The 72,089-nt window shown below is 36.6% G+C and overlaps 2 protein-coding genes across 2 annotated transcripts; both read right to left on the minus strand.

The window, feature by feature from the left end:
* Positions 1–21,453: 21,453 nt before the first annotated feature.
* On the minus strand, positions 21,454–48,486 carry LOC111896935 (2-isopropylmalate synthase A-like). The gene is made up of 9 exons (XM_052771475.1): positions 48,439–48,486; positions 23,082–23,162; positions 22,919–23,008; positions 22,745–22,831; positions 22,523–22,623; positions 22,369–22,402; positions 22,205–22,279; positions 21,995–22,076; positions 21,454–21,900 (listed from the first exon to the last, which is right to left on the minus strand). The coding sequence occupies exons 3-8, from the start codon at positions 23,000–23,002 to the stop codon at positions 22,035–22,037; spliced, it is 423 nt and encodes a 140-aa protein (XP_052627435.1). The 5' UTR covers positions 23,003–23,008; positions 23,082–23,162; positions 48,439–48,486; the 3' UTR covers positions 21,454–21,900; positions 21,995–22,034.
* LOC111896991 (2-isopropylmalate synthase A) lies at positions 48,260–52,978 on the minus strand. Its single transcript, XM_023892969.3, has 10 exons — positions 52,240–52,978; positions 49,884–50,097; positions 49,719–49,799; positions 49,538–49,627; positions 49,364–49,450; positions 49,141–49,241; positions 48,988–49,021; positions 48,823–48,897; positions 48,613–48,694; positions 48,260–48,518 (listed from the first exon to the last, which is right to left on the minus strand). The coding sequence occupies exons 1-9, from the start codon at positions 52,962–52,964 to the stop codon at positions 48,653–48,655; spliced, it is 1,449 nt and encodes a 482-aa protein (XP_023748737.1). The 5' UTR covers positions 52,965–52,978; the 3' UTR covers positions 48,260–48,518; positions 48,613–48,652.
* Positions 52,979–72,089: the final 19,111 nt, after the last annotated feature.

Consider the following 72,089-nt stretch of genomic DNA (forward strand, 5'->3'; position numbering starts at 1 on the left):
TCTGCCTTCAAGGCCTCTATGGATATAGACAATGGCAACGAAAGACATGCTATGATCGAAAAGTTTGATCATAAGAGAATGGCAATGTCTGAAGTAGTTCCATGTCATGTTCCAAAAGAGTCAATTTGCTTTTATTGCCAAGAGAAAGGGCATTGGAGACGAAGCTGCCCCATTTACCTAAGAGATGGGAGAGTCAAAACGTATGGCTCTAATATAGGTAAAATCCATTAAGTAACTCTTTTAAGCTTCTATTCTAGATTCTTAATACATAATGTGATAAGATTACAATTGATGTTTTGTAGGATCGAAGAAAAGAAAGGAAGCTTAAGGGAAGAAGTGAGCAGAATCTAACCGTGAAGGAATGGATTTCGATCGCATTTCTTGAAGATTAGATTCTTGAGCTACTACTTAGAGTTAGAATTAGATTGCTAAGAAAGATGTATTAGCATAGTTTTTCAGTGAATTGCATTGTAAGGAAAAAAAAATTCCGCAATAAAATAAATTTTGATTTTGTATTATTTATTTATCCTTGCAATGGCGTATATGAAAAATTAATGTTTGAATGTTTCTATTATTAGCAATAATGGATTTGGTTCTTATTATGTTATTTATGGAAAGTCGAGAGTTTACCAAATAGGGAGAGTTTCTCATTGCCCAAGTTTCAATTGGACAGAAACTTGGAATCATGCAACTTGGGTGCACGATGAATGAGAAATTTCATATTTTGGAAATTAGACTAATTCATTGACAAAGTGTCAAGTGAAGGACTAGGAGATCGAGCACACAAAGTTGCATGTTGATCAAGTCCACCATAAGAGTAACAATGATATTCGTCATGATTTACTAAAGGTTTAGTAAATATGATTATACTTACAAGATTAAGTGTAATTATGAATTGATTGAAAAAGTTTAAATCAATAGCAGAACGAATAAGAAGAATCAAGTTGGCTGAAAGATAAAAGTTTCTCCATTCTAAGAAGAAGGGAGAATACCTTTTATGCTTTATGATAGGTCTTAATTGATCCTCTAAGTGAGTCTTAGTACAATTGTATGGTTAAGAAGAGGAATCAAGAATTGAAGAAATGGTTAAATCAAGAGGTCAATCATACTTCGTTCCAAAACAAGTCTTAAAGTTAAGATTGTGACATTGAGTGATAAGTATTAAGAAGGTTTATAGCATTCATCAAATATGGAAAAGTTGTGATGTCTTGGATAAGACAAAGACCAACTAGGACCAATTTATGAAGTGTTTTGATAAAAACTACACTAACTCTCGAATATTTGGTTGTCAAGAAATGTTTATTGACAAGAGAATCTTATATGTCAAGGAGTCAGTAGGAGACTTAATGGTCTTGAAAGGTTTCAAGAACAAATCAAAATAGACCTTATTGATCATCACTAGCACACGAGTTGAGGTTTACAACCTATCGTGTTGACATTATTTTGTTTCTGTGCCATTCCAATTAAGTTAATTATGCATGTGAATTCTATGAGTTCTCATTTGAATGCATAAAAGGCAAGGACCTTGATCAATGAAAAGTACATTGATAGGAAAAGGTGAGCTGCTTAACTACTTGGAAGACATGGTGGGCAGCTGTGCTACCATAAGGCAAGAAATAGAGATTAAGAAAGTTCGATCCATATGAGTTTGAATTTGTCGTAAACTTTGGTTTTGACAAATTCACATGGATAGGAACAAATACACCGTTTAAATCTAAGTGTCACAAGATTTCCTCCTTCATGAAAATGATTGTGAGGAAATACTCTCACTAAGAAAGATTTTAAGAAGATAGTGATTGTTAAATTGCATTCTCGAATTCGATTATGGTTACGGTATCCCTTTCCATAGTTTGAATTGTGAGGTTTGGCAATTGTTTAGACACGCATATGAACTATCTAAGGCAAAGGTGTATAAGTTCAAGAAGCCTTGATAAAAGATTATCAAAGCACTAAGTATTAGAAACATGAACTTAAGAAACTCAATAAGCATTGTTTTTCTGAAAGTTAAGTTGTTTCTGAATACATGTCAAAGCTAGTGGGAGCATAAGTGTTATGTTTATAATAATCATCATGATAGTGGGAGCATAAATGTTATGATTGTATGATTACTAAGGAAAGTATTGCAAGTTGGCAATATTAATTATAGAAAACAAGAGTCATTCTTTGCAAAGTTGTAAGGATGGAATAGTTGTTTTGCTATAATTAAGGGATAGAATATTATGTTTCATTTCAAATCTAAAGGCTTAGGTTGTGGAATGTTAATAAATTTATTCAAAGGTACATAGTGTGTTCTTAAATTTCGATTATGATTACGGCAGTCCTCTTCACAATTCGAATTTTGAGAACATAGCAAATGAAATATTATGGCGGAAGATTGATAAAGTATCAAATCTTTATGTAAGACATTATGCATTGTGTCCCATACGCTTCGAGTATAGGATCGATTGCAAATGTTATAATATTTGACCATTCTAAAATTTTCCAAATGTCTAGCGCATTTAGAGGGAAAAAGGACAAGAATCGGTTTTGACTAATATAATTAAACAACTATCAAAGGACAATCCAAAGTTCGCCGAGGATTGGTCGCTTGTGAGTAGTTGGAAGTATAGTATTGGAAAATATGGAAATGTTTCCATATTGGATGGACCATATCGACATTATTATGAATAGATAAGATTCTATTAAGAATAAGTTGTCATATGGAAAATATGGAAACGTGTCCATATTGGGAATTGAATATTGAAAATATATGTCTAGATTAGAAACTTTTATGCAAAAGGATGTTCAAAGTAAAGTACTTTGAGTGAGAGACATCATATCTAAGGAATTGTCTTGTAACAATCTCCGATAGAGGACTTTGTAATCTCATTGGCAATAGTCTTTGTGACTTTGGTGCAGTGATATTACGAAAGGATCATTGCATAAAATGTTAGAATCTAGCATAGTCTATAAGTAGAAAGAAATTGATATTCTTACACTTATGAAAAAGGATTAGGAGTTGTGAAATGAGAATGATTGGAAATGTGTTTAATTTGATCTATTTCACAAAGAAAGAACCATAAGTAAACATTGTGTGCATGCTAGGAGCATGGGACAAGTGTAATAATTCAAGTAAGAAGTTGATTACCCGAAACGACAAATAATGAGTAATCGATATGGTGATAAATAAAAGGTGTTTTATTTATACTCAAAGGTTTGAGGCCATATGAGATTAGTATTATTCTTGTGTTTCACATTTGCATGTTTTGACTTGCAGAATAAATTTAATTGGTTAAGAACAGTTAAATTATTCGAACGGGCCACAGTCGTTCATATGTTGGAAGTAGGTATGAATGAAGACTGTCGTGAATTGGTGTGTGGATTGTCTAAATAGCATTAGACATAAGCAAATGTTTGCTGCAACGTTCATGAGTGCTTACGAATATGAATTTGAGCATTGGATTAAACCCATGCTCACTTGGATCACTCCATGAATTGTATCACGAGTGATTGGTGATACGATAACATCTTATATTCTTGAAACCGAGATGTGTGAGTTGTATCTTGCAAATCGGTTGCACATTGATAATATGTAAACGCACTAGTAACTTGGTGTTATAAAACATATTGTTGTGTGTGATTCGGTGAGTGAGTGCAAGCAAGCATTGTATCAAAGTTTATCCGTTCCTTTTATCCAAAGTAGGATAAAAGCGATATCTTTGGGCCCCTCGATGATTTTGTGATGACAAACGTAAATGCTCGGCCGGGCTAGGGCTAATTTGATTTGTTCAATTTGTCAATCGTCATAAATCGGGAATCGAGATATAGTACAAAGAGAATGATTTGAAATCATATCTCATATGATATCTAGAATGGAGGAATATATGATCCCTTATTAAAGGACATGCGTATCTGATAGGATCAGAGTTGACAGCGGCTTTGGAAAGTTGCGATTGCAGATTAGGATCTGAAGTCATACGCATAATAGTTATTAGACTTATCCAAGTGGGAGACTGTTAGATTAGTGTCTAAGTCCATAACTATTTTTGGTATGTACTTGACCCGATGGTGCATGGTCCTTTTGGGTTGCCTTCACCAAAGCAACTTGATAGGATGAATTATGGAGAGAAAGGATTAAATATGATTTATTAATATATTATGAGAATAATATATTAAAGGAGAAATCATATTGTTTAACTAATATTAGTCAATAATTAATTGGTAATTAGTTTGTGACTAAAAGAGATTAATTAAACTTAAGGGACTGGAATTATAATTATAAGGTAATTGCAATTTGGGCCATGGATTGACTTATATTAAGGAGTGGACGAATTCTATGGGGAAACCCATGAGAAATCGTCCAAGGCCTTAAGGAAAGGGGTTCATGGGTTGCTTAGGGCTTAAGCATCCAAATTAGGGTTTCCTTGTTAGATAACCCTAATAGCCTCACTATAAATAGACCCCTTATGACCCAAAAACATGGACATGACACCTTCTAGGGTTTGCAGACATTTTAGGGCAGCCTTCTTCCTCTCTCCTCTTCATCCTCTTGCTTATGGTGTTTGTGAGCCATTAGAGGAGTGACATTTGTGAGTCTAAGCTTTCTAAAGTCAATACAAGGAGGAATTGGGATTGTTATTGCTACATAACAATCAAGGTAACATCTTAAACCCATTCTTATGTTAATATGATTACTTGTATGCTAGAATTAGGGTTTATAGTCTTGGATAACTTGCATGTACAATAGAGAAACCTAGATCCGAGCATTAGGGTTTGTATGAGCACATAGGATGTTCTTAGGACTACTTGTTTTTGAACATTCTCTTTACTTACTTCAGATGATGCATCTGATCCATTATCATTTGAGAGTCTGAGACTGGTTGAATCATACCAAACTCATCAAAAGTAACATCACTTGAGATAATGAATTTCTTCAGATCAAAGCTCCACAACTTGTACCCTTTAACACCCGGATTATACCTAAGAAAAACATATTTGATTGCTCTCAGTTCTAACTTCCCATTGTCGACTCATGCATAAGCTGGACATCCAAAAGGTTTTAAATATGTATAATCGGCGGGTTTCTCGGATCATAACTCAAACAAAGTTTTCTTCTCAATTGCTCGTGAAGGTGATCGGTTGATAAGATAGCAGGCATTCGAGGAAGCCTCCGCCCAAAAGGACTTTGGCAATGTGGAATTAGAAAGCATACACTGGACCTTCTTCATAATGGTGCGATTCATCCTTTCAGCTACACCATTTTATTGATGTGTATGGACTACCGTACGATGTCGATTGATGCCTTCCTTTCACCAATAAGCATTAAACTCTTCTGAGCAAAACTTAAGTACATTATCCGTGCGAAGATACTTTACCACCAATCCCGATTGCTTTTCAACTTGTACTTTCTAATTTCTAAAGGTAGAAAAAATGTCTCCCTTATGTTTCAAGAAGAAATACCACACCTTCTTAGAGAAATCATAAATGATACTGAGCATATAAAAAACTCCACCTTTTGAACCAACTCGAGCCGGTCCCTACAAATCTGAGTTTACATAGTCAAGTGGTCCTTTTGTTGTATGAATGCCACTCATAAATCTCACTCATTTTTCCTTGCCATATACACAATATTCATAGGACTCTAAATCAACAATTTTTTGTTCACCAAGTAATCCTCTTCGACTCAATTTAGACATGCCTTGAAAAATCATATGGCCAAGTCGAAGGTGCCAAAGACGGGACTGATCTGGATCCGAAAGAGACTTTGAAACAACAACAACATCATTCGGAATCGTTTATCCGTCAATAAAATAGAGATATGAGGTTTTACACTTGGCTCTAAGTTTGTCAGAACCATCTTCGAATACCCTGCGAAATCCACGTTTACCAGCAAACTCATATCCCTTTTTATCAAATGAGCTAAGAGATAACAATTTTCTTCTGAGGTCAAGAACATATCTAACTTCCCCAATGGTTCTGATAACCCTGCAAACATACGAACTCTTACTGAGCCATGTCCAACAACTGGACATGTAGAAGTGTTACCCATCAGAACATAGCCTTGGTTAACCTTTTCAAATGTGTAAAACCAATTTTTGTTGTGAAAAATATGAAAAGTACAACTAGAACCGAGTATCCATCACCAGTGGAATCAAGTTAATCAGCATAAACTGTGAGAAGTTTTCCAATACCATCGGCCTCTGCTACATTGGCTTCACCCGAAGTGCTAGCTTGTTTACCATTTGTTGTTTCTTTCTCTTTATTCTTTAACTTGAAGCATTCATCAATCGTATGTCCTTTCTTGTGACTGTAATTACAAAATTTTCATTTGCTTTTAGACTTGGATCTGGTCTTGTTGGAAGATTGAGGATTTTTACATCTATCTGTTGTTCTTCCTCAAGCATTTAAACATTCGGCTTTCGCATCACTTGAACCATCACCAGTAATATGCTTCATCTTCTCTTTGAATCCAAAGCTGTAAAAACTTCATCTAAGATAAGAGTGTTACAGCTATAGATGATAGTATCACGAAAATGGTTGTAGGATTCGGGCAACGATGACAACAAGAATAAAGCTAAATCTTCATCTTCATAATGAACATCCATGTTCTCTAAGTTAGTTACTAACTCTTTGAATGTGGATAAATGTTCAACTAAAGAACCTATTTCAATCATTTTAATATTGAATAACCACTACTTTAAATGCAACATGTTTGGTAGGCTCTTCGTCTTTAACAATTGCTCCAACTTTAAACATAAAGTAGTTGCTGAAGTTTCTTTCAAAACATCTTGCAAAACATCATTGGACAAATGCAAACGAATCTGGGATTGAGCTTTTAAATCTTTCATCTCTTTTTCTTCTTCCGTCGGCGAAGCAGACATCTTCTCGGAACCCAGAAGTGCCTTGTGTAAATTCATCTGAATAAGAACATCTTTCATCTTAACTTGCCACATGGGAAATTTGGTGTTTCGATCCAACAACGGAATATCATACTGTTGGAAAATAACGTATTGATGTAACCTTAAGACTATTTGGTAATGCTCATTACATGTAAGGTACATTTATATTGTGTACCATCATGTTTTCCATAATGACATATCAAGTCCGTAGACTTTAATATTTGTAGTATGATTGATATGACAATTGTCTATAACTTAAGGGACCAAATTTGTGTGGTTCCAATCTCTTTTCCATAAAAAGCAAACTAATGAATTTAATGCCTAAGAGCATCTGCATCACGTCTTTCAATTTAATTTGCAATGCCATCTGTTTTCCGCCAGCCATGTTGTCATGGTCTTTCAATATATGAAAGCCTTGCAACGAGAATTAATAATGATTGCTTATTGTATTATATTTAACTAGTCGAATCCCCGCGCGTTGCGCGTGAATATAATTATTTAATTAAAATAATAACATTTAACAAATTCTGATTTAATATTTATACATGTAAAACCAATGTCAATAGCAAAACAAACTCTATAGTTAACATATTAGTTTTATTAATTTTAATAAATTTATATCCTTAGTTATTTCCACTCTTAATTCATGATTTTACCGTTTTATGTTGTGTAAATTATATATATCAAACATATATTGATTTCTATGTATAAAAAAACAAAGTAGTATGAAAAAATAAATACTACACCTTATGATGATTTTATAGAATGTTTTAAGCTGTGAAAATTATATATATAAAACATATGTTGATTTGTATATAAAACAAATAACAAATAGTATGAAAAACACTATAGCTTTTAATAAAATAAAAAGCTACAACATTATAACATTTATATCAAACATGACTTATTAAACACTTATAAATCATTCAAAATGAATATTTAGAAATCAACATATATTTGATATATAGAGACATGGTTATAAAAAAATTGAGTTGAAATAATCATTGATGCGACAAAACTTCTTCTTTTCAACTCTTTCATTTTCAATCACAAATCTTTTCAAACATATGATTTTTTTCTTTATCAAAACTTACTTATATGCTACTAATAAAACTACGATGTTTATAATAAATAAGTGGAAAGTAAAAAAGCATTACACATTAATAACCAAAAGTTCAAAAAAACTTTTGAATGTAGTGGAAAATATATAGGTAAATTACATTAAATTTTTAATCATAATTACATTTAAATAAATAAAAACTATCGAGTTGTAATGGAAATTTTAAACTCTTGATTTGTGCCCAATAATGTAATATAAATATTAACAATTATATGTTATAAAAACAATATTATAAGTTTTTGTCATTGAAATAATAACTTTTATACTAAGTTGTAACTAATATTATTATAATTTTAAATATACGATCAGAAAGATATAAAAAGTTTTGTTTGAATCAAATTGAATTAAGATTTTGATTTAAAATTATTTTAAACTATAGGTATTTTTAACTAATTTATAAATAATTTATTTGAATATTTTTTATTTACTATATTATTATTATTATTATTATTATTATTATTTTAAATAACAATAATTGTTTAATATAATATAAACTATTCTTTAGTTTTACGTTATTTTAATCAATTATTACTTTTTACTAATTTAAAACTACGTATTTGAAAATTATTATTATATTTAAAAAAACTATCATACTTTTTTTTATTGTAGTTTCGTTTTTATCCTTAAAGCTATGAAATATTAGAAAAGAATGAACCATCCAAATAAAATGGTGATTTTAATTTCAAAAATATATTAATTGTTATGTACTACGACCAATCTTTAAAAAAATATATTAAGAGTGAGTTAAGATAGAAAAAGTGTTATACTTGAGGTATATTTTTATCACTTATATATTCTTATGAAAATGTTAATATTTTACTTATTTCACTTTTCCTTTACGATAAAGAACGAATAGGGAAAAAGGAAAATGACAAATATAATAAGATAATTTATTTTTATTATTATAAAATCATTTAAATTGGATACATCAATATAAGTTTTGGTAGAACATAAATAATTCATTTTTATAACACACATAATTATTGGTTTTCAACAATAAAGTCATATCATATTAAAAATCATTCGTTCTAATTCATCATTATCACCAACAATTTGGAATAATAATTGTAAACTCCTTTCATCAAAATCGATTATAAAAAACTTCATCGATGTTATTTAAAATAAAATAAGAGATAAAAACTAACATTGTATACACATAACATAAAATACATGTTGAATAATGTTATCTTGTACTTAAAATATATTTTCTTAATATAAAAAAGAGAGAGACAACATAAAGATACATACATGTTAACAAAGTTAATTATTCTAACTGATAAATAGCTTAATGGTTGATTTACCAAAAGCTTATGAGAAGTAATTATCAATCTCACTTCATCATCCTTTGATTATAGAAAGATGTATAACATGTAAACTTAAAAAATGATCTCAAGTATACCTTTACAAACATACCTAAATTTGAACATTGGTTAATATCTAAAACTTTACATGTACCTAATTTGAATTTACATGAATTTATATTTGAAAAAGTTGCAAATGCTTTCTTACATCCATGGAACCACTCATATAACTCTTCAAACCCAACAAATATAATCTGTCATTTTGTGTTGACATACATGCAATATGTAATTTACAAATTTCTTATATAGGCTAAATATTTCATTTAACTTATTAATTAAATATCATGATTTGAAGAGTTTTAAGAGTTACAAATCATAATATTTTAATTAATAATAAATTAATTTGTATAAGTTGAATAGTCTTAAGAGTTTCAAATGTATGAGTTTCAATGAAAAATGGTCTTGGGAGTTTCAAATTCATGAGGTTTGAGGAAAAATGCTAGCTTTATAAAATATATAGATATCACATATATTTACTTAAATTTTTATTAACGTATTGAGTTGTATAACTATTAAAAATGATTAATAGCTAGAAATGGAAATTATAATTAATATGATAAACGTGCATAGTAACTTCAAAAGAAATTGCGTATGACAAATATCATTATATCAAAATATAAACTGATAACCTAATATTTAATATTATAATAATGTTTTTCATTTTAATATTTTATTTATTAAATTATATATATATATATATATATATATATATATATATATATATATATATAGAGAGAGAGAGAGAGAGAGAGAGAGAGAGAGAGAGAGAGAAGGGTTCAATTGAGAAAAAAAAGGTTGAGAATGGAGGAATCATTCTCAGCCCATCATTTATTTTTGCCGCAAAAGCCTCTAACGTACCAGCGGAAATGGGAAAGGAATGCACATATGTTTTCCAACAAAACATGTTTCCTTAATCTATGCTAAACATTACCTTAATATATACAAAAACATAGTTTTTTCGATTTTTTTAAAAAAATTTTTAAGAAGCTATTTTTATCGAAAAATGATTTTAAATATACCAAAATTCATGATTTCTTATTCTCTACAAATAGACATCCATATTGATATAGTTTTAAGATAAAATGATTTTTTTATATTTTCAGCTATCGTTATTCATAAGTGAATAAAAATGAATCAGGTTTTTTACTACAGTATATTCGTTATTCACTTATAAATAAAAACTAAGATTAATTTTTTTTTTTTTTACAATTTAAGTATCATTCATATATGAATATAGCATATATACTAAACATAATATATTCATATTTAAATATTAAACAATGCATTCACTTGTGAATATTACATAGTATATTCACTTGTGAATGTTAGATGGTATATTCATTTATGAATATTAGATGATATTTTTATATGTGAATATTATATAATATTACAAGGTATATCACATGTGAATAGTACATAGTATATTCACTTGTGAATATTAGATCGTATATTCACTTATGAATAATAGTTGGTATATTCATATGTAAATATTGCACAGTATATTCATATATGAATATTGCAAGGTGTTTTTAGAAATATATATAATTTTTATATGTTATTCACATATGAATAACATACAAACTTGCATATTTGTTTTGTGTTTTAATAATCACATATTGATTCAGGTGAGAAAACATATTCATATGTGAATATAACGTGGTAATTTACTTTATGCATTTCATCAAACAGTTGGAGTGTATACAAGTTAACTTTTTTTAAAAATGTGATAAATATGATACTTTGACTATTTAAATCCTACAAAATAGTCGATTGGTAGAGAAATATATGAAAATTTTCAAACAAAAAATGATTTGATCTTTTTCTAACCTTAATTTCGATGTTTTATTTGATTAACGATGTTGAATGAATGATACGAATTGAATTTTTTGTTGATTATCGATGATGTTGTTCTAATGATGCTGGGAGTATAATTAATCGTAGATGTTGTAGATATGTTTGTATTCAAGCAAAATTGAAGGTTGGATTGAAAGAGCAAAAAACGAATGAATTTCAATTGTTATCTAATTCTCTACACTTACGTATTTGTGATTCAAGGCTATTATATTATATTTACAAGTTTGTCATCGTGTCCTTTATGTTTAGAGGCTAATTAAATGAGTGACTGAGATGATTCCCCCATTCTCAACCTTTTTTTTATTATTTCTCAATTGAACCCACCTATATATATATATATATATATATATATATATATATATATATATATATAATATTGGATGTGGCAGTGAGGACCATTTTATGAAATGTTATTGCACTGATGTGAGTAGTCATAGCAAAACTGATGTGTCACAATTGAAAGATTAGTGACATTGTACTGATGTGGATAACCTAAGTATATAGACGATCCGGAGGAATTTGAAGAGATCTCCAACTATGATCTAATTCCTTATAAACACCAAGATCGTGTATGTTAGGGCATTCGATCTCTCCATCAGAAAATTAGCAAAATTTAGCAAAAATTAGCAAGACAATATTACGGGAAGAAAAGGAATCAAGAACATGGCATCATCTTCCTCAAAGCTAATGCATCCAAGTAAGTACCACTGATTTCTTATGAAGCTTATGTTAATTGATCTTGATTCATACCTGTTAACTCTAATATGTGGTATCAAAGAGGTTTAAACTAAAATTATTATGCCCTGATTTTATACCTCAGATTTTGATAACAATAAGATGCTTCAGTAAATTAGAATTCTTAAAACCCACACAAATGCTTACGGATTTGGTTTTGTTTCAAATTAAATTGCCTAAATATATTACTTGTACGAATTATGATTTTGATGATCTCGTCTTTTTGTAATACTCCATCTCTGTAATGTGGGTACTTTTTTCTATAACAAAATAAACCAAAGGAACCGAAATGTATTTGGCCGTAAATTTTTCTTCCACTACCAAGAAATAACAGAGGCCTCCCAAGTAGGGGTGCAAACGAGCCAAGCTACTCGCGAGCTACTCGAGATCGGATCGTTAAAAACTCGACTCGAAACCGATTTTAATGAGCCCGAGCCGAGCTCGAGCTTAATATTAAGCTTGTTTATTGAACGAGCTCGAGCTCAAGCCTATGTCACAAAGCTCGATTAGGCTCACGAGCCTAAACGAGCCTTTATATAATACTATTTATCATTATTTATATATATTAAAATAAAAACATATTAGGGGAATTATGAATTTCGGGTATTAGTAAACGAGCTTTTTAACGAGCTCGAGCCGAGCTTAAGCTTATTTAGGCACGTCTGGTAAAAACGAGTCGAGCCCGAGCCCGAGCCGAGCTTGTATAACTCTTTACGAGCTCGAGCCGAGCTCAGTAAAAGAAAGCTCGAATCGAGTCGAGCTCGAGCTCGAGTCTCATATAACTTAAACGAGCCCGAGCCGAGCCTGGCCAGGCTCAGGCTCGGCTCGTTTGCACCCCTACTCCCAAGAGTAATCACATTTGTTTGGTTTTTTTTTTTTTTTTTTTTTTTTTTTTTTTTTAAATTTAATTAAAAGATAATATATGTTCATTTCATTACACTTAGAATATTTTAATAATATTTCTTTAGAATGTTTCTTTTATGCAACCAAACATGACTTCTTATTTTATTTTGAGTTGGATCATTATTACTATTTTTTAATAGATTTGTATCGATCGAATATTCATCAACTCATATGATGATGATTTGTTAAATGTCAAATTGTTATATAAATACATGATTATTAATAGATTGGTGTTATTTTATTTAATTTACAAGCACTAAATCCACAATCAAAATTCAACCTTTCATTTTGATTTGGATGATTGCAAACTTATAATGACGAATAACAAAATAATAAAGATTTTTGCCAACTGAAATTCATAATAATAATAATAACAATAATTATGATAATAATAAACTATCTGGTGCATTCACATTACCCTGGAAGTTATCTTCAATGGATTCAATGGATTTTGTTTAATTTAGTTAGCCACCAATTTATCTATGGTTAGTATTTGTCAGACTTTATGATGGACTTGTATAAATCAAAACATTGTAATAGTTGGTGATATGCTAACCAACGAGTGATATTAAATTACCTCATATTAAACTTATCTATGGTTAGTATTTTTTAGACTTTAGTTACCTTATAGATGACATGAGTGAATTTGATCACATCATAATGTTTTACCATCTATTAAAGTTTTATACAAATTGTTCATCAAATTAGCCAACGAAATTCTAATTGGCCGTTAATATCATATTCATTTATAAAAATTGGCAAATTTTATAGAATTTATGATATTTAATTTTCAATGATAAGTGGTAACTTTAATATTTAGCTAGAATGACCGGACCAAAGAAACGTTGTTTAAGTTGGACGTCTGAGTTTATTTAACACCGCATTAAGCAATTGTTTGAGTTAGTGTTCAAGGAACCCAAAGGCTAATTGGATGATAACTCTCACAATGAATTTTTAGCATAATATACATAAATATTGCAATTTCGCCCCAAAGGTAATCACAATATTTATGTAGTGTAGTATAATTTTAAGATACCATTATATTCAATTGGTGGTCTAAAGAAAACTGACTGGTTAAGGTATTTATAAAACCTACTATTTTGATGTTAATGGTAGGTATATTGATATGCCTTAATTTTTGTTATCCTATACTTTAAAAATGGGCAATGCTGAAAGTAAGCGAGATGGGCTTGTCCTGGTAATATCCAAAGGACAAGTACAAGAGTGAATGGAACAAATAAGCATCATGGAAAAACTCTTTGCAAATCATGCCATAACAAAAGGCGTATCTAATGAGATTTCCATAAAGTAAATTTAAGTTATATGCATTTATGATTTACAGAGTTTCATGATCTTAATGGTATTATAAATATATGATGGATTGATTATCACTTCCACGGTGCGTGTGTTTTTTTATAGGGATTTCATACAATCTGAAAGTTTGATGAAAATCAACGAGCAATTAAAGTTGAAAATGATGAAGACTTAAACATAAAAGCAGTTGGCCCACCTTCATTATGACTTTTTTTTGGAAAGTGGTTACTGTTTAAGTCTTAAACTCTTTATGTATAGAGTATAACTTGAAAATAATTACTTGTATCTAAGTTAGTGAATGTTGGCTATATTTTTATGATTTGATACAATAATGTAAATGCTTGTTTTAATTCTCATATTGTTCGCTATGGTTGTTTGGAGGAAATCCTCTATAAATTATAACTAAACATCCATTTTATTTAATATTTAATATCGTTTAATGTTGACGATAACTTATATTGAGAATCTTTATCCACATTGTGGCATTAAGGCTTGAGCCATATATCCCAATATAGATTGATACATCTTCTCAAATATGAAATCATATTGTAACTTGACTTCTCAAGATTCAATAAATTCATTACATGCATCAAAAGGAATAAATAAGGATTTATAAGATGTACAACATTACAAAAGCTTATCATCACTGACATATATAGATTCTTTTTTTCCAATAAACATACCTAGTCATAAATCTTATATAACTTTTATTTATTATTATTCTTGATGCATGTATCCATACTTGATAAATGTAATTTCTAAATCTCTTGAAATGTTTGAAGCCTTTAGGGTCGAAGTTAAAAATCAACTTGTCTAGAATATATAAGTATTGAGATTTGATATATGTGTTGAATATTATGGTAATCATATGGACCACGATCTTTCTTTGAATTTTGTAAAGATCATGGGATAAGTAACCAATATGCCATGTCGGGTACTCCTCATTAAAGAATGTTGCCGAGAAGAGGATTAGAACCCTAATGGACATGGTGCAAAGTATGCTCGCAAAAGCCAAGTTGCCTCATTTTTTTTAGGTTGGGGCATTAAAAACAATAGTCCACATCTTACACAAATTTCATTCAAAGTCGTTCATAAAATTCCTTTTGAGATTTGGACATGAAGAATACCAAGCTTTATGTATTTATGGTTGTGGGGATGTATGGCTGAAGCGAAACTGTACAATCCTGAATCACATAATCTCAACATAAAAATTGTAAGTTGTTTCTCCATCAAGTATCCTAAAAAGTGTTAAATGTTACCGATTTTTTGTTTCATCACATAGTACCTGAATTCTAGATATGAAGCATGCCAAATTTCTTGAGAATGCCAAAATAAGTGGGAGTGGTTTATTAAGGGATTTTGACCTTCAAGAATCTTCAATTATAATTCAAGTGCCCATTAAAATTAACACTTCATTAGGAGATTTTGGCCTTCAAGAATCTTCAATTATAATTCAAGTGCCCATTACTATTAGCACTTGATTAGGATATTCAAGTTTTGCCTCATGTAAAGACTTTTCAAATGCAGGGGTAAATGAAACACCATAAAAGATCCCACTCAAGTTGTTGGCATTAAAACACATGAAATAGCATATAAGATTTTATTAGGATGTAAGCGGCCCATAAAGTTTGACGACTACGACAAAGGGAAGGATATTGTGACATCCCCATTTTCTCGGCCAAAAAAGACCGATTTTATTTATGCTTTATAAAAATCAGAGTACCTCTTGTAATAAAAATGTTTGCGGAATATTTTCCCAGTAAAACATGATAAATACGTTATCAAAGCATTTCCGAATAAAAATATTTTTATTCATTTTAAAACATTTGGGATGTCATCGTCAATACAGAAACATAAGCATAAACAGAACTTACATTCATTATCACTAGTGATTTATATCTCCTTAATCTCTCAATGTAATGTGACTTCATATCAACACCTGTGATATAATTATATAAATAAACTGAGTGGGTCAGGTTGGGAAACCTGATGAGTACATAGGGATTTCAATCCCACAATGTTATATCATATATATAATTTAGAACTCACAAAATATACAATTTCACCATATATGTATAAGCAACTCTTATCCCACCCCGTCGATCCTCACAATGAGACTATCCATACTCTCAGACCTACGATTAACCATTTTACCTAATCCATACTCCCGGATCAGAAATGAACGTCTTTACCTAATCCATACTCTCAGATTAATGACGAATGGTTATGCCTAATCCATACTCTCGGACTAGGGACGAATGACTAATCCATACTCTCGGATTAATGACGAATGATTATGCCTAATCCATACTCTCGGACTAGGGGCGAATGACTATGTCTAATCCATGATCCCGGATCAATGACATATACTAAGGTTTTATTCTCTGAGTATAATTCACTCGTACTCGTAAGAAAACACTACCCAATATTCCTCATAATTAGTTTAGGTTTACTCTTTATCCTAAATCAGCATATATAATCAGGTATGTTCTTTAACAAGTATCTCAGGCAACATCAAATAATTTGCACATAAACATATATTTAATATTTCAATCGATACTTGTATTAAAATCATGTTCATGAAATGGACTATGCACTCACTTGACAGGTGGTGACTCAGCACTCGGACAACGCTTCGATACTCTCAAAACAATTTTCCTTCGATAAAACAACGAGTTTTTCTCAAAACCGGGCGCCGTTGGAGTAGCATTCCCAAGCCGAAAGTCTCTTCTTCTCGAAGCCGTTGGGCACTCCGGGGCTTGCACCTCGTGCTAGGGAGGTTCCCTAGGCTTTTCAAGGGGTTTCAGGGCTAGAGAGAAGTTCTAGAGAGAGAGAGGGGAGTGAGGGGAGGTGTGAGGAATGAAGAGGGCTTCACCTCTTATTTATAGGAGGCTGGAGGGTCACTCACATCGTGAGTTTTAAGGTGCTCACTTCGTGAGCCAGGCTGGCTACAGTCAGTCGCCGCCTGGTGCTGACACGTGGCATCGCATAGAGGGTGGAAATCAGCCGATTTTCAAAAATTCATAACTTTCTCATACAAGCTCCGTTTTTGACGTTCTTTATATCCTTGCGTAGGTAAAAACAAGATCTACAACTTTCATTTAGACTCCGTCAGCTAATTCTCAACCGATCTTAAATTTAACAGTAGGAGGAGATTAGACTGCTAAATGACTGCGAAGAATTCGTAACTCCTTCATACGGACTCCGTTTTCGTCTATCTTTTTACCGTTGAGTTCCTATTAATGAGATATTCAAATCTCATTAAGGTTGCATAAGCCAAAAATCGCTCGAACTAAAATTCAAGTTTCGGGTTGTACACTGCTAAGCCGAAACTTTGAAAAATCATAACTTCCTCATACGAAGTCAGATTTGGGCGTTCTTTTTATGGATTTTCTCGTTTTAACAAACTATATGACTTTCGTTTATACTACTAAGGTTAAAAAGTCTTCTATCGTAAATTCACTTTTTACGCTTCTCGGTGCCGTGTCGGTTTTGCTGTAAAACTTCGGCGGGCCATAACTTCTTCGTTATAACTCGGATTTCGGCGTTCTTTATATGTACGGAAACCTTGAGACATATTCTACAACTTGTTTAAGACTATTTATTATAAATAATCTTTTGCCAAAAAGTCGTTTTCGACACTTATTGCCTCTAAATTGAGTAGCCCAGATCTGCGGGCGTTACAGACATAACCTTGTCACAGATAGTGATGTCATAACTTGCAATCAACTAAGTGTAATGAATCTATTTTGATGTAAAAGAATGATGTTTAGGAACATTCCAAGTTAGCAAAGGGTTTTCAAACCCATAAGATGCAAGTAGGCCTTTAAGACCAAATTGGACCCCAATGAATAACATCGAATGTCATAAAGTTCGATTGGTTGCTAAAAGGTATTCACAAAAATATGGTGTTTATTACCAAGAAACACTATCACATGTTTCTCGAATTGATTTCCTCAGGATCACAATGGCCATAGTATTTCATTTGGATTTAGGGCTACATCCAATAAATTTCAAACAATTTTCTTAACTAAGAGTTACACAATGATGTTTACATAACCCATGCAAAAATTTGTATCTATATGGGTTAACAACATCTGATGTGTAAACTTAAGGAATCAATATCCATGTTGAATCAAGCTTCATGTCAATGGTATCTAATGTTCGACAAAGTGATGAACAATTATGACTTCATTAAGAACCAAAATGATCAGTGTATATACCTCAACATCAGTGGGAGGAACTTTATCATACTCGTACTATATGGAGATGACATTCTCTTAGTGAGTAATACCATTGATATGTTGCACAAATCGAAACACTTATCTTCATATCACCTCAACATGAAGGATCTTGGTGAAGCCTAATATGCAATAGGCAATTAAATACATCGAGAAATCCAAAAAGGTTTTAGTCTTATCTCGAAAGACATATATTGAGTGTGTAGTAAGTCGATATAAAATTGCAACAATACTTCCATTCAGTTCCTTCCGTAGTTAAGGTATGCGTTTTCGGTGGCATGCTTAGTAGTTATCAATTAAAACATGGTCTTGATCACTTGGGAGCCGCCAATAAAATTATCTGATATTTTCATGGGACTAATAATAGCAAACTTTTTAGTGAAATAAGAAATAACATATAAGTGATCATGATAAGTTGTTTTTTTTACTATGTCTTTGCAAAATGTTAGGATACATCTTTATGCTGTCAATTGGTCAATATCATGGGGGAGTCATAAATAAATGTTGACAACAATATCAAATATGATGGCGAATTTGTTTTCATAGATAATGAAACTTTCCATTAAATGTTGTTGAGAAATAAATCACATGACTTATGATCATGAACTCCATTTCCAGGCCATTAGAATAAAACTTATTGCTATAATGTTGCCTCTATAAGTTTTCCATTAGCAATAATTATAGTGAAATGAGGCTTTACCTTGATACAAAATACTTGTTCGTTTAAGAGCAAGTGGGGGAAATAATATTTGTATCGAACACAATAACATTTATAATATGCTAGCGGATCCGAAAAGAAAGATTTACCACCCAATTATTTGAACATGTCATCAATATGAGTTTAAGGGAACAACTATTATTATGTAATCCTAGCATAGTGCTTTAATAGAACTTTTAATTTTATTTTAATTTATTCAAGTACTTGATTATTATTCCTCCATAAAATGCAATTTGTCTATATTCATAACTTGTGCGCAATTACTTTTTATATAGACAAATATAGTGCATGACCACTTAAATCTATAGTCATATGGCTTAAATTAATCGTAAGTTTCATATGAAGTACCATAGTATGACCGGTGGGGGTCCCGTATCGAAAATGCTGCTTCAGTACTTTTCTGCTTTTGGTATTAATACGAAACATGATGAACTTATCTTTGCCAAATAATGAAACATGTATACAAATAGTCACTCGACCAAGTGGGAGAATGTTGGAAAATAACATATTAATGTGGCCTTAGGACTATTTGGTAATGCTCATTACATGTAAGGTATATTTATATTGTGTACCATAATGTTTGCCATAATGACATATCAGGTCCGTAGACTTTAATATTTGTAGTATGATGGATATGACAATTGTCTATAACTTGAGGGACCAAATTTGTGTGGTTCCAACCTCTTTTCCATAAGGTGTGACTAATGAATTTAATGCCTAAGTATATAGACGAGGAGGAATTTGAAGAGATCTCCAACTATGATCTAACTCCTTATAAACACCATGATCGTGTATGTTAGGGCATTTGATCTCTCCATCAGAAAATTAGCAAGGCACCATTACGGGAAGAAAATGAATCAAGAACACGACATCATCTTCCTCAAAGCTAATGCATCCAAGTAAGTACCACTGATTTCTTATGAAGCTTATGTTAATTGATCTTGATTCATACCTGTTAACTCTAATACGTACTTTATCGAACACATGATCAATCAATTGATAAAATGATCCCAATAAACTAATATTAAAACCCGGAAGCTTTGATACCAATTGTTGTAAACAAAGAGGGTAAGATGCACTAAAACGAAAAATCCCTAATGCAATAAACAAACCAGAAATCTGAATCACAAGAACAATATTAGTTCAAGTGGAATATGACTAAGATATCAAACCACAATCAATCACATGCAACGAAAAATACAAAGAAAAGTAAATCAAAAGAGATACAAAGATTTATGTGGAAAACACAAATCAGGGAAAACCACGGGTGGAGGAAGCCAAGAACCAATCCATTAAAATATTCTAGTGCTTACGGACCTTGATCAAAGAGATTACAATGAGTTATAATGATTTGGTGATAAATGGGAAAACACTAGAAAATGTCGTTCAAGAAAAGAAGAAGAAGAAGAAGTCTTCAAAACTCTCTCTTCATAAAAATATCCTACGTTCAATGAGGTTAAAAGGCAAAGAGTTTTGATCAATTTGGCTAATTTGGTCCTTTAAGAATGGAGTATCTGCATTTCAGGAACAACTCATTTTTTAGACCTGAAGACATCTGTTTTAAACTTGGTGCCCTTTTTAGACATGAAACAACCATTTTAGACCTAAAACAACATTAGATCTGGATTGCTGAAAAGAAAATATAGTCCTTGAACTAAGCAAAGCAGAACTTGTCAATTTGGAAGACATATTTCCACGGTTACCAAACCATTAGTACAATTTTATTTCATATTTTGAATCGACGACGTAATTTTTATTTGCTATATTTCCTTTGATTAGGGTTTACCGTTTTATTAATTTTATATATGTGTGAGACCCAACAAGTGGTATCAAAGCATGATGGACTTTATATTCTAGGTATGTATATGGTTATGATTTATTATCTTTCTTATTATGTAACCATTATATTAGTTTGTGTTTAATATGTTTTCAAAACAGCCAATCACTCGACTTCTTCTAGTCAAAATACCACATGGTAGCGTTTGGCAAGGCTATGATCATGAGAAAACAATATTTTCAAATTTACTATCTTGTCCTTTATACAAAGTTATAGTCTTATAGAAACTAAATAGTAATCAACATAATCGATGTCTCTCAATAAATGACCAAGAACAAGAACCCTAAAATGTATTAATACGACTCATCCAATTACCAGGGAAACGCCAAACAAAGTTAAAGTTAAAAAACATCCAAATAAAACTTTTTCTAAACAAAAACAAATCAAGACCCTAAATTAGAAAGATGATAAGAACTCATATCAATTTAACTTTCCAACCAATCTGCTCTTTATCAAACTTATTTTGCGTTTTTTTTAAATAATAAGGAAATTTATTTATATGAAATTTAGTTACAACAATCACTGCCTCGGACATAACCAATCCCTAATGACATTAAGATGTTAAAAACCCAATACATGGTACAACTTTTACAACAGAAGTTACTATGACCTGATTGCAATAAAAAAGAATAAACTTAATAGCTTTTTAAGCATTTTCCCAAGTTTAAACGAACCCAATGACATCAAGATGTTACATAAATATACAATTTCGAAATTTTATAGCTATTAAGTAACAAATCTAAGCCCAATCCTTAATTACATCCTTTAAAAGTTAATGGCATACCAATTTATAAAGTAAATTCTGACTTATATCTTATTGTTTCTTCATGTTTAATTATGGCACAAAATAATCTCTAACCTTGTTTTCAATGCACTGATCATCAACAAAACAAAGACATAAATGTGTAAGAGTCCGGTGATAAGGTCATAGAATAGGGCCTACAAAAAGATATGTTGAAAGATCAATACAAATTACACATTTTAAGTAATCTAAAATAATAAGACTATGCATAAGATTAAAATGGTGCATTACCTAAAGAATAACTATGTGTCTATGTGTAAATACCAATGCCTCATTTTGATACCAATGTTATTAGGTCGTCATCAGTGATAACCTGGGAGATAAAGAAGGCAAATAGTAGGGTTAATTATATAACTCACATTCAAGCATAGTTAAAAAAATGATTTCCTTGGTTAATAAACATTTGATATAGATACCATCAAAAGAAAGAGTTTTCACTACCTTTTTCATTTCAGCTACGGATTTAAAGCGCCACAAAAGATCATTAAGTTCATTTCCCTCAAAGTTATAACCAAGCTGGAGAGAAAATAACATATGTTTAATACATAACTAAAAAAGTTGCTCGTTTTTTTTCAAAAGATCACAATATCAACATTGCACTTTACCTCAAAAAGTTTAGCTTTTAGAGCATGGCGACCACTGCATAACAATATTTGCAAATCATTAATGAATCAATGGGAAGTGATCATATTAAATAATCATATGCTAATAATAATCATGGAGCATATAATTATATGAACCAACTGTAATTCAGTATACCTAAGTTTTCCAAGTGTAAGTCCAGACTCATTAGATCGGTGAAGTCCTATATCTTCAGGAGACATGATTTCATAAGTGCTTTTGTTCTTTAAAACCCCATCCTACAAAATAGAAAGCAAGGTCATGTGTCTAGTAATTTAAGTAAAAACTATTAAATCAAGCCACATGAGTACATGACATATATTATATAACATGTTAATAATTGTATAATTTATAACCGACCTGATGGATTCCACTTTCATGAGCAAATGCATTAGTACCAACAATAGCTTTATGTGGTTGCACCATTAGTCCACTGTACTCTTCCACCTATAAATATAACAACGCATGTTCAAAGTGAAGCAAGAACTAGTGTTTAAAAATATTATTAGATGTTAATTAAGTTTTGACATATACCATCTTGCTAGCCATAACAATGTGTTCTGTTTTGATGTCAGTGTAAAGACCACCCAATAATTCTCCTTTGCTTTTTATAGTCATCACCACCTATCATAAACAAATATTACATTATCAACAACAAGCAACAATAGAAGAACACTTCATTGTAAATTACACTCACCTCTTCAAAAGAAGCATTTCCAGCTCTCTCTCCGATTCCATTTATTGTTACTTCTAATTGTCTTGCACCCGAATAAGCTCCCTGGAATTCGAATAGGTAAGCATATGAAGTTATGAATCAAACTTTAATATAAAAACATAATGATTAAGATATAATTAAGCATATATATATATATATATATATATATATATATATATATATATATATATATATATATATACCTCTAAAGTATTGGCAGTAGCAAGTCCTAGATCATTATGGCAATGAGTAGAAATGATGACATTCTAAATTCCAGGGGTGTTGGCTTTTATGTCAGCAATAAGCTGCCCAAATTCTCGAGGCCAGTTATAGCCAACAGTATCAGGAATGCAAAGAGTAGTTGCACCCGATTTAACAGCCTCACCCAGAACCTCATATAAAAATTCTCTATCAGATCTGTTAACAAACATAACACAGATTACAGTGATGAACAATAACAACCCCTAATCCTAACAAATTGCACAAATCAGAAAGGAAGTGGAATAAAACACAAAAAAGAAATTGGGCTACATCATGGATTTATGGTCAATTCACCTTCGTTTTGAGCATAATCAACGTGCGTGTTCTTCAAATTATAGAAGCATACAACCACATGAGTCGTATATAACGATCTACCTTCTCGCAAACTCGGTAAGTTGACGGGGGATTTGGAATTTTCCTTGGTGGCCTGGGTGGCTCCTCGTCGAACAGAGTGCGGATCAGAATGGTGGAGGTGCATGGCGGTATAGTCTTGGGTTTATGGTCGGACTAGTAAATTACACTAATGGTCCTTATGGTTTGGTCCAACATCTGATTTTTTTTATTTACTAATTATATATTTATAATTTTTAGCTTTTAATACTAAAATAGACCCTACCCCCACCTCACCCACTACGCCGCTAGAAGTTTTTGGTCCGTTGTACGCCACCTCTACGGGTGTAAACGAGTCGAGCTACTTGTGAGCTATTCGGGATCGACTCGTTAAAAAATTCAACTTAAACTCGAGTTAAACTTGTCCGAGCCGAGTTCGAGCTTAGTTTCAAGCTCATTTATTAAACGAGCTCAAACCCGAGCTTCATGTGCCAAGATCGAAAAGACTCGCAAGCCTAAACGAGCCTATGCATAATAATATAATATAATTTTTAATTTTAAGTTTGGATATTAAATTATAATTAAATAAATAATTATTAAACATCTAATAATTAATGATAAATGAGCTTTTTACCGAGCTTAAAAATACAAATGAGCTTGATATTTGACTATTAACCGAGCCGAGTTTGAGCCGAGCATTGACTCGTTTAAGCATGTCTGTCAAACGAGTTGAGCCCGAGCCTTTTAAATCATCCACGAACTGAGCTCGAACTTTGAAATTAAAACTCAAATCGAGCCGAGCTCGAGCTCGATCCCCACTAATTTTAAACGAGTCTAGCCCGAGCCTACCCGAGCTCGAGTTCGGTTCAGCTCGTTTACATCCCTGACCACGTCTAACCACCACTTTCTTCGTCAAAAAACTTTCTATTGCCAATATGGAAATGTAGATTGATTTATGTAAAATGGGTCCACCCTCACCGAATCCGCTAGAGGTCACTCATCACATCCTTAGACTTCCGTCTCCATCACTAACGATACCGATGGACCATTAGAAAAGGGGTGACGATGTTGGTGGTGACGGGTGGTGATTCTCGGGATGGAAGGGGATCCGAGGTGAAAGGGGGTGGTGACGAGTAGTGGTTGTCCGAGGTAAAAGGGGGTGCCAGTTGTATTTGTCGAAACGAGCTCAAGCCCGAGCTTCATCTGCCTAGATCGATTAGACTCACGAGCCTATACATAATAATATAATATAACTTTTAATTCTAATTTTGGATATTAAATTATAATTAAATAATTAATTATATTGTTGAATATCTAATAATTAATGATAAACAAGCTTTTTACCGAGCTTAAAAATACAAATGAGCTTGATATTCGACTATCAACCGAGCCGAGTTTGAGCCGAGCATTAGCTCGTTTAAGCATGCATGGCAAACGAGTTGAGCCCGAGCCAAGCACGAGCTTTTTAAATCATCCACGAATTTAAATCATCCACGAACCGAGCTCGAACTTTGAAACTAAAACTCAGATCGAGCCGAGCTCGAGCTCGAGCCCCATGAATTTCAAACGAGTCGAGCCCGAGCCTACCCGAGCTCGAGTTCGGCTTGACTCGTTTACATTCCTGACCACCTCTAACCACCACCTTATTGTCAAACAACTTCATGTTGCCGATATGGAAATATAGATTGATTTCTGCAAAATGGGTCCACCCTCACCGAATCTGCTAAAGGCCATTCATCACATCTCTAGACTGCCATCTCCATCACTAATGATACCGATGAACCATTAGAAAAGGGGTGACGGGTAGTGATTCTCGGGATGGAAGGGGATCCGAGGTGAAAGGGGGTGGTGACGGGTGGTGGTTGTCCGAGGTGATAAGGGTTGTCAGTTGTATTTGTCGAAGGTGAACAGGGTATAGATGGTAATCGTAGGTGGTTGCTGGATCTCTAAACAAGGATGGGTGAAGGTGGGGTACCATTGGTTGGTACCAACAAAATAAATAAACAATAAAAGATATAAACAAATAAAAAAACTAGAAAAATACAAAATAATATTTATCAAAAACAATATAATTATTTTATGTCTTTGTGCAGTATAAAACTCATTGGACCGGTCAAGGAAAAACAAAACTCAAGGACGAGACAATCTTATAATTGAACAAAACATAGAGATCGGAACATAGGGACAATTCTTAAAATTTAAATTTCTGGTTTTCTTATTTAAATTAAATATCGTGTGGAGCGGTTTTTTTTTTTTTTTTTTTTTTTTTTTTTTTTTTTTTAGTAATATAAAAAGACTTTATGGAATCAAAGTTTAAAATAGTAGCATTGGAATATGGATGCGACCACTCATAAGTTCTCTAACTCTTTTTATGCCATGTATAGTATCCCACATTTTATGCCGTGTATCACACGTTTATTATATTTTCATAATGGTTAACCAAATTAATATGAAACATAAACACAATAATTGTATCGTTGAAAGTTAACTATGAAAAGAGATATGATACAATTGATATTTCAAAAATAAAGAATCTGATAATAATTAATTATGTGAACCAATTTTGTATCCTTAATAATCTTGAAAACAAACGAATAGATAATTATTATTGATGATTGATGATGGATTACCCGGTCGTTAGTTTTTAATAATGGTGCAATAGTTAGCTCACATAATTAGCGAGTCAGTGCCCGGCCCAATACATGGGCGGCTTGGGCAAATCTCCAGGGCAGCAAGGAAAAAAGGGCATAATTTTAGCCCAATCTCTTATAGGTAAACTCGGCTCTTGAACTGGTGTTGGAATGTTCCCATCGACGATTCTTCAATCGAGGTAGGAAAGCAAGGGCGCGAAAACTAAAATCACCAATTTGATGCATTGGAAAACGAAGATGCAATAATCACAGTGTAGAAGACGATGAGTTTCCTATCGGTATCTATCCCTAACCTCTTGATTCTTCAATACGGCTATACACCTCAGTCTCCTACATTCCAATTGCATTTGGTATTTCAGCAGACTAAGCGTTCAATTTCTAAAAGTAAAAGACGATATCTCTCTTTAATTCAGAATTTTGGTCTTGATTTGGCGATTTCTATATCCCATCTGTATACCATCCATGGATGATAGTTGATGCCCTCCCCCATTTAATCTGTTTTGTTACCCATTCAATTCCTTAATAGTTGATATGTTCTCTCATTTAATCGATTTTTGGATTTAATATGCGAATAAATCTTAGTTTTTAAGTTTTGCTACAATGTTACTATTGACTTTTTAGTTTGAAGAGTGAAGAGTGAAGACAAGAGTTAGAGACTTCAGAATTGGAATTTAAAGTTTGCTTCAGGCTACTACAAGTATTTTTTTCTATTTGATTATTATTAATTCTTATTTCTCGGTATCTATTAAATATGTATTTTATCTTTCTGATCTCCTTTCTAATTAATCTGAGTTATCTTTAATCTAAACTCTAAAGTTTGAAATTTATTTGAAAGCTGGAGATTATTTTATGTGTTTTGATTTCTGATTTATAAAGTTCTGGAGTTCATCTATTCATGTCTTTAACTTCATATTTGTCTTTTCATTCATGTTTACTTTTCTCTTTCAGTTTGAATTTTATTTGATGTTGTAAATGCTAAGTTTTGTATTTTTGTTTTGAAGATTCTCGATGTCAAAAATAGTTAAAGTAATATGTTTGAATATGTTGTGATTTTGAAACCTACTGTCACCTTGAGTACTTGACGATTTGAATATTTGGAGTTCAAAACTACTTATATAACTCTATAAACCATTCATCTTTTTTGGTTATTTTAGTTTCATGATTGTAGACATAACTAAAATAGTATATCTACCATCTTTCTCTAATATATTGCTAAATGAACTTGATTAACATATAAATATTACGGGCTATATATAGTCCTTCAAAGTTTAAATTTGATTATTCCTATCTATTTAATCAATTATTAACATCTTGTTTTAATTTTCAATTAGAAAGACTTGAGGTTTTGTTATTGTAGATATTGTGAATTTAATCAATTATTAATATTTTGTTTTATTTGTTAGTTAGAAAGGCTTGAGGCATTGTTATTGTAGATAGTGTGAGGTAGATTTTCAATTTGTAGAAATGTATAATGTATTGGTATTGTATTTACTTTTGAAGGGTATAAATATAATGTTGTATTAATATGAAATATAATTAATTAAAAAAATTCATTGTGCTTATGATTAACAAATTTTTGTTATATAAACGTTTGGTGCATCGTTCCATACAAATATATGGGCATCATTTCTTTATCTCGCCCCAGGTATGAAAAATCAATGAATTAGCCCTGTAGGGAGTGTTCGGTACAGAGAAATGAGAGGAGGAAAAGGGAATTATTTCTATTTCCCTTATTTGTTTAAGGCTGAGAAATTAAAAAAAATGAGAAATAACATTCCACCTTTTTCTTTCTCTATCTATTATAGAGAAATGGAGAGAAAGGAAAAATATATCCAAAACCAAGAAATGAAAAAAGAGGCAGAGAGTTGGAAAAGAAGCGGAGAGATGACGAAAGAAAGGGTCGTCTTTCTTGTTTCCCACTTTTGTAGTCCTAACAGGTAGACTCCATCTCTGGTGTTTTTGGCATCCTTCTCCGATCGACTCTTAGTTTATAACCCATGAGAACCACAGTTACAAAATTAATTAAACATTTATAGTAAAGACTCAAAATTATTAATCAATTATTTTAAATAAATTATTTATTAAGAGATCTTTTAGTTATATAAAATTATAATGATTGATTTAAATAAAGATGTGAAATTATATCAGTTTATAACTTGTATTAATTTTATTTTAATTTTTATTCTAACGTTATTAATTTAATGTAATTAAAGTGAGAAATTTAAAATTTGAAATTTAAAATGAATAATCAATAGATTGACAAGTGGTATGCATTAATTAGGAGACATAATAAGGTGACACATGACAAAATGAGAATAAAATATGCATTAATTAGGAGCCCTAATAAGATGATACATGTCAAAAGGAGAATAAAACTATTCTTTTATTAGAATAGGAAGATGACGATTAGGAACTGAGACTCAGAGAGCCGATGTAAAATCAGATGCCTCTAAGGAAACTGATTAGAAATGGGTACAATAGAAGTGCCATGGAAGCAGCTTCTTCTCAACGCACTGCAGTTTAATTCCCTACTCATATATGATAGATATATCCCTAACACATCGTTTTTCTTTTTTCTTTATCCAAACACCTTATATCGCAATAACCTTGCTCTCAATTTCTGGTTTTATAGGCAACAATAGGATTCAATGGAATAATTCACAGTTTATAATTTGTGCGTCTTTGAATTCTAATCATGTGCTTGCTTGTTTGAATTCATGGAAGCCAATTGGTCAATATCATGGGGGAGTCATAAATAAATGTTGACAATAATATCAACTATGATGGTGAATTTATTTTCATAGATAATGAAACTTTCCATTGAATTTTGTTGAGAAATAAATCACATGACTCATGATCATAAACTCCATTTCCAGGCCATTAGAATAAAACTTATTGGTATAATGTTGCCTCTATAAGTTTTCCATTAGCAGTAATTATAGTGGAATGAGGCTTTACATTGATACAAAATACTTGTTCGTTTAAGAGCAAGTGGGGAAAATAATATTTGTATCGAACACAATAACACTTATAATATGCTAGCGGATCCGATACGAAAGGTTTACCACCAAATTATTTGAACATGTCATCAATATGGGTTTAAGGGTACAACTATTATTATGTAATTCTAGCATAGTGCTTTAATGGAACTTTTAATTTTAATTTAATTTATTCAAGTACATGATTATTATTCCTCAATAAAATGCAATTTGTCTATATTCATAACTTGTGCACAATTACTTTTTATATAGACAAATATAATGCATGACCACTTAGATCTATAGTCATATGGCTTAACTTAATCTTAAGTTTCATATGAAGTACCATAGTATGATTGGTAGGGGTCCCATATCGAAAATGCTGCTTCAGACTGTACTTTTCTGCTTTTGGTATTAATATGAAACATGATGAACTTATCTTGGCCAAATAATGAAACATGTATATAAATAGTTACTCGGCCAAGTGGGAGAATGTTGGAAAATAACATATTGATGTGGCCTTAGGACTATGTGGTAATGTTCATTACATGTAAGGTACATTTATATTGTGTACCATAATGTTTTCCATAATGACATATCAGGTCCCTAGACTTTAATATTTGTAGTATGATGGATATGACAATTGTCTATAACTTGAGGGACCAAATTTGTGTGGTTCCAACCTCTTTTCCATAAGGTGCAACTAATGAATTTAATGCCTAAGTATATAGACGATCTGGAGGAATTTGAAGAGATCTCCAACTATGATCTAACTGTTGGATTAGATGTCTAAGCCCATAACAATTATTGGTTTGTATTCGACCTGAGACTAGCATGGTCATTTAAGTTGCACTTCACCGGAACAATTTATATAGATAGTCTTTTGAGAATAGTATGTTTATGATTTATATTAATATATTATAAGTTCTAATATATTAATATGGAATTATATAATTTAATTAGTATTGATTAAGAATTAATTTAGTGATAATAAGGGAACTAATTAAATATGGAATCTTATATATATAGCATGGGCCAAGTTCATTTAGGTTGGGCTAAGCTTTCAAGGATAGTCCATGGAGTTTTTAACCCATGGATCCTATGGAAATGAAAGGTCATGAGTATTAGGGTTTACATGAATGTAACCCTAATCCTCCATACTATATAAAGAGGTCTTTGGCACATAAAATGGAACTAGTGTGTGAGGATACAAGAGTGGGTCGATTTCTAGTGTGGTTACTATTCTCTCAAGCTTTTCAAGGTGTTTTTGATGATTTGTGATTCCACTTGAGGCATCCACATTATTGGTGCTAGGATCTTAAAGCTCTAAGGAATCAAGCACGCATAAAAGGTATGCCATTCTACTAGATTCTTGTATTGTACATACTTCATATTATGCTAGTTAGGACGAAACCTTGGAATATTGAATATTCACATGTATAATAGAGAAAGCATAGATCCAAGGTTAATAGGGTTGCATGCACACCATAGGAGTGTTAGAATGCTCAAAATCCATCAGTGATATTAAAGACTAGGCTTGTTTTCAATTATACTTGATGAAAATTGCTGAAAAAAAAAAAGCTGAAAAAATCGATTTTCTGGCTGTCTGGGCTGTGGACTCGCCGAGTCCATGAATAAATTTTTCCTACTCGTCGAGTAGGTTTATACACTCGACGAGTAGGAGCCTCTGACAACATATTTTCGACTTTTAAGGCTGAAATTGGACTAGAATTATTACCCTAAGCTGTTTTTTGAACCTATAAACCTGTTTTTGATGTGGTAATTCTAATCCAATTCAAAAGATAATTGTCAATAGATTCATGTTTTGTATTAGTTTAATTGTTAGACTAATTTCATGAAAATTGTTTGATTTGAATTATCTTGTTCTTATGAGTTAGTTTAGATTAATAGAAAAATTATGTGATAATCTGTTTTCGATCCAAATTGATCTAGATGTTGTTCATAATATGTGTTTTTGTAACTTGTCCTCAAGTTATATGAAAAGTCTCATTTATGATTTTTAAAGATCATAAGATTTCCATAAGTTATAAAAAATGAAGCGTCTCATTTTTTAATGCTTTAAAGTCTTCCATAACTTGTCCTCAAGTTACGGAACTTGAAGAGTTTTTCATTAAAAACTACTTTAAAATCATAAGTTATGGAATTGAAAAGTTTTTTGAATTGTTCAAAACTTGCCCTCAAGTTTTGGAATTTGTAAAGTTTCCCCTTATGAATACTTTAATTCCAAGTTAAACCCTTAGAATTTTTAAAGTTAAAAATTCAACCCTTACACTATTATAATATTAATAGTTAATAGTTATATATATATATATATATATATATATATATATATATATATATATATATATATATATATATATATATGTATAAGAACAAAGTCATTCTTACCGTTAGTAGGCCTCATTCACGAAGTCGGTCTATAAGGGGGGGGGGGGGGGGTATAAGGTTGTTGCCTATAAAATAGCAGCTTAATGGTTGTCCACTCTTACCCACCGCTTCCTTGACTGGTGGAGGGTCGTTAGCCGAACAGGTAGGACAAAGACTATAATTCTCGTTATAAGTATAATGATAAAAAATAAACTAACTAAACCTTTTATAAATTCTCAATCTTAGTTACTTTAGGAAAATGTGAATTTGGTGCTAACCCATGAAATCACACTTTGCACCTTGCTTAAGTCGTTCGTGGAGCGTGTGTGGTTAACCGGCACACTAACTTGGATTTAACAAGGTTGGCAAAGGGTAGCTTAAGGTTTATCATAGATCGGTGGAGTGCATGTGGTTAACCGACACATCGATTAAGTGATAAAAATTAGGAGTACCAAATATATTTGCATGGTTATTCACACCTTGTTTGTGATCCTCGGCATCCCCGTCACAAACTTGAGAGGGCACAATCGAGATTTAAACATGCCATTGAAAAGTTCAATGAATCTCAAAAGATCTAGGAGTTTCAAACCAATTAAAACCTAATATCTGTTTCGTTTTTCATGGTGGAAATTGGTGAATCGTCATTCGTATACCTTCAAATATTTTGTAGCTTGGATTACGACATCCCTCTTCCAAGTTATAAAATATTGTGTTGGGTCCTAGCCTTAATATTTTATATTGGGTGTTATATTAAGGACTTTAAATCAACTAACTTGAATTTCTCCCATTGTAGATATTTGGTTCAGACAACTATAACCTTCCCAAATCTCTTGAAACATGCTTTCCTAATGAATATGATGTCCCGTGGTTGGATCATGGAAATCATATTTCAATTCCTCCACCTCCTCCAATTATTCTCCCTATCCCACAAGTTCTTGAATAGTTCAAGGTTACTCAAGTCACATTGGCAAGCAAAGTCTATGTGTGCTCACATCTTGGAGATGAAGTCACATATTGACAAGCCGGGAGAGTTGGGTGTCAAAGTCTTGAGGAAGTTGGTTGTTGACTAGGTTCTTCAATCACTTTCTAAGTCACATGGTGAGTTCCTTTAGGACTACTATATGACAAACCATGACATGACCCTTAATGATCTTACCTATTTGCTTGATGCTGCTGAATCAGCAATGATTTGGAGCACTGGTAAAGCAAATTTGATTGGAAGATCGACTTCCCAAACTTCCATGGACATTGACAATGGTAACATTGGAAATCCAGAAAAGGTTTCTCTTCCCAATGGAAAGGGATCAACCATAGTCAACTCGGTTGACAAAATAGCTAAGTCTGAGATAGTCCCGTGTACCATTCCCAATGAGTCCATACGTTTCTATTGCCAAAAGAAGGGGCATTGGTTGTGAAGATGCCCTGACTAACTGAAAGATCTGAGAGAAGGAAGAATCAAAAAGTTTGACTCTGCTTAAGGTAAGTACACTATCTAACTCTGTTAAGTTTCTAATTGTTGATTCTTATTACATGATGTGACTAGGTTGCATTTTGATGTTTTGCAGGATCAAGCAAAGGGAAGGAAGCTTAAAAGAAGAGTATGATGAATCTGATCGTGAAGATGGATTTCAATCGCATGGTTTGAAGATCGGATTCTTGAGTTACTACTTAGGGGTTATGATAGATTGCTAGGAAATATGTAATAGCATAGTTTTCATTTAAAGTTGCATTGTAAGGAAAAGGGTTTTTCCACATTTTATAAATAAATAAAATTTTGTTTTATTTTATTTTATATCTCCTTGCAATGGCATTTATGAAAAATTGATGTTTGTATGTTTCTAGAAATAATGGATATATGAATTTGATTCTTTCATTTGTGGTAGTGTCCAAATTTACCAAATAAGGAAAGATTCTCATCACCCAGGTTTCAATTAGACCGAAACTTGGAATCATGCAAGTTGTATTGTATGATGAATGAAAATTAAGACTAATTCCTTGTTCACGTGTATATGTGAGTCAAGTGAAGGACAAAGGGACGAGTACACTAGGGTCTGCGCTGGTCAGGTCCACTACAAAGATCGATAAGGCTATTCCTCATGATTTACTAAAGTTTAGTAAGTATGGTTATACTTACAAGTTTAAGTATAATTCTGAAACATTGGAAAAGTTTCAATGTATAGCAGAACGAATGAGAAGAATCAAATTAGGCAGAAAGATAAAAGTTACTCGAATCTGAAATGATGGGTGAGTACTTGAGTATCATGTTTATGATCGTCTTAATGATTATGAAACCATATCACAATTCATCCTCTAAGGACATCTTAGTGCATTCTTATGGCTAAGAAGAGGAGTCATGAATTGTTGAAATGGTTAAATCAAGAAGATGAGTCATACTCCAAGATTGTAACTTGAGTGACACATCTTAAAGAAGGTTTATAACACTTGGAAAATGTAAGAGTAAAATGCTTTCTACTCTTGTAAATTTGAAATTGGTAAGTTGTGATGTTTTGGATAAAACAAAGACCGACTAAGGCCAATTGTGTGAAGTGTTTGTCTTGATAAAGAATCCGTACTATATCTTGAATATTTGTATGTCAAGGAATGGTTCTTGACAAGAGAGTCTTATATGTCAAGAGGACAGTGGGAGTCTTAAAGATCCTGAAAGAGTTTCAAGAACTAATCAAAAATAAAACCTGTAGTTTATCACTAGCACACGCTTGAGGTTTGTAACCTATTGTGTTGACATATTCCTAATTTTGTGCCTATTCTAGTTAAAGTTGACTATGCATCTGAATTCTACAAGTTCTCAACTGTTTTCATAACAACTTGGAAGCAATGGTAGGCCCTTATGCTGCCAGGTGGCAAGATTTTAAGATTACACAAGTTCAGTCCATATGAGTTTGGATTTGTCACTAACCTTGTCTTGTGATTATGGTTTTGACAAATTCACATGGTGAGGAAATGCTTTCACTAAGTAGGTTTTAAGTAGATAGCAATTGTGATATTTGCATTCTCAAAGTCGTTAGTGGAGTGTGTGTGGTTAGCCGACACACTAACATGGACTTGTGAGAAATGACAAAGATCTAAACAATTGAGACTATGATTACGACATCCCTTTTCATAGTTCTTAGATTGTTTAGACACACATGTGAGCTATCGAAGGAAAGGTGTATGATTTTGATAAAGTTCTATCAAAGCATCTCGTATCAGAAATTTGAACTTTGGTAAAAAAGTCAATAAAGTATTGATTTTAGAAGTCCAGCTGATTTATGGATATATGTCAAAGATAGTGGGAGCATAAGTGTTATGCTAACAATTATCATGTTAGTGGGAGCATGATAATTATGATAAGTGTTGCAAGTTTGTAACGACCCGTCTCCGGTATGATGATTCCATGGTATTTATTTTGTAGTTTGCAAGAGGGACTTGGCGAGTTCATAGCCTGACTCGCCGAGTAGGGACGGGATTTCGAGCACGTGTTAGCTGGCGACTCGGCGAGTCTGTCTGTCTGTGAGAAACCCTAAATCCCCGGGTTGCCCGCTATTTAAGCCACCTTATAGCACCCAATCTCGCCTCCTTCACCCTCAGAGAGCTGTGAGAGAACCCTAATTCGTTCTTGAGTAATTTATGTGATCTTGTGTGCATTTGTGAAGGCTTGAAGAAGGAGAAGAAGAAAGGAGCAAGGAGAAGAGTTGTAGAGCAAAGATTCAGGGGAAAACCAGAGTTCTTTGAGGTATTCTTCAGATTTCTTTCCCTTTTATGCTTTAAAAACCCCTCTAGATCTAGTTGATGCTATTCTCAAGCCTTATGTTGTTATGGAAGCCCTTTTATGTCGAGATATCCTTAGATCTGTCCATTTAGGAGTTGTAGAGCCCAGATCTATTACCTTTATGGAGCTATTTTGCATCATAACCCTAGATCTACCCTTTTAAGTGCCTTTTTAGCCTTTATCCCCTTTTTCATGTGTTTGTACACGTAAAGTTGGAAACTTTACGTGGTAAATCAACTTATTGGACTCAGATCTATCATTTGTATGTAACGGATTCAAGCAGAATCGAGTGTAGAATAGTTGCATGGTTGTGACTCGGCGAGTCGAGTCGCGAGTCCCCGATTTCTTCCTTTTGAGCGGTGTCGAGTGGGACCAGTGAGTAGTGGAGTGGACTCAACGAGTTTGAGGGTAGACTCAGTAATGGAGGGACTCGGCGAGTTGTTCATACAACTCGGCGAGTCCAAGGCAATCTTCTTAGCTCGAAGAACAACTCGTCGAGTTGTTCATATGACTCGGCGAGTCGGATGCAGATTGCCTAAGTTTTTGATTCAAAAGAGAACTCGTCGAGTTGATGCCATACTCGACGAGTAGCAGCGAGTAGGGTCGAGGAGTAAGAATAGGGACTCGGCGAGTTGGCGGCCCAACTCGGCGAGTCAGATCAACCGTGAGTTGACTTTGACCGAGAGTTGACTTTGACCAAGGGTAAAAGGGTCATTTTACCCAGTGCAATGTTTAGTATTTGATTGAGTGTGTTTATGGACTTGTAGCCGGGGAGATACCGGAGCAGCAGCAGTTAGCTTCCAGAGCCATACACACAGCAGCCAGTTCGCGAGGTGAGTTTCCTTCCAGTAGGATCAGGGTCTAAGGCCGCAATGCCGGCCCGTTCAGTTAGTAGTAGTTTCAGGACCCGGTCCAATGCAGTAGCTAGTATGTTTGACGCCTCCGTGGCTCAGACAGGATGTATGTGTTTATGCGATGTTCAGTCAGTTAGCTTCGGACTTCGGTCCGATGGAGGGGACAAGGTCCCAGTCAGTTAGCTTCGGACTTCGGTCCGATGGAGGGGACAAGGTCCCAGTCAGTTAGCTTCGGACTTCGGTCCGATAGAGGGGACAAGGTCCCGGTCAGTCAGCTTCGGACTTCGGTCCGATGGAGGGGACAAAGTCCCAGTCAGTCAGCTTCGGACTTCGGTCCGATGGAGGGGACAAGGTCCCAGTCAGTCAGCTTCGGACTTCGGTCCGATGGAGGGGGCAAGGCCCCAGTATGTGCTTTATATGTTCTTATATGGTATGTGGTAGTTTGGGGGAGCTCACTAAGCTTCGTGCTTACAGTTTCAGTTTTGGTTTCAGGTACTTCCGCAAGCAGAGGGAAGAGCTCGGGATGATGGCATCGCACACACCACAGCTTCAGCTTTTATCCTGGGAGTTGATTCAGTTTTGATTTTGATATGACATAGATATGATACAGTTTTCCGCACAGTGTTCTTTTTTATTATGTTTGGGATACATTACGTATGGTTTTATGATATGACACTCAGATTATGGTTTTGGTTATATTGAAAAATGAAATTTTTGGGTCATATTTTTGGGTCGTTTCAAGTTGGTATCAGAGCCTTGGTTTGAGGGATTCGGATACACTTCTGGGTGTATCTGAACTCAAACTAAGGGGAAGATAGAAAGATTTTTTTTAAAAAAAGGAAAATGTTTTCTAAAGAGTTTTGAAAGCACTTAGAAAGAAAGAAATTTTTAAACGAGATAAAGGTGTGGTGCATGCGATCAGCCGAGCTCAAGTAAGTACTCCCAAATTACCCATACAAGTTATATGTTCAGTTTCAGTTTCAGTAGAACAGCATGCTAGTATAAGACTAAGGATCTAGGAGGATGCCTTATGTGCCTGCTTTATGTGTTACAGCTTCATGAGTATTGCATGCTAGTATTGAGTAGACAGCAGTAGGATAGCCTGTTTAGGTTATGCCTGATAGTAGGAGCTTAACATTGTATGCTAGTACAGTTTCTCATTATGAGAATAGATTTGCCTGAGAATGTTTCCTTTATCCGAATGCTGCTTGCTTCGTGCTTTGTGGGGTTCTGAGTGATGGGAGTTAGCCATTAGGTGAACACGTCACACCACATGTGATCAGGGTTGAATAATCCCAGAGTGCTGGAATTGGCCCTATGGCGCAGCTCTTGTTTGAGTCCAACCGTTATAGGGACGAGTCTTTTACTTGAAGGATTATCTGAGCCACGTCACATGTGATGGTGTTCAGGTGGTGGCTAATTAGCATTATAAGGAGGCCTTGAGCAGCTGAGGACTAGTTGTGTTGAGTCTGAGGTTTCCCTAGGGCAAGCCTAGGATGAGAGTAGCAGAGATTAGTAGTAGTAGAAGTGACTTGGTGGAGTCAAGGCAGTTCTTGAAGAAAGTACGGATAGATGTGGAAGGTAGTATGGGCCCGTGATACTGAAAGCAGAGGATCCGTACTCGAATCAAGAAAGGCCGAGACAAGACCAGGAAGCTAGTTGTAGTACCAATGATCCCTTGAGATATTTCGGTTTTCTGATGTAGTTGTGATGTGTTTCAGAATGGTGGTTTTGCGTTCGAGACCAGCAGCCGGCAGTGGAGGTGCCGGGGAGGGATCAGGTTCAGGCTCGGGGGATGAGCGCATGGATGAGCAGACCCGAGAGTTTCTTTCTTCGGAGATTACGCGCATCATTATAGAGCAGACTCCTGTGATCTTCGGTTCTATCAAGGAGGGAATTCTAGAGCTGATGGATGAGAGATTGGGCACCTTCCGTGCCGAGGTGGCGGCCATGATGGGGTCGCGCACCCTTACATTCAGGGAGTTCATGGCATGTGGAGCTCCGGACTATCATGGGGCGCGGGACCCCATAGCGAGTACTAGATGGTTGGCGGATGTGGCCAATGCTTTCCGCACTAGCAGGTGTCCCGAGGGGGACAAGGTCAGATTGGCATCCTGTCTTCTGAAGGACAGGGCACGGGATTGGTGGGAGGAGGTCGGACATTCCATTGGAGATGACACAGCATTGGACGCCATGACCTGGGCTGATTTCTCTACCAGGTTCAGGGTGGAGTTTGCAACGGTTATTGAGGTGCAGCAGTTAGCTAGGGAGTTACAGGACCTCACCCAGACTACAGAGACAGTGGCAGAGATCACCGCCAAGTTCAGGGAGAGGGCTCTTCTCGTTCCTCAGTACGTAGCCGATGAGGAGATGAAGAAGGCCCGTTATCATGAGATGTTGCGGAGCGATATCCGCCAGTTTGTGAGCCTTTCCAGCTGTAAAACGCTGGATGACATGATTGCTAGGGCTCGGGAGAGGGAGATTGATCTCGAGATGGAGAAGAAGAGGAAACCGGAGGCGGTTTCGGGTTCAGGCGGTTCGGGCAAAAAGCCCAGGGTTTCAGATCACAGGTCCAGGGGACAGCCGAGCCACGGTCGATGTGGTAGGTGTGGGAAGATGCATGATGGGGTGTGCAAGGCAGGGAGTTCCGGCTGCTACAAGTGCGGTCGGATTGGGCATTTGAGTAAGGATTGTACGGCCCCTGCTACTGCCGTTGCAGCATCAGATTTGATTTGCTTTCAGTGCAATCAGAGGGGACATAAAAAGTCCCAGTGTCCGAGTTTAGCTGCAGCAGGGAAGGTGGCTGCACCTGCCCCTGCTACCTTGAGGATTACAGATGGCCGGCAGGGCCGAGCCGAGACGCCAGTGGCGAAGAGCAGGGCGTTTCAGATGACAGCAGAGGAGGCGCGAGCGACTCCTGATGTGGTGACGGGTATGTATCTTCCCTTCATCTCTTTATTATTATTATTGATTGATTATTGCTTATGATTGTATGTTTTATTTAGGGTCGTTCTCTGTGAACGACATTTCTGCTATGGTGCTATTCGATTCGGGGGCTACCCGATCATTTGTATCGCTTGCACTTAGCAATAGATTTAGTAGAGCTCCGGGGGATTTGGATTGTCCATTAGAGGTTGAGATAGCAGATGATAGGACCGTGAGGGTCGACAGAGTGCATAGAGGGTGTTCTCTTCAGTTATTTGATGAGCAGTTTTCAGTGGACCTGGTTCCTATTCCCCTGCGTGGGAATAAGGTTATTGTGGGCATGGATTGGCTAAGCCCCAATGGGGCGGTGATTGATTGTGAGCTTCAGCTGGTGAGGGTTCGCACTCCCAGTGGGGGAGAGTTAGTGATTCAGGGCGAGAGGCCAGAGCGTGGACCGACCTTTTGTTCCGCCGCAAGGGCGAGGCGCTATGTTCAGCAGGGTTGCACCGGTTTTGTAGCTTACGTATTGGATGCCCGGGAGAAGGGCAAGACGACAGTTGATGATGTTCCTATAGTGCGAGACTACCCGGATGTGTTTCCCGAGGATTTTTCGGGGATACCTCCTGAGAGGCAGGTTGAGTTCAGGATCGACCTAATTCCTGGTGCGGCTCCGATAGCCAAGGCACCGTATCGACTAGCTCCCCCTGAGATGCAGGAGTTGTCTACACAGCTGCAGGAGCTGTTAGACAAGGGTTTCATTCGGCCGAGCAGTTCGCCTTGGGGAGCGCCGATCCTGTTTGTGAGGAAGAAGGATGGGTCGCATCGTATGTGTATAGATTATCGGGAGTTGAATAAGGTAACGGTGAAGAACCGTTACCCACTTCCGAGGATAGATGATTTGTTTGATCAGCTTCAGGGAGCGTCTTGGTTCTCCAAGATCGATCTACGCTCCGGTTATCATCAGATGCGGGTTAGAGATGAGGATGTACAGAAGACTGCTTTCAGGACCAGGTATGGTCATTATGAGTTTGTGGTGATGCCATTTGGGCTCACCAATGCTCCAGCCGCGTTCATGGATCTCATGAATCGCGTGTGCAGGCCGATGCTGGATCGGTCAGTGATAGTATTCATAGATGATATCTTGGTATATTCCAAGACGCAGGAGCAGCATGAGGAGCACCTGCGGGAGGTGCTGGAGGCTTTGAGGGGGGAGAGACTTTTCGCAAAGTTCTCCAAATGTGAGTTCTGGTTGCGCGAGGTGCAGTTCCTTGGTCACCTCGTCAACCAGAAGGGTATCTTGGTAGATCCGGCTAAGATAGAGGCCGTGATGCAGTGGGAGGTCCCGAAATCTCCATCTGAGATTCGGAGCTTCCTAGGGTTGGCAGGGTATTATCGGAGATTTATTCAGGATTTCTCCAAGATAGCAGTGTCGCTCACCCGACTAACCAAGAAGTCGGTGGTATTTTGTTGGGGGCCTGAGCAGCAGGCAACATTCGAGACCCTCAGACAGAGATTGTGCGAGGCTCCGATCCTTACCTTGCCAGAGGGAGTAGAGGACTTCGTAGTCTACTGTGATGCCTCGATCACAGGTATGGGAGCAGTATTGATGCAACGAGGCCATGTGATAGCTTATGCCTCGAGACAGTTGAAGCCTCACGAGGCTAATTATCCTACCCATGATTTAGAGCCGGGGGCGGTTGTGTTTGCCCTCAAGATTTGGAGGCACTACCTTTATGGGGTCCGTTGTACTATTTACACGGATCACAAGAGTTTGAGGTACCTTATGGATCAGCCGAGTTTGAACATGAGGCAGAGGAGGTGGTTGGATGTGCTAAAGGATTATGATTGTGAGATCCTTTACCACCCAGGGAAGGACAACGTGGTGGCCGACGCCCTAAGCCGCAAAGTGTCGGCAGCCCCTATCAGGGATCTGTGTTTGAGGATGTCAGTGATTACTCCATTGTTGGAGCGGATCAAGGAGGCTCAGGTGGAGGGCCTCAAGGAGGAGAGGCAGAAGTGTGAGAGGATAGTGGGCCGAGTAGCCTCGTTTGATTATGACAGTCGGGGATTGCTGACGCTTCACGGGAGGGTGTGGGTACCGTACTGGGGTGGAGTACGGCAAGTGTTGATGGATGAGGCTCATAAGTCTCGGTTTTCTATCCACCCAGGGGCGACGAAGATGTATTGAGATCTTCGACCTGATTATTGGTGGCCCTGCATGAAGCGGGACGTCGCCTGGTATGTTGAGAGATGCCTGACCTGCCGGAAGGTCAAGGCGGAGCACCAGAGACCTCACGGCAAGATGCAGCCGTTAGACATTCCCGTGTGGAAATGGGAGGACATCACCATGGATTTTGTCACCAAGCTTCCCAGGACCGCACGAGGAGTGGATTCGATATGGGTAGTAGTGGATCGGTTGACGAAAAGTGCCCATTTTATCCCGATCCAGGAGAGTATATCGGCAGAGAAGTTAGCCGATATCTATGTGCGGGAGATTGTGGCACGTCATGGAGTGCCGGTATCGGTGGTGTCAGACCGAGATGTTCATTTTACATCCAGATTCTGGAAGCGGTTTCACGACAAGATGGGTACTCGTCTTCATTTCAGCACCGCTTTCCACCCTCAGACGGACGGGCAGAGTGAGAGGACGATTCAGACTCTTGAGGACATGCTCAGGGCATGTGTTCTAGACTTTGGTGGCAGTTGGGATACGTACCTTCCGTTAGCGGAATTTTCGTATAACAACAGTTATCATGCGAGCATTGATCGACCTCCCTTTGAGATGCTTTATGGGAGGAAGTGTAGGACCCCGATTTGTTGAGGCGAGGTCGGTCAGCGAGTCATCGGGAGCACATAAGTGGTGCTCAAGACGACCGAGTTGATCCAGCAGGTCCATAGTAGACTGCCGACTGCGCAGAGTCGGCAGAAGAGCTACGCCGACAGGAGGTGTTCGGACTTGGAATTCCAAGTGGGAGATATGGTCCTTCTGAAGGTCTCACCTTGGAAGGGTGTCATCAGATTCCGGAAGAGGGGCAAGTTGGGCCCCAGATTTATTGGTCCTTTCAGGGTTTTGGCCCGGGTGGGTCGGGTTGCTTATCGGTTAGATCTTCCTGAGGAGCTTAGTCAGATCCACAACACTTTCCATGTGTCTCAGTTGAGGAAGTGTTTGGTGGATGAGTCAGCAGTCGTTCCCCTAGAGGATATTCAGGTTGATAGCAGCCTGAATTATATTGAGAGGCCGGTTGCGATTCTGGACCGGAAGACCAAGACCTTGAGGAACAAGGAAATTCAGTTAGTGAAGGTGCAGTGGCAGCACCGGAAGGGGTCTGAGTGGACGTGGGAGGCTGAGGAGGAGATGAGAGAGCACTACCTAGAGATATTTGCAGATTCAGCCGTAGCAGACTTCGAGGACGAAGTCTGAGATAAGTGGGGGAGAATTGTAACGACCCGTCTCCGGTATGATGATTCCATGGTATTTATTTTGTAGTTTGCAAGAGGGACTCGGCGAGTTCATAGCCTGACTCGCCGAGTAGGGACGGGATTTCGAGCACGTGTTAGCTGGCGACTCGGCGAGTCCATATTCTGGACTCGACGAGTCTGTCTGTCTGTGAGAAACCCTAAATCCCCGGGTTGCCCACTATTTAAGCCACCTTATAGCCCCCAATCTCGCCTCCTTCACCCTCAGAGATCTGTGAGAGAACCCTAATTCGTTCTTGAGTAATTTATGTGATCTTGTGTGCATTTGTGAAGGCTTGAAGAAGGAGAAGAAGAAAGGAGCAAGGAGAAGAGTTGTAGAGCAAAGATTCAGGGGAAAACCAGAGTTCTTTGAGGTATTCTTCGGATTTCTTTCCCTTTTATGCTTTAAAAACCCCTCTAGATCTAGTTGATGCTATTCTCAAGCCTTATGTTGTTATGGAAGCCCTTTTATGTCGAGATATCCTTAGATCTGTCCATTTAGGAGTTGTAGAGCCCAGATCTATTACCTTTATGGAGCTATTTTGCATCATAACCCTAGATCTACCCTTTTAAGTGCCTTTTTAGCCTTTATCCCCTTTTTCATGTGTTTGTACACGTAAAGTTGGAAACTTCACGTGGTAAATCAGCTTATTGGACTCAAATCTATCATTTGTATGTAACGGATTCAAGCAGAATCGAGTGTAGAATAGTTGCATGGTTGTGACTCGGCGAGTCGGAAGAACGACTCGGCGAGTCGAGTCGCGAGTCCCCGATTTCTTCCTTTTGAGCGATGTCGAGTGGGACCAGTGAGTAGTGGAGTGGACTCAGCGAGTTTGAGGGTAGACTCAGTAATGGAGGGACTCGGCGAGTTGTTCATACAACTCGGCGAGTCCAAGGCAATCTTCTTAGCTCGAAGAACAACTCGTCGAGTTGTTCATATGACTCAGCGAGTCGGATGCAGATTGCCTAAGTTTTTGATTCAAAAGAGAACTTGTCGAGTTGATGCCATACTCGACGAGTAGCAGCGAGTAGGGTCGAGGAGTAAGAATAGGGACTCGGCGAGTTGGCGGCCCAACTCGGCGAGTCAGATCAACCGTGAGTTGACTTTGACCGAGAGTTGACTTTGACAAAGGGTAAAAGGGTCATTTTACCCAGTGCAGTGTTTAGTATTTGATTGAGTGTGTTTATGGACTTGTAGCCGGGGAGATACCGGAGCAGCAGCAGTTAGCTTCCAGAGCCATACACACAGCAGCCAGTTCGCGAGGTGAGTTTCCTTCCAGTAGGATCAGGGTCTAAGGCCGCAATGTCGGCCCGTTCAGTTAGTAGTAGTTTCAGGACCCAGTCCAATGCAGTAGCTAGTATGTTTGACGCCTCCGTGGCTCAGACAGGATGTATGTGTTTATGCGATGTTCAGTCAGTTAGCTTCGGACTTCGGTCCGATGGAGGGGACAAGGTCCCGGTCAGTCAGCTTCGGACTTCGGTCCGATGGAGGGGACAAGGTCCCAGTCAGTCAGCTTCGGACTTCGGTCCGATGGAGGGGACAAGGTCCCAGTCAGTCAGCTTCGGACTTCGGTCCGCTGGAGGGGGCAAGGCCCCAGTATGTGCTTTATATGTTCTTATATGGTATGCGGTAGTTTGGGGGAGCTCACTAAGCTTTGTGCTTGCAGTTTCAGTTTTGGTTTCAGGTACTTCCGCAAGCAGAGGGAAGAGCTCGGGATGATGACATCGCACACACCACAACTTCAACTTTTATCCTGGGAGTTGATTCAGTTTTGATTTTGATATGACATAGATATGATAAAGTTTTCCGCACAGTGTTCTTTTTTATTATGTTTGGGATACATTACGTATGGTTTTATGATATGACACTCAGATTATGGTTTTGGTTATATTGAAAAATGAAATTTTTGGGTCGTATTTTTGGGTCGTTTCAAAGTTAGCAATGTTAAGTATAGGAAAACAAAAGTTTCAATTGGGAAAAGTTGTTTTGCTATAATTAAGGGACATGAAATTATACTTCATTGCAATTCTAAAAGCTTAGATTGAGATTTTAATCATCTTTAGTCAAGGATATATATATATATATGAATTTTATGTTGGAATGGTTCAACTTAAGAAAATTCTATATATATATATATATATATATATATATATATATATATATATATATATATATATATATATGTATATATTGCATTCTCAAAATTCGATTATGATTACGGCATCTCTCTTCATAGTCGAATTATGAAAACATGGCAAATTAAAAATATAGTAGCAAAAGACTGGTCTAGGATCATGTCTTTATGTGAGACATTATGAATCGTTTCCCATATGCTTCAAATATAAGATCGATTATATGTGCTATAATATTTATCCTTTCTAAAATTTTCAAATGCCTAGGGCATTAAGAGGGAAAAGGTCTAGAATTGGATATGACTAAAATAATTAAGCAATTGTTGAGGTCAATATGAGGTTTTACCAAAGATTGGCTGCTCAGGGACAGTTGGAAGTATGGTGTAAATTTTAGGAAAGGACCATATTGACATATTCTGAAAAGAGGTAGCTGTTGTTCAGAAGTGATAGTCAAAATGGGAATATGAAAATGTTTCCATAGGTGGAAGTTATTCTTTAAATCTGTGTAAGATTAGGAAAAAAAACTTAATGCAAGAAGGATGTTCAAGGGAATGTAATTTGAATTTGAGACTTCGTTTCCATGGAATTAATCTCCATTGGAGTACTTTGCAATGTCCGGTGACAAGTCTTTGTGACTTTGTGCATAGTCATTACAAGAGGATCAATGCATATAAGTTAAGAATTTAACAAATGTCGGTAAATGGCAGAAATTTGGATTTCTTACATTTACGATAAGGATTTGGGACTGTGAAATGAGAATCATTGGAATTATGTTCAATTGATCTATTCCACAAATTAAGGATCATAGAAAAACATAGTGCGCATACTTGGGTTATGGTGTAACTATTGTTTGGACAAACATAGTCTGCATGTTTGGAGCATAAAATGACTATTGTTTTAGATTCAAGTATAAAGTTTATTATTTGAAACATTATACAATGAATAATGAGTAATCAATATGGTGTTTAAATAAAAGGTGTTTTATTTACTCTCAAAGGTGCTTGGGGTCATATTATTCTTGTATTTCACTTTGCATGTTTTGACTTCCCGAATAACTAAGTTATTCAAATTCTCCACAGTTAGTCATATGTTGGAAGTAGATATGAATCAAGACTGTCATGAAGTTGGCTTGTAGATGTCTAAGGTGTTGGACATAGCAAGAGTTGCTACAACATTCATGAGTGCTCTTGGAATGAGACTCGAGTATTGGATTAAACCCACCCATGGATCCTATGGAAATGAAAAGTCATGGGTATTAGGGTTTACATGAATGTAACCCTAATCCTCCATACTATATAAAGAGGTCTTTGGCACATGAAATGACACTAGTGTGTGAGGATACAAGAGCGGGACGATTTCTAATGTGGTTACTATTCTCTCAAGCTTTCCAAGGTGTTTTTGGTGATTTGTGATTCCACTTGAGGCATCCACATTATTGGTGCTAGGCTCTTGAAGCTCCAAGGAATCAACCACAAGTAAAAGGTATGTCATTCTACTAGATTCTTGTATTGTACATACTTCACATTATGCTAGTTAGGACGAAACCTTGGAACATTGAATATTCACATGTATAATAGAGAAAACATAAATCCAAGGTTAATAGGGTTGCATGCACACCATAAGAGTGTTATAATTCTCAAAACCCATCACTAACTCCTTACAAACACCAAGACCGTGTATGTTAGGGCATTCGATCTCTCCATCGGAAAATTAGCAAGGCACCATTACGGAAAGAAAAGGAATCAGGAACATGGCATCATCTTCCTCAAAGCCAATGCATCCAAGTAAGTACCACTGATTTCTTATCAAACTTATGTTAACTGATCTTGATTCATACGTGTTAACTCTAATACGTACTTCATCGAAGACATGATTAATCACTTGATAAAATAATCCCAATAGACTAATATTAAAACCCAGAAGCTTTTATACCAATTGTTGTAAACAAAGAGGGTAAGATGCACTAAAACGAAAAAGCCCTAATGCAATAAACGAACCAGAAATCTGATTCACAAGAACAATATTAGTTCATGTGGAATATGACTAAGATATCAAACCAAAATCAATCACATGCAACGAAAAACACAAAAAAAAAGTAAATCAAAAGAGACACAGAGATTTATGTGGAAAACACAAATAAGGAAAAACCACGGGCGGAGGAAGCCAAGAACCAATCCACTAAAATATTCTAGTGTTTACCGACCTTGATCAAAGTGATTACAATGAGTTATAATGATTTGGTGATAAAGGGGAAAACACTAGAAAATGTCGTTCAAGAAAAGAAGAAGAAGAATAAGTCTTCAAAACTCTCTCTTCATAAAAAAATCATACGTTCAATGAGATTAAAAGGCAAAGAGTTTTGATCAATTTGGCTAATTTGGTCCTTTAAGAATGGAGTATCTGCATTTCAGGAACTACTCATTTTTTACACCCGAAGACATTTATTTTAAACTTGGTGCCCTTTTTAGACATGAAACAACCATTTTAGACATAAAACAACCAAATTAGATCTGAATTGCTGAAAAGACAATATAGCCCTTGAACTAAGCAGTACTTGTCAATTTCGAAGACATATTTCCACAGTTACCAAACCATTAGTACGATTTTATTTCATATTTTGAATCGACATAATTTTTATTTGCTATATTTTCTTTGATTAGGGTTTACCGTTTTATTAATTTTATATATGTTTGGGACCCAACAAGTGGTATCAAAGCATGATGGACTTTATATTCTAGGTATGTATATGGTTATGATTTATTATCTCTCTTATTATGTAACTATTATATTAGTTTATGTTTAATATGTTTTCAAAACAGCCAATCACTCGACTTCTTCTAATCAAAATACCACATGGTAGCATTTGGCAAGGCTATGATTATGAGAAAAAAATATTGTCAAATTTACCATCGTGTCCTTCATACAAAGTTATAGTCTTATAGAAACTAAATAGTAATCAACATAATCGATGTCTCTCAATAAATGACCAAAAACAAGAGCCCAAAAATGTATTAATATGACTCATCCCAGGGAAACGCCAAACAAATAAAAAGTTAAAAAACACCCAAATAAAATCTTTTTCTAAACAAAAACAAATCAAGACCCTAAATTAGAAAGATGATAAGAACTCATATCAATTTAACTTTCCGACCAATCTGCTCTTTATCAAACTTATTTTGCGTTTTTTTAAGTAATAAGGAAATTTATTTACATGAAATTTAGTTACAACAATCACTGCCTCGGACATAACCAATCCCTAATGACATCAAGATGTTTAAAACCCAATACATGGTACAACTTTTACAACAGAAGTTACTATGACCTGATTGCAATAAAAAAAGAATAAACTTAATAGCTTTTTAAGCATTTTCCCGAGTTTAAACGAAGCCAATGACATCAAGATGTTACATAAATATACAATTTCGAAATTTTATAGCTATTAAGTAACAAATTTAAGCCCAATCCTTAATTACATCCTTTAAAAGTTAATGGCATACCAGTAAATTCTGACTTATATCATATTGTTTCTTCATGTTTAATTATGGCACAAAATAATCTCTTCATGTTTAATTATGGCACAAAATAATCTCTAACCTTGTTTTCAATGCACTGATCATCAACAAAACCAAGACATAAATGTGTAAGAGTCCGGTGATAAGGTCATAGAATAGGGCCTACAAGAAGATATGTTGAAAGATCAATACAAATTACACATTTTAAGTAATCTAAAATAATAAGACTATGCATAAGATTAAAATGGTGCATTACCTAAAGAATAACTATGTGTCTATGTGTAAATACCAATGCCTCATTTTGATACCAATGTTATTAGGTCGTCATCAGTGATAACCTGGGAGATAAAGAAGGCAAATAGTAGGGTTAATTATAAACTCACATTCAAGCATAGTTAAAAAAAATGATTTCCTTGGTTAATAAACATTTGATATAGATATCATCAAAAGAAAGAGTTTTCACTACCTTTTTCATTTCAGCTACGGATTTAAAGCGCCAAAAAAGATCATTAAGTTCATTTCCCTCAAATTTATAACCAAGCTGGAGAGAAAATAAAATATGTTTAATACATAACTAAAATAGTTGCTCATTTTTTTATCAAAAGATCACAATATCAACATTGCACTTTACCTCAAAAAGTTTAGCTTTTAGAGCATGGCGACCACTGCATAACAATATTTGCAAATCATTAATGAATCAATGGAAGTGATCATATTAAAGAGTCATATGCTAATAATAATCATGGAGCATATAATTATATGAACCAACTCTAATTCAGTATACCTAAGTTTTCCAAGTGTAAGTCCAGACTCATTAGATCGGTGAAGTCCTATATCTTCAGGAGACATGATTTCATAAGTGCTTTTGTTCTTTAAGACCCCATCCTACAAAATAGAAAGCAAGGTCATGTGTCTAGTAATTTAAATAAAAACTATATATTAAATCAAGCCACATGAGTACATGACATATATTATATAACATGTTAATTATATAATATATAACCAACCTGATGGATTCCACTTTCATGAGCGAATGCATTAGCACCAACAATAGCCTTATGTGGTTGCACCATTAGTCCACTGTATTCTTCCACCTATAAATATAACAACACATGTTCAAAGTGAAGCAAGAACTAGTGTTTAAAAATATTATTAGATGTTAATTAAGTTTTGACATATACCATCTTGCTAGCCATGACAATATGTTCTGTTTTGATGTCAGTGTAAAGACCACCCAATAATTCACCTTTGCTTTTTATAGTCATTACCACCTATCATAATTACAAATAATACATTATTAACAACAAGCAAGTTAACAATGGAAGAACACTTGATTATCGAAATTTTGTAAATTACACTCACCTCTTCAAAAGAAGCATTTCCAGCTCTCTCTCCGATTCCATTTATTGTTACTTCTAATTGTCTTGCACCCGAATAAGCTCCCTGGAATTCGAATAGGTAAGCATATGAAGTTATGAATCAAACTTTAATATAAAAACATAATGATTAATATATAAGCATATGTACCTCTAAAGTATTGGCAGTAGCAAGTCCAAGGTCATTATGGCAGTGGGTAGAAATGATGACATTCTGAATTCCAGGGGTGTTGGCTTTTATGTCAGCAATAAGCTGCCCAAATTCACGAGGCCAATTATAGCCAACTGTATCAGGAATGCAAAGAGTAGTTGCACCCGCTTTAACAGCCTCACCTAGGACCTCATATAAAAATTCTCTATCAGATCTGTTAACAAACATAACGCAGATTACAATGATGAACAATAACAACCCCTAATCCTAACAAATTGCACAATTCAGAAAGGAAGTGGAACAAAACACAAAAAAGAAATTGGGCTAGCTACATCATGGATTCATGGTCAACTCACCTTCATTTTGAGCAATATCAACATGCTTGTTCTTCAAATTATACAAGCATACAACCATGAGTCGTATATAACGATCTACCTAACTCGGTAAGTTGACGGGGGATGTGGAGTTTTCCTTGGTGACTCCTCGTCGAACTGAGTGCGGACCAGAATGGTGGAGGTGCATGGCGGTATAGTCTTAGGTTTATGGTCGGACTAGTAAATTACACTAATGGTCCTTATGGTTTGGTCCAACATCTGTGTTTGGTCCCCCCCCCTTTTTTTTGTCATTCAACCATCCTCTACTATTTTTTATCACGATTTTGGTACATGCCATACCCAGAATCGTACTAATTTTTTATTTACTTATTATATATTTATAATTTTTAGCTTTTAATAATAAAATAACCCTACCTCCACCTCACCCACTTAAAACCCTAGCCTGATACATATATATCTCTGTGTTCTTAAGCTCTCTTGAAGACCTAAACTAATGGACTACGCCTCTAGAAGTTTTTGGTCCGTCGTAGACCACCTCTACGGGTGTAAACAAGTCGACTTACTCGTGATCGACTCGTTAAAAACTCGACTCGAACTCGAGTTAAACGAGTCCGAGTCGAGCTCGAGCTTAGTTTCAAGCTCATTTATTAAACGAGCACAAGCCCGAGCTTCATTTGCCAAGACTTATTAGACTCACAAGCCTAAATGAGCCTATGCATAATAATATAATATAATTTTTACTTTTAATTTTGAATATTAAATTATAAATAAATAAATAATTATTGAAAATCTAATAATTAATGAAAAACAAGCTTTTTACCAAGCTTAAAAATACAAATGAGCTTGATATTTGACTATTAACCGAGCCGAGTTCGAGCCGAACATTGGCTCGTTTAAGCATGTCTGACAAACGAGTTGAGCACGAGCCAAGCACAAACCTTTTAAATCATCCACGAATCGAGCTCAAACTTTGAAACTAAAACTCGAATCAAACCGAGCTCACGCTCGAGCCACATGAATTTTAAACGAGTTGAGCCTGAGACTACCTAGGCTCGAGTTTGACTCGGCTCGTTTACATCCCTGACCACCTCTAACCACCACCTTCTTCGTCAAACAACTTCCTGTTACTGATATGGAAATGTAGATTGGTTTATGCAAAATGGGTCCACCCGAATCAGCTAAAGGTCACTCATCACATCCTTAGACCGCCATCTCCATCACTAATGATACCGATGGACCATTAGAAAAGGGGTGACAATGTTTGCGGTGACGGTTGGTGATTCTCGGGATGGAAGGGGATCCGAGGTGAAAGGGGGTGGTGAAGGGTGGTGGTTGTCGGAGGTGAAATGGAGCGTCAGTTGTATTTGTCAAAGGTGAACAGGGTATATATAGATGGTGACCATTGTAGTTGCCGGATCTCTCAACAAGGATGGGTGAAGGTGGGGTATGATTGGTTGGTACCAACAAAATAAATAAACAGTAAAAGATATAAACAAATAAAAAACTAAAAAAAGTACAAAATGATATTTATCAAAAACAATATAATTATTTTATGTCTCACAAAGATGGAACGTCTAGTATAAAACTTACTGCAGGTTCAAGGAAAAACAAAACTCAAGGACGAGACAATCTTATAACTGAACAAAACATAGAGATCGGAACATAGGGAAAATTATTAAAATTTAAATTTCTGGTTTTCTTATTTAAATTGAATATCGTGTGGAGCGGTTCGTTTTTTTTATAATATAAAAAGACTATGGAATCAAAAGTTTAAAACAATAGCATTGGAATATTGATGCGACCACTTATAAGTTCTCTAATATTCTTTTTATGCCATGTATAGTATCCCACTTTTTATGTCGTGTATCACAAGTTTATTATATTTTTATAATGGTTAACCAAATTAGTATGAAACATAAACACAATAATTGTATCGTTGAACGTTAAATATGAAAAGAGATATGTATGATATTGATATTTCGTAAGTTATAAAAGTAATGACATTTTATCGAATAATGTACCTTCCAGCATCTTCCGGGCTAAATTGAACGTCATTACAGCCCAAACTTCGAGCGTATGCAACCATGGTCCTCGCTTTTTCAATCACATCTTCTTTCGACATCTTTAACTTATACTTCATATGAATCTCACTTGTTGCTATAAAAATATGTATCCTTGGGAATTTGGCATATTTCACAGCTTCCCATGCTTTATCGATATCATTCTTATTGCATCTTGCTAGACCACATATAACTGGTATACGACCATTTTGATTAACCTCAGCATTCCCAACCTCACATGCAATCAACTTAACAGTTTCTAGATCGGCTTTGTTGGAAGCAGGAAACCCTACTTCAATGATGTCAACACCGAGTTTTGCAAGTTGATGAGCTATGTCAAGCTTTTGCTTAGGGGACATAGAGGCACCCGGTGCTTGTTCACCATCACGTAGGGTGGTATCCAAGATGCGTACTCGGTTAGGGTCTTGAATATGGTTAGGGATGTAGTTTGGACTTTGGCAACATAGGATTACGTTTGAGTTTGATTTATGGGGTCGGGTTTTTGAGGTTTTGAAATAAGATTGGATCGCAGTTGGATGGGTAGTGGTGGTGGTCTTGGCGGTGGTTGTGGTGGTGGTAGGGGTCGTAGAAAGGAAACAAGAGATACGTATGAGAGAGCCTTCCATTGATAGTTTGAAAAGTAACAACGGTTTTCTTTTGTGTTTGATGGAGATATATGCGACCATAGAAATTTTCTAATTGTGGCAAAAGGTGCAAGGCTTTGTATCATTAATATATAGGCCAAATTGGGGCCTACGTCGCCTTTGTCCTTGTTAACAATTTGTATTGGTCTACGTTGACTTTGTTTAATAATTAGAATGAACTAAATGAATAAAAGGAACTTAAGATAAGATATAAGGAGCGATTCAAACATGATAACAGCAAGCAAGTGGCTTGAAGCATTCAAACGATAGTCCAAGGTGGCTGTGCCTTCACCTACCAACTTATGGTAGTCGCAATGCAATAACTCGGATATTTAAGGAATTTAGAAAAGCATATCTATTACTTACAATATATAATCTTATTTAACTAAACATCGTCAGATTAAAGTTTCATGACATAGTAAGAAGGGGGTAATTTGATGCGGATTGCCGTTTGCGAGCATTACCGGCGACCCCTTTAGCGGCGACAGTGGGCAATAGCGGCGACATGTAACGCGTTAATTACACGTCGCCATTATTGTCCAGTGTCACAGATAAAGGTGTTACCGGTAATGCCAAGATTTCTTATAGTGTTAATTTCATACTTCAAAAATAAAGAATCTCATAACAATTAATTATGTGAACCAATTTTTGTATCCTTAGTAATCTTGAAAACAAACGAATAGATAATTATTATTGATGATTGATGATGGATTACCCACTAATTAGTTTTTAATAACGGTACAATAATTAGCTCACATAATTAGGGGGTGTTCGGTAAAGAGAAATGAGAGGAGGAAAATGAAATTATTTCTATTTCCCTTGTTTGTATAAGGCTGAGAAATTAAAAAATGAGAAATAAATGATTTCTCATTCCACATTTTTCTTTCTCTATCTATTATAGAGAAATGGAGAGAAAAGAAAAATATACCCAAAACCAAGAAATGAAAAAAGAGGTTGAGAGTTAGAAAAAAGCAAAGAAATGACGAAAGAAAGGGTCGTCTTTCTCGTCTCCCACTTTTGTAGTCCTAACATGTCTACTCCATCTCTAGAGTTTTTGGCATTCTTCTCCGATCGACTCTTGCACCTTCAATTATTTAAAAATTAGTTTATAACCCATGGAAACCACAGTTATAAAATTAATTAAACTTTTATAATAAAAATTTAAAATTATTAATCAATTATTTTAAATAAATTATTAATTAAGAGATCTTTTAGTTATATAAAATTATAATCATTGATTTAAATAAATATGTGAAATTATATCATTTTATAACTTGTATTAACTTTATTTTAATTTTTATTCTAATGTTATTAATTTAATGTAATTAAAGTAAGAAATTTAAAATTTGAAATTTGAAAAATGAATAATAAATAGATTGACAAGTGATATGCATTAATTAGGAGACATAATAAGGTGACACATGACAAAATGAGAATAAAATATACATTAATTAGGAGCCCTAATAAAGTGATACATGTCAAAATGAGAATAAAACTATTGTTTTATTAGAATAAAAAGATGACGTTTAAGAACTGAGACTCAGAGAGCCGATGTAAAATCAGACGCCTCTGAGGAAACTGATTAGAAATGGGCACAGTAGAAGTGTCATGGAAGCAGCTTCTTCTCAATGCACTGCAATCTAATTCCCTCCTCATATATGATAGATATATCCCTAACACATGGTTTTTCTTTTTTATTTATCAACACCTTCTATCGCAATAACCCTGCTCTCAATTTTTGGTTTTATAGTCAATAATAGGATTCAATTGAATAATTCCAAGATTATAATTTGTGTGTCTTTGAATTCTAATGATGTGCTTGCTTGTTTGAATTCAGTCAGGTGTTTGATAACTTGTGCTTGTTTGAATTCCAAAGGGGTAGTTGCTACCTATTTGGCATATTTTGTGCAAGTGCAAAACGGAAACCGTTTTTAACTTGATATTCTTGTTTATAATCTTTTGGGTGCATATTAAAGTTAATTGTGTTCAAAATTGCTATATCGTTTCCTTTTCAGGGAGTAATGTAAAGATTGGTTTATATGGAATCACCAAAGAGACCTCATTTTGTTTGAGTTGATGGAAGCTAAAAAGGAACCCAATTGGTTATTGCAACAGTCTTAGCTAACAAATAACATAATAAACAAATTTGTTTGAGTTGATTGAAAGTGTTAACCAATATGAAAATGAACTTGGGCATATGCGATATTGAGACAATAGAATTCATTATATCGTGTTCATCTTGTCTAAAATATATGTTTCCCACAAAGGGGTAGTCGCTACCAAACAAGAGAATTGATTCACAAGTACATTTCTTTGATGACTTATCTGTTGTACCGAACGGTGGAATGAATTCATTTTCTCAAGCTAAATTCTCTTTCTCTGCATTTTCATTCTATGTTGCAATTCCATTTCTCTATACCAAACATCTCCTTAGTTATGATATTGTTTACTTTTTAAGATGCAATGTATCGTTAAATATGAGAGTCGAATGAAGTGGCATGCCTAATTAATATTTAGTAGATTAAACTCTATCATTGTGGTATGTCATGTTGGCATTCAATGAATATGAAATTTAATCACCATTGAACCCTTCAATGGAAAAACGAAATCTTTTAACTATTAAATATATATTTCATTGAACTTTATTAAGTTCAATGCATTGTATAAAAATTAATGTAGAGTTGTATTGTAAGTAAAATGATGATGTGTCAATCCATTAACATCTTAAAAGTTTAATGCATTGTGGATGCTTAAGTCTGAAATCAACAATCATAAATGATTTAATACATGATTAAATTTTCAGACAAACGGACACCGATATCTTTTCGGCTAACTTCTGATGCATGAAATCAAGAAAAGTTGCTAAACTGGACCACTTCGCTTCTTCGTAAGTCATAACTACCGGCTTGTTAGAATTTTAATAATAAGTGTCAATTATTTGAAATTACTAACCCTTAGCGTGGACATTATATGGTTAATATTCAACTAAAGGGCTAGTTACGAAATAACTCTATATATTCTCTTTTTCCTGGTTTAACAACCCAAATTTCATTTGAATTTAAAAAACTATCCATTTTTGGATAAAAGTTTTATCGATAGCACTATAATTTGCATTTTTGCTAAAAAAACACCAATTTTTGTTTGTGCCTGAAAAAACACCCATAAATTGGTGGTTAAACCGAATTTTTGGAAAAATACAATGTTAGTACCTAAACCTTGGCAGCTACGCCTAGAGGACAATATCGGCAGTTGCGCCTAAATAGAAAATGTCATAATTCTGGCAGCTGCGCCTAAATGATAATATTAGTAGCTGTGCTTGACAACTGTTTCATTGACAACGACGGACTTCGTACCTATTCCTTAGGATAATCCTTAGGAATAAATGAACGAGAAATAGCTGATTCTTAGGGTAGATCCTTAAGAGTAAAGAAGATAATGGGGATGGATAATTGGGTTGATTGTTTGATGTTTAAACATAATAATTATATTATTGTGGGTTGAAAACCCTATGTACTCACCAGGTTTCCCAACCTGACCAACTCAATCTTATTTGTATCACATGTGTCGATATGAAGCTACTTTAATTATATTATTGTGGGTTGAAAACTCTATGTACTCACCAGGTTTTCCAACCTGACCTACTCAAGCTTATTTGTATCACACGTGTCGATATGAAGCTACTTTACACTGAGAGATTTAAAAGAGATGTAGATCACTAGTGTAAATGAATTTAAGTTATGCTTATACTTATGTTTCTGTATTGATGATGACATCCCGAATGTTTTAAAATGAATAAAAATACATTTTGTCGGTAATGCTTTGATAATATATTTATCATGTTTTTCTGGGAACAAATTACGCAACATTTTTATTAAAAGAGATACTCTGCTTTTTATAAATCATAAACAAAATTGCTCTTTTTTAGCCGTGAAAATGGGGATGTCACATACTACTAGTTGTTAGTCTCTATAGTCTACTAAGCCATAGCCTATCATAACATAACTATCTATTACTCTTGTGTCGGTCAAACATAACTGTCTGCTACACTGTGTTATTAGATAGCTCCATACCCTACAAATCAAACCATTTAGCAGACCATATAGACATTGACTTACAACATTCCAATGGTTATTACCTTATTATCTCCTATAAGATTTACTATTAAGACAAACAATGTATTTACACCATTCACACGTTCACCAATGACTACCAACTAATTTACATCGTCTAGTGGTTTGCCAATAATTACTAATGGATTTACATTGTCTAAACTTTTGCTAATAATTACTAATGGATTTACACCGTCCAAAGGTTCACCAATAATTACCAATGGATTTACACCATGTAAACGTTCACCAATAATTACCAATGGATTTACACCATGTAAACGTTCACCAATAATTACCAATGGATTTACAACATGCAAAGGTTCACCAATGATCACCATATACGTAAAGCTTTCACCACCATGATATAATCATCACTAAATTTTGATGTTAGATATACTTACACATTACCAAGGAATAAAGGATGGTTACTCCCATACATTATTATATACCACTATTTTATTATGATAACACCAACACAATACTTTCCACTTAATTAGATATCAATCATAGAAAAAGGATTGTGGTTATTTACCTTGAAATGCTTTATGTGGATAGTAATCCAAACCCTTTGCCTGATTCACTTAAATACATACATATATGCATATATATATATATATATATATATATATATATATATATATATATAGATCCTTTATTTCACTCATAATATATGGTTAAATTCCTTTTGTTAACCAATTTGTGATAATTACCATCCATCACCCGGTTAAACATAACTATTAAGTCATATTGCATGATCTAACCCATTAAGAAAACTCCCTTCTTATGCAAACTAAAAATTATTATGCATAAGCTATAATCTGTCAATGCACATTGATATGTAACTTGTCCATGACTTAATACTTCCATTCATATCAGTCATTCTCCACATAAAATCATTCTAAACCACTTAACCCAAATGTGTGGATGTTGTTGGGACTATTGAGGCCACTACAACACTCATACCACTTGGTACACCAACGTACGTGCTTGAATCCCTTCTCAACTTATTAAGTGCTTAATACTTAAGCCCATATGTCCAAATTACAGATCCAAACCCCAAATGGTGTCCTTAACCATAAATTTTCCAACTTTATGGTCTTGCATGGCCACTAAGTGCTAAATGCCAAAAACCCTAACCTCTTAACTCATTAAGACAACCAAACTCATGCATGGTAGGGTAATAATGACCAAGACCAAATTTTTATACTTCTAAACACTTCAAAATGTCTGAAAGGACAACTTAAATGGATTGGAGTAGCTCATACTCAAAATACCAAACTAATGGGACCAAAAGAGCATAAACTTCATGGCTAAACTAGATCTAAACATAGATTCATCAAGTTTAGAGCTTTTTACCTTCAAAGAGTGTCCAAAGGCGATAAGATTTTGGATCCAAGGAGATCCACACTCCTAGGGTGATCTTCTCTTCTTTCTTCCTCTCTCAAGTTCACCAAAACACACTCGCCAAGCTCAAAATGGCCTCAAAAGGAATTAGGGTTTTCTAGAGGGTCGAAATGGGTTTGTATGCTAATGAAAGGATGGAGACTTGGGACATAAACATGTTTACATAGGGTCCAGATCCTAAAAATTAAGGTCTTCCATGTATGCCCAATGTATGATATGTATGCCCAACGTACTTGCCCCGCACCTAAAAATTACAAAAATGCCACTATGGGCCAATTTGCAACCCTTCTCATACACAATGGCTAAAATGCAAATAATCTTCATGCTTAGGGTTAAAATTGGAAATACCTCATCGTCAGGATGTTACAATTCCCCCTCCCCCACTTGAACTAGACTCAATCCTCAAAGTCCACTGTTGTGAAGAACTCAGGATAATGCTCCCGCATCTCTGCCTCGGGTTCCGACGTCCGTTCGGAACCCTTCCAATGCTGTCACTGAATCTTGACCAAGGTCACCAACTTGTTGTGCATAGCTTTTATTTTCCGATCCAAGATCGCCACTGGCCTCTCAATGTAATTCAGGCGATCATCAACTTGAACATCATCAAGAGGAACAACCGCTGAATCATCAGCCACACACTTCCGAAGCTGAGACACATGGAAGTTATGGATCTGGCTAAGATTCTCAGGAAAATCCAATCTATACGCTACCTTGCCAACCATGGCTTTCACCTGAAATGTTCCAATATATCAGGGGCCCAACTTGACCCTCTTCCTGAAGCGTATTTCACCCTTCCAGGGTGATACCTTCAGCAAGACCATGTCCCTGACCTGGAACTCCAACTCAAATCGACGCTTGTCAGCATAAATCTTCTGTCGACTCTTAGCTATCTGAAGTCTCTACCTAATTTGCGGAATAAGCTCTGTCATCTAAAGGACTACTTCAATCCTTCCCATGACTCTATGCCCAACCTCTCCCCAACAAACTAGGCTACGACACTTCCTCTTATAGAGAAGCTCGAAAGGCAGTGCACCGATACTGGAGTGATAGTTGTTGTTGTAATAAAACTTAGCTATGGGAAGGTAGGTGTCCCAACTCTGACCGAAATCAATCACATAGGCTCAGAACATATCCTCGAGTGTCTGAATGGTCTGCTCACTCTGACCGTCAGTCTGTGGATGATAAGCAGTGCTAAGATGCAACCTCGTACCCAGCTCCTCATGGAATTTCTACCAAAAATGAGATGTAAACCGAACATCTCGATCAGATACAATGGAGACTGGAATACCATGCTAAGCAACAATCATACGCATATATAAACCGGCCAATTTATCGGCTGAAGAAACCTCCCAAATGGCTAGAAAGTGGGCGCTCTTGGTCAGACGGTCCACGTTAACCCATATCGTGTAGAATCCCTTAGATGTCCGAGGTAACTTGGTGATGAAGTCCATAGTAATATGTTCCTATTTCCACATGGGAACCTACAGTGGCTTCAACTTTCCATGCGGCCTCTGGTGCTCAGCCTTGACCATCCGACTAGTCAAGCACCTCTCGACATACCATGCTATCTCTTTCTTCATACACGGCCACCAATAACTAAGCCTCAAATCCCGATACATATTGGTGGCTTTGGGGTGTATCGAAAATTGGACTTATATGTCTCCTCCAACACAGTCAGCCTGTCCCCAATAAAATCTAGCACCCAAACACGTCCATACCAGGTCAATAATCCATGACTGTCAGTAGCAAATTTGTCAATCTCACCCTTAAGTATCTCCTATTTCCAATTATCCTTCTTGACTCACTCGGCCAAAGCCTCCCTAATCAGATTAAGAAGCGGATAATCAACCGATATCCTCATACATATACCTTCAATAGCAAAACTAGCCATCTTGCGGCTCAAAGCATCAGCGACCACATTCGCATTCCCGGGGTGATACCGAATCTTGTAGTCATAACCCTTAGCTATGTGCAACCACCGGCGCCGCCTCATATTCAAATTTGGCTGATCCACTAGATATATCAAACTCTTGTGATCCGTGTAGATGGTACAACGGACCCCATATAGATAATGCCGCCAAATCTTGAGGGCAAACACTACCGCCCTCATCTCCAAATCATGAGTCGGATAACAAACCTCATGAGGCTTCAGCTGTCGAGAAGCATAAGCAATAACTCTCCTACGTTGCATAAGCACTACACCCAAACAAGTGATGGATGCATCAAAAAATACCACAAAATCCTCAACACCCTCGGGGAGGGTCAACACTGGGGACACACATAACTTCCGCCTCAAAGTCTTAAATGTCGCCTGCTGCTCAGGGCCCTAGCAAAAATCAACGCACTTCCTCATCAGATGAGTGAGGGGTACCGCAATCTTGGAGAAGTCTTGAATAAATCTCTGATAATACCCTGCCAATCCCAAGAAACTCCTGGTCTCCGAGGGAGACTTCGGAACCTCCAACTGCATCACGGCCTCATTTTTGGCCAGATCGACCAAAATCCCATTTTGGTTAACAAGATGTCCCAAGAACTGGACTTCTCATAACCAAAAGTCACATTTTGAGAACTTGGCATACAACCATTCTAGCCTCAAAACTCCGAAAAGCTCTCGAAGGCACTCCTCATGCTACTCCATCGTCTTGTAATATACCAACATATCATTTATAAATACAATAACCGATCGATCGAGCATCGACCTACATACCAAATTCATAAAACCCATAAATTCCGCAAGCACATTGATGAACCTAAATGGCATCACCATGAACTCGTATTGACCATAACAAGTCTGAAACGTGATTTTCTCCACGTCCCCCTCTCTAACCCTCGTCTGATGATACCCCGACCTCAAATCGATCTTGGAGAACCAAGATGCACCATGAAACTGATCGAAGAGGTCATCAATCCGCGGAAGGGGATAACGGTTCTTCACCGTCAACTTGTTCAACTCTTGGTAATCAATGCCATCCGGTGTGAACCATCCTTCTTCTTGACGAAAAAACTCGATGCTCCCCATGACGAACTGCTTGGTCTAATAAACTACATGTCTAATAGATCCTGAAGCTGAGAGAACAACTCTTGCATATTAGGTGGTGGCAAACGGTACAACGCCTTGGCAATCGGGGCCGCACCTGGAAAAAAATCGATCATGAACTGAACCAGCCTCTCGGGAGGCATGTCGGGTAATTCCTCCGGGAACAGATCTACAAACTCTCTAACGACAAGAACATCCAAAACCGAAGCCCACTTCCTAGCTCGATTATCAACCACATACGCAAGATAGCCCATACAACCATGTTGAATATACTACCAAGCCCTAGCAACGAAACAAAATGCTGACCCAATCCTGGTACTCTCTCCAAAAATAATCAGTTCTACCCCCACTTAGGGTTCGAACTACCACCCGCTGACCCTCGCAGTCAAGCAAAGCCCCAACCTGCTTAGCCAATCCATCCCTACTATCACGCACACATCCTACATAGGAATAGGAATTAGACAAGACACCCTAAAAATCTCCATAACATAACCCTGGTAAATGCTTGATGCATATATCCCATGTTCGTTGGCGATTGAAACTTGGAATGGACACTCCAAATCTTCAAGATTTACTAAAAGATTGGGATACAAAGGACTGACTCGCACCCTAGTCGAAAAGTGCAAGAGCAGGCAAGGAGTTCACTAAGAAGGTACCTAGCAGAATCATAAACATAAGAATACCATAAAATAACTGACAGAATAATAACGTCCGGCGCTGCCCTGGCCTCTTCGACAGTGAGCTGGAAAGCACGAACGCGAGCCTTTGGGGTATCCGCCTTACCCTGGCGTCCATCAGTGACCCTCAATGTAGCAAGTGTTAGATCTTGCGTCGACCTCGCAAGGAGCAAGGGATAGTTGTCCTTCACATGGCCAACCTGCTAACATTGATAACAAATCCGAGTACTTGGTATTGGGGCTTGCTCATGACAATCCTTGGCATAATTCCCCTCCATGTCACACTTGGTATTGGGGCCTACTGACGACAATCCTTGAACCGTTTTGCTGCTGGCTGTGACTGAATAAAAGCATGCCTCGGCTCCCTAGAATGGAGCTCTATCTCAATCTCCTGGATCCTCACGGCCTCCTGTAGCTCGGCGAGATACCATAACACTGGGTAGACACGAACTACCAAATTTCCGTCTTGAGCACACTCAAGTACTGAGTCATTAGATCCTTCTCAGAAGCAACAAGCTCAGGGCATAAACGAGCTCTCTCAGTAAACATATTGGTAATCTTAGTCACCGTCTTGGTCCCCTTCCTTAGATCTAAATACTCATGTGTTGGCTTCTCCTTCTCTACCAATGGAACATACCTCGTGTGAAACATCTAAGAGAACTGTTCCCAAGTCACAGCAGCCCTCTACTCAGGAGTGTACGAGCCAATCACCAATCCTTCGCCCCTGACCGGAAAAAAGTTTAGGGGGCACTTGACCTTATCGTCAGCAGGGAAGTAGGATGTAAAGATACATCCCTCCAAATCAGATAACCACCTCATTGCCACAATCGGGTCTTGAACTCCATCGAACATCGAGGGCTTCGTATTGTCAAAGTCCCAGTACTAGAAAACTCTCTCCCTATGAATCCCTGCGGTAGAAACAGCCGTGGTAGCTACAAAAATAACATCCTATTAAAGTAAAGCATAATGATCGTCGAAAAGCTCAATCGTGGCGGTTTTGATAGACCCAAACATCTCTGGTATAGACCTCCGAACAACATCAGCCACCTCAATGGCAATGATCTCTCGAATCTGATCATCAATCAAACCTGGCCTATCCTGGCCACCTGCTCCAGATCCGGAACTAGATCTCTCGTCAGCGCCATACTGAAAATAAACCAGAATATATAAGAAATTCCACAATATGCATAACTATAATCACGATACGAGACTATATCCTTAGGGTTTGTGACTTCCTTTCTACGTACACAGGTCATGTGCTTTCAGTAGTACGAGCCAATATACCTTGCACACCTACCCATATTTGTCTCAAGGATCGTCACAATCACCCTAAACAGATACAAAAACTAGGATATACATACATCCTATCCTCACTCTCAAGAGAGTAGATAACCACTCCTCATCTGGTTGGCTGCTCATACACCTACTCATCCATGAAACTTCCACCAACCCTGCAACACTCTTGTATGCTAATCATACATAACACTGGATCCTATAGACAATCGAATACTTGATTCCACCCTAATCCCTTCATCAGACAAGGACAGGAAATAAGTCTAAACCAAATATTCTTAGGCTATAAAATCTTAGTTATGTGCGACTATGATGTATACACTAAGAGACTACAGTAATTATGTCAATTCCATACAAGAAGTAACCCTAGGCTATCAGACATCATACATCAGGCAATCCTATCATGCAATTCCTGAAAATATCTAGCCTATCACTAGCATGTTGTTCTATCATAGATATCATATTAAATAACGGTGTGAGAACTAGCGGTATACTTTCTTGCTCCGGCTGATCGTATAACTCACATCCTTCCTTTGTTACGTTTGAAAACAATTTTGAAAACCATTTTAAAACTTTTGTAGTTCCTTAGTTTGAGTCTAGATTCACACAAATGTTCATTCAATTCTCTCAAACCAAGGCTTTGATACCAACTTGTAACATCCCAAAAATCATAGAAATTTAAATTTTCAAAAACAACCCATTTCATCCATAAGGTGTTTACAAATCTATTATTTCAAAAGTATTACTCAAAATCAGAGTTTCCCCTGGACCCAATATCATAAAAACAGGAAGATGTGCACGATCACGCCTTCTCCTTGGCACGGTCATCTGAAGTACCTAAAACAATAAACTAAAATTGTAAGCCAAATCTTGGTGAGTTCCCCATTAAGTACCAACACACAAACATATAACAACATATACTGGGTCCACATCTAACAAACTAGATTACCCCTGAGCCCACAGTCTGAGTCTGGCTAGTCCTTCAGGCCTATAACTCATATTTGGCTTACTCTTGAGCCCACAACATAAGTATGGCTTTCCATACAGGCCCACAACTTATGTCTGGCTTGCTCCCGATTTTGTTGGCTACTGCACGAAGCAGTACTACCTCAACCAAACCATACTATGTCAACATATACATAACATATAACATACATCCATCAACAGACAAACATATAACCAATCCGCAGACAATCAGGCGGATTCACAATTCGCTACCGAATACTAGGACACATATCTTATAGATCACTACATCATAGCAACATCCTCTATACCAGGATACATAACGAATGGGTCGGCATTGGTGCCTTCGACCCATAACGATAATAAGGATATCTCACCTCTCAGCCTGAAATGATCGTTGAACAAGGCGTAGCTCTGAATGTCAACTCAACTGGTCACCTATACACCAAATAATGACCAATCTCAAACACTACTCAAAAATACCAAAATACTCTTAGGTCAAACTTGGTCAAAGTAAAAAATACAACCAAGTCAGCTCACCTAGTACGTTGGGCGTACTCGGACATTGACCAGATGCGAGGGTTTGACTACGTACGTGCAACGTACCACTTGGTATGGCCAGCGTACGTGCCTAGGTGTCACACCCCGAAACTGATGGCGGAAACGGTCCGGGGCGGAGGACGCCATGTAGTATCACAACCAATGTACATAGTAAGCGTAGTAAACACAACCATTACATTACATAGAAGTATTTACATTTGTTTGAAAACATAGTTATACATGTTTATATATACACCCAAAATGAACAAAAGATAAGATGTGACTTCTAGACACTCCGTCTTCTCCAAAAGATCGCGAGATACCTGTCTAATGCGGACCTGAGAATACAAGTAGTTTGAAAACCAGCATAAAGCTGGTGAGTTCATAAACGGTTTGTTTTCTGAAAATGAACAAGTTTCCTTTGGTTTTCTGAAAAAGTTGTTATCCAAGAAAATCCCATATTTTCTTATAAGAAAAGTCTAGTTATCCAATGTTACGCAGTTTGGTTAAGAACAATTAAGTTATCCCAGGAAAAACCCTTATTTTCCTAAAAGTTGGTGGTTGGTTGTCGATCCTGAATGAAGTGTACAAGTATCTACCATACTTGTAGCATTATGAGAAGTATTCTGAAAGCCTGGTTATCCTTGTAAAGTGCATTACTTTTAACATGTATATAAAACTAATAAGTAGGAAGTAAACTAGTTACTAGGTTCATTATTACTAACAAATAAATCTCTGTTATCTAAATTGCGAGTTCCATAACCATACGATAGACTAGATATGGCAATAAGAAGTCCAATATCATTTTATGACTTTTGTCACCCTTGGACCTTTCGGTCCGACTGTAGCTAGCAGTCAGGTGCGGGGTAGTCAGCCTCGTATAGATCTATACACTCAAGTCACGTTCTCCCTCCAGGAGATTCTGGTTACAGGGGCGGTCCTCCACTCGCGTATCTCTGTGGAGTGTTTCAGAGGACGTGTCCAATTTTTAAGAATAATAAGTTTACAAGTAATAATGTGGAAAACCCTATTACAAGAAGGGTGGTCCTCCACTCGCGTATCTCTGTGGAGTGTTACCGAGGACGAATCAAAAGTACTAAGCTAATGATTTTAACAGTAATGACATGGAAAATCATTTGTGAAATATAAAATATGACATTTTATAACAAGTTTCACAAATAGTTTGAATACTAACTATGCAAGTTAAACAGTTGGTTATTACGGATTCCAGTGTTAACAGAATACGAAATATGAAACATTTCAAATGAATTAATGAGTTTGAGTACAAGATATTCTTATACTTTTGCTTGTATTCCTCCCCCCCCCCCTGAAATCATTGAAAACACGGAAAAAGGTGTAGGGGTATGAACTCACCAGACGAGAAATGTGTCGGCTAGGATGCTAAGTGTCAGTTCGGGGCTTGAGTACACGCAAGGTTCCTATGTAATATGAAGAGACACATAATTGTATCTAATTAGACTTTGACCTAATAATTAGTTAAGAATATACACTCCGAGGCACGAAAACACTTCATTTCTAGTGTTAGGAGTGATCCGGGTAGCATCTAAGGGTGTGTGTGGCCTAAATAAGGAGTTTACTATTCAAGATTAAGCCCTTAGGAGTGTTTACGGTCCAAATACCATGTCCCCATGAGTTTACTGCCATAAACTCTTGGGTGGTGTGCTTTTGGATGTTTAAAGGTCTTACAATGCACAAAGGAAGGTTCTAGGGTTGATTACATGGCTTAGAAAGTGATCGGGACTTGAATTGACCTTGGAAAAGGAGTTTACGGTTCTTGAATGTCACTTGGGGAGTTTACTACCATAAACACATGAGTTTACGGTAGTAAACTCATGTTTGTCCATGAATCTTATGCTTTGGTCGTTGTAGGTTAGGCATACAAGGTTCTAGATCCAAATCTAAGTCATATAAGGTGTTAAGGGCACTTAAACACCCCATTGAAGGTGTTTACGGTTTTGGGAGACCTTCCCAAACTGTAAAATCAAGTGTGACACATTTTTATATGTTTTGGTGCATCTCATGAAGGAATATAAGGTTTTAGACACTCATGGAAGCTTTTGGAGGTGTTTAAGGGGCAATTTAACACCTTAAAAGGTGTTTATGGTCTTTGAAGATGTGTTTACGGTCCAAGAATGTCTTGGGCCTTAAAATCATTTTTACTACCCAAATCATGTGATTTTGGTGTTCAAATCTCGTACATGCAAGTCCTTAAGCCATATCTAAGCACTAGAAGGGACTTGGAATGGTTTTGGGGCTTCAAAACCCCTTTAAGGGAGTTTACGGTTTTGGGAGATGTTCCTAAACTGTAAACACAAGTTTTTGATGGTTTTGGGTAGTTTAAACATAGATTTGCATGCTAAACAAGCTTAGAAACATGCTAGGATAGATTACTTACCAATTTGAAGCTTGAAAGTGGTGTTTTTGGCTCAAACTCGAGTTTTAGAGAGAGAGTAAAGAGAGAAAGTTGTGAGAGTGGGTAAAAGTCTTCAAAGATGACCACTCAACCTTTATATAGGGGTTGGGTTTGAGACCCGGTGGAAATCTACCCGATACCGACGTTAAACGGGATTTAAAATTTTACCCGATTAATTTGTCGTAATTACGACTTAGTCGTAAATAAAATTTTTCCAAATAAATAATGAGGGTATTTTTACGCGTTTCCAATGGGTTTGGACACTCATGAGGTCATAATAAAAGTCCCACTTTAATTAATTTAAACCAAAAGCTAACGAAAAAATTGGAATACGAACAGTTTTATTAACGGGAACTGTTTATAGTGACGGAATAAATTATAGGATGTCACATTATCCCCCCGTTTGAGGGAATTTCGTCTCGAAATTCAAAATTAAGATACAAATCATGGATTTGGAAAGAGATGCGGATATTTCTGTTTCATTGAGTCTTCGCACTCCCAAGTGAACTCTGGTCCCTGCTTGGCATTCCAGGGAACCTTCACTATCGGGATGCGGCTTTGCTTCGTACGTTTGATCTCTCGATCCATGATGTCGATGAGTTCTTCTAGTAAGTTCAGGTTCTCGTTGATCTCGATCTCATCGAGAGGGATTACTAGGGTTTCATCAGATAGGCACTTCTTAAGATTCGAGACGTGTAATACAGGATGGATGTTGCTAAGCTCTAGGGGTAATCGGAGTTTATAGGCTACAGGACCGATCCTAGCGAGGATCTCGAAAGGTCTTATGTACCTCGGGTTAAGCTTTCTGCGCTTTCCAAAGCGTATCATGCCTTTCCAGGGCGAGACCTTTAACAAGACATGATCTCCAACATGGAATTCTAGAGGTTTCCGTCGTTTATCGGCATAACTCTTCTGTCTATCTCGTGAAGCTTTCAGTCGTTCTCGGATATGGATGATCTTCTCGGTGGTTTCGCGGATGATTTCAGGACCAGTGAGAGCACTGTTGAGGACTCGACTCTTGGCTAGCTGCGTGTCCCCTACTTCAGCCCAGCACAAAGGGGATCTGCACTTACGACCGTAGAGGGCTTTGAACGGTTCAGCCTTGATACTGGTGTGGTAGTTGTTGTTATATGAGAACCTGATCAAAGGTAAATGGATGTCCCACGACTTTCCGAAATCGATGACACATGCTCGCAGCATGTCTTCCAGGGTCTAAATAGTTCTCTCACTCTGTCCATCTGTATGTAGATGATAAGCTGTACTCATATCCAGCTTAGATCCAAAAGCTTTCTGAAGGGACTGTCAGAACCTTGAGGTAAACCTGTTATCTCGGTCAGAGATAATGGACACATACACACCATGCAGTCGGACTATCTCTTGGATGTAGACTCGCGTGAGTCTTTCCATCTTGAATGATTCTTTGATCGGAATGAAGTGAGCGGATTTTGTCAAACGATCGACAATTACCCAAATGGTATCGTACCCACTCGGAGATCTGGGTAACTTGGTGATGAAATCCATGGTAATCATCTCCCACTTCCATTCAGGTATCTCGGGTTGATGGAGCAAACCCGAGGGTTTCTGGTACTCGACCTTCACCTTGGCGCAAGTCAGGCACTTGCCCATGAAGGTTGTGATTTTGGCTTTCATGTTTGGCCACCAATATTGTTTCTTGAGATCCAAGTACATCTTGTCTGAACGCGGGTGAACAGAGTATTTGGTCTTGTGAGCTTCGTTCATGACAACCTCCCTGAATCCTCCGAACTTTGGGGTCTAGATCCGATTCATGAAACAATAGACTCTGTTACCTCTGATCTCAAGATTTTTATCCATTCCTCTCAAGGCTTCGTTCGACATGTTCTCTGGTTTGCGGGCTTCTAACTAGGCTTCTCGGATTTTTATGGATAAGTGGGAATGGATAGTCATTGTCAGTGTCTTCACCTTGCGGCTTGAAATTTCCTTTCGGCTAAGGGCATCTGCCATCACATTGGCCTTGCCGGGATGGTAGCGGATTTCACACTCATAGTCACTGAGCAGCTCTACCCATCGCCATTGTCTCATGTTTAAGTCTTTCTGATTGAAGATGTGCTGTAGACTTTTATGGTCAGTGAAGATTGTGTACTTAGTTTCGTAGAGATAATGTCTCCAAATCTTCAGTGCGAAGACCACTGCTCCTAACTCCAGGTCATGAGTCGTGTAGTTAACTTTGTGTGCCTTCAGCTGTCTCGAGGCATAAGCGATAACTTTTCCTCTCTGCATAAGCACACAGCCTAAACCCTGATTGGACGCATCGCAGTAAACAACGAAGTCCTCCGTCCCTTCGGGAAGGGACAGGATAGGTGTGCTGCACAAAGCTTGCTTTAACGTTTGGAATGCAGTTTCTTGCTTTTCACTCCAACAAAAGGGTACACCTTTCTGTGTCAGAGTAGTTAAGGGTTTGGCGATTCTGGAAAAATTCTGGATGAACCTGTGATAGTAGCCAGCGAGACCCAAGAATTGACGAATTTCTGTGGGCGTCTTCGGTGCTGACCAATTCTCTATCGCCTTGATTTTGGACGGGTCCACGTGTATACCCTCATCGCTTACCACGTGACCAAGGAAAGCTACCTTTCGAATCCAGAACTCGCACTTGGAGAATTTTGCGTACAACTTCTCCGTTCTAAGTGTTTCCAATACTAACCTCAAGTGTTGTTTGTGATCTTCTTCGCTGCGGGAATAGACAAGTATGTCGTCGATGAATACAATGACGAACTTGTCCAGGAAGGGGAGACACACTCGGTTCATCAGGTCCATGAATACAACCGGTGCATTGGTTAGACCGAAGGGCATCATTACGAACTCGTAGTGACCATACCGAGTCTTGAATGCTGTCTTGGAAACATCATTCTCGTGGACTCGAAGCTGATGGTACCCTGATCTGAGGTCTACCTTCGAGAAGTAACTGGCTCCTTAAAGTTGATCGAAAATGTCATCTATTCGAGGAAGAGGATACCAGTTTTTGACAGTCAACTTATTCAGCTCACGGTAGTCGATGCACATTCGGAAGGATCCATCTTTCTTCTTTACAAACAATACCAGGGCTCCCCAAGGTGAGGAACTCGGTCTGATGAACCCCTTGCTGAGTAGCTCATTAAGCTGACTGGATAACTCCTGCATTTTTGCTGGAGCTAAGCGATACAGAGACTTGACTACAGGATTAGCTCCAGGAATTAAGTCGATGTGAAACTCAGCTTGACGTTCGGGAGGAATTCCCGAGAGCTCTTCAGGAAAGACATCAGGAAAGTTACATACTTCAGGGATACTCTTGAGGTCTTTAACTTCCTCTTTCTTGTTGATTACATGGGCTAGGAATGCATGGCACTCCTTTCGCAGAAGCTTTTGAGCTTTGATGCAGGAAATGATGTGAAGATTGGGGCTAAGGTTATCGCCATAGATCAAGAGAGTCTGGCCAGAGGGGAGATTGAGACGGACGGATTTTTAATAACAAAGGATATCAGCATGATTGGGACTCAACCAATCCATGCCAATGATAACATCAAAGCTCTTTATGGAAACTGGCATTAGGTCAATGGGAAAAGAATGATCGTTCAGGGTAAGGTTACAACCTATGAATATATCGCTATCACTTTCTTTCTCACCGTTAGCCATCTCGACGGTAAATGTTTTGGTTAATGGTTGGGGATTATGTTTAAGAAGGCGTTTGAATGAATGGCTAACAAAACTACGTTCAGCACCAGAGTCGAAAAGGATACTAGCATAAGAGTTGTCGAGAAGGAACGTACCCGAGACAACGGTGGGATCGGCGACTGCCTCCTCTCGTCCCAAAGCTAGGACTCTCCCAGTGTTACCAGCTATTGTCGCTTTGGGGCAGTTCCTCTTAAAATGCCCGACTTCACCACATCCATAGCAGGCCTGACCAACACCCGCTCCAGAAGTTTGAGTTGTTGATTGGGTTGGTGCTTTGTAGAATCGAATCGTATGCCCCTTTTTACCACAGTTGGAGCATGACAAATCATGACAGGGTCCGGGGTTATGGTGGAAGTTACACTTATCGCATCGGGGAAGGGTACCAGCGTACCTACTGGTAGGTGCTTGAGCTGTAGAACCAACAACAGAAACAGCAACAGGGGCAGTAGCAGCGCGGACTGCCACCGTTTGTTGCTTCTTCGAGGACTCCTGGGAAGGCTGACTTTTCTTCTTCTTCCAGAATTTCCTTTTCTCACCAATCCTCTTTGTCGGTTTAGGAGTGGTGGCCGCTTCCTCATGGTCATCACTATGATCAATCAAAGTTTGCGCTAAGCATTTGGCACTGTCGTAGGTATCTGGCTTCACAGCTAAAACGTTACCCTTGGTTGGCTGGGTCAACCCCCAGATGAACCTCTCAATCTTTTTACTCTCCGGGGTAACCATCCCCGGACAGAGTAGCACCAAGTCATCAAATCTTGAAGTATAAGCGGTGATATCGGAACCCTTCATCTTCAGGTTCCAGAGTTCATGCTCTAGCTTCTGCATTTCGCCCCGAGGGCAGTACTCTACAAGTAAAATCTCCTTCATGACTTCCCAACCCATAACATTGGCTACAGGTAGGGTTAGGGATTTGAATCGGCCATTCCACCAAGTCAATGCTTTATCGGTGAACGTGCAGGCGGCGAACTTTACTTTGTCGGATTCAGAGCAGGCATGGATTTCGAAAATAGATTCGATTTTCTC

This window comes from Lactuca sativa, chromosome 1 (assembly GCF_002870075.4).
Source record: "Lactuca sativa cultivar Salinas chromosome 1, Lsat_Salinas_v11, whole genome shotgun sequence".
Taxonomy (NCBI): domain Eukaryota; kingdom Viridiplantae; phylum Streptophyta; class Magnoliopsida; order Asterales; family Asteraceae; genus Lactuca; species Lactuca sativa.

Bases quoted from the DNA above. Each gene is read 5' to 3' on its own strand.
- LOC111896991 (XM_023892969.3), bottom strand. From the start codon at position 52,964: ATGGTCGCATATATCTCCATCAAACACAAAAGAAAACCGTTGTTACTT. The intron at 50,098-52,239 runs GTACATTATTCG...GTTTGTTAACAG, and splicing joins AGCCCGGAAGATGCTGGAAG to ATCTGATAGAGAATTTTTAT. The intron at 49,628-49,718 runs GTGAGTGTAATT...TAATTATGATAG, and splicing joins GAAATGCTTCTTTTGAAGAG to GTGGTAATGACTATAAAAAG.
- LOC111896935 (XM_052771475.1), bottom strand. From the start codon at position 23,002: ATGACTATAAAAAGCAAAGGAGAATTATTGGGTGGTCTTTACACTGAC. The intron at 22,624-22,744 runs GTCGGTTATAAA...TCTATTTTGTAG, and splicing joins ATGAAAGTGGAATCCATCAG to GATGGGGTTTTAAAGAACAA. The intron at 22,077-22,204 runs GTAGTGAAAACT...TTTATCTCCCAG, and splicing joins CCGTAGCTGAAATGAAAAAG to GTTATCACTGATGACGACCT.